Source organism: Mus musculus, chromosome 5, assembly GCF_000001635.26.
Source record: "Mus musculus strain C57BL/6J chromosome 5, GRCm38.p6 C57BL/6J".
Taxonomy (NCBI): domain Eukaryota; kingdom Metazoa; phylum Chordata; class Mammalia; order Rodentia; family Muridae; genus Mus; species Mus musculus.
Window position 1 is genome coordinate 142368316 of NC_000071.6, and position 71358 is coordinate 142439673.

Here is a 71358-nt window from a genome sequence, read left to right on the forward strand (position 1 = left end):
CCTTCTCAGCGGCCCTTTGTACCCTGTTCTAAAAAGATTTAACGAGATAAACAAGTATTCTGGCTTGGTAATACACCTGCAATCCCAGCACTTGGGAGGCTGAGGCAGGAGGAGGTAGAGGCTCAGGAGATTCCAGAGGTAAAACAGCATCACATGTCTGGAGAAATGGCAAGTTAGAAGATTGTGAAAGGCCCCTCCTCAGCTTTATAGCATTAGGAAACAGCTGCTTGGGGAAGAGACTGGTCAGCTGAAACTGCAAGATTTCTCAGAAGGTGGAGCTGCCTGCTACTCATCTAGATGGTCTGAGTTTTCAGTGATGGCATCTGTCTTGTAAGTGACCCCAATAAAAAACTCATTGGTTCACCAGATTGCAATTTGGTATGGCCCTTGATTTGGTCTGTTGTAGATTCCCTTTCTGAGGTGAGTGGGCACACGTGTGTGTGTGTGTGTGTGTGTGTGTTACGTCTCCCTAGAAAAAGTCTGTCATATAACATTATAAAGCCCCTCTAATTCCACTGGGAATCAGATAATTCCACTTTGGGTCCCAAATGGGAGAGGCACAATGGCTGGCATTTTGTCATAGAGGAATCCCATGAGGCCTCCCTGCACTGGCCCCAGTTTTTTACTTAATCCACAGAACAGCTCTCAGCAGGCAGCGTGGACCACTGTGATCATCACCACAGACTCATTCTCTTCCCGTTTTGCAGGTTGGATATCTTGGGGTCCGAAGAGTTGGCCCCACTGAAGCCTGTCTCTTGGGCTGGCATTTGCTCTTTCCTCCCTTTATCCTCACAGGGTCCCCCTCTGCCTCCCAATCCTCTTATACCAGGAAAATTGAATTAAGTGGTGACATCATCTTTCCTGAATCACTTCTGTAGAGACCCTATCTCCAAATTTACTCATATAAGTAAACTGGGAGTTTAGACTTGGGTCTTGCACGCGCTCAACTGGCCAGGAAGAACGACGCTGCAACAGGATCCTTCTGCACACGTTTATTGGGAGAGCATTGATTGCATAGGCCAAAGAAGAAGAACCCCGAACAAGGAAAATGATGCTGCTTATATACCCCTCCATGTGACGTGTCAGCTCCTGATTAGCTGCTCACTCATCATCCCATTACTACGCCCCGGGATAGGCAGTGACTTGGCACGAATTTACTCTTGCACCTGCGCACATTACTTGTTTACCAGTTAGGCACAGCAGAGGCTCATGATGGCAATTGCTCACGGCTCTCCACACTTGGGCATGCAAAATTTGAGCCAGGCTCAGTGGCACACACCAGCTACTCTGGAGGCTGAGGCAGGAGGATCACTTGAGTCCAGGAGTTCTGTGCTTTCCTGAGCAGGTATCCCCACTAATCAAAATGGTAACCTCCCAGGAGCAGAGAAGCACCAGATATTTTAAAGGAGAAATAAATGGGCCAAGTTGGAAACAGAGCTGGTCAAACTCCCACACTGATCAGTATGCAAATTTTGGGCTGAGATGGTAGGTCAGTTAAAATGTTTACCTTACAAAGTTGAGTCCCAAGTTCAAGCCCCAGAGCCCACCTTTTAAAAGCATCCTGGTGTTGTGAATCATGGTTATAACCCCTCGCTGGTCAACCTACTATAACTGACAAGTTCCAGACCAACAAGAGACAGTCTCAGAATAAAAGGTAAGTGGACAGCAGCTGACAAAGTACAGGAGACATTCATTTGTATTACATGTGGGCTGGCGAGGCTGCAGGTGAGGTTCTCAGTGATTGATAAGGAAGGGCCCAGCCCATTGTGGGTGGTGCTATCCTTGGGCTAGTGGTCCCAGGTTCTATAAGAAAGCAGGCTGGGCAAGCCACAAGGAGCAAGCCAGTAAGCAGCATCCCTCCATGGCCTCTGTATCGACTACTGCCTCCAGGTTCCTGCTCTGTTTGAGTTCCTGGCCTGACTTCCTTTGAGGATGAACAGTGATGTGGAAATGTCAGCCAGATAAACCCTTTGCTCCCCACGTGGCTTTAGTCATGGTTTTTTATTACAGTAGTAACCATCATTAGGACATACATTTGTAAGATTATGTGTACCCACACTCATAAACACACACATAATAATCAGAACGTATGCAGACGTTGAGCTGCCTAGGAGATGAGTAAAGGACACTTACTCCTGTGAGGGTGTGTCCCAGAGGACATATGGGGGTCCAGCCGCTGAGACAAGGACACCACCCTGAGCACAGACAGGATTCTCTGATAGACTACAGGTCAACATGGAGCCAAAATGGAGGAAGGAGCCAGGGCTGGTACTCAGTAGGTTGATGCAGGAGGACAGCAATTTCAAGGCCTGCCTGTGTGACCGGAGCTCAAGACCTGCCCAGGTAACTTAGTAAGACCTTGTCTCAAAAGGAAAGTCAAAGAGGATTGGGTTGAAGCTCATTAGTAGCTCACCCACCTGGAATCCCCCAGTGAGGGGCTGGGGTGTGGCTCAGTGGTAGAGCCCCTGCCTAGAATCCCCCATTGAGGGGCTGGGGTGTGGCTCAGTGGTAGAGCCCCTGCCTAGACTCCCCCAGTGAGGGGCTGGGGTGTGGCTCAGTGGTAGAGCCCCTGCCTAGAATCCCCCAGTGAGGGGCTGGGGCGTGGCTCAGTGGTAGAGCTCCTTCCTAGAATCCCCCAGTGAGGGGCTGGGGTGTGGCTCAGTGGTAGATCCCCTGCCTAGAATCTCCCAGGGAGGGACTGGGGTGTGGCTCAGTGGTAGAGCACCTGCCTAGCATGCCAGAAACACTGGGTTCAGTCCTCAACACTGAGAGGGAGAGGGAGAGAAAAAAAAGAGAGAGGAAAAAAGAAAAAAAAATTAAATATCCCATTTGATCCTTGCTTTCATGGACCATAATAACTTCTAATGACCCCTATTTAACCTCCAAGAAGTACGTTTTACACCCAGGAGGGACCCATCCCACCTGCTGACTAATGTCTCCCTTGCTGTTGCTGTCTAACACCATCGAGTCTCATCACCTCCCATGAGCCCTCAGGTCCGCGCAAGCGAAAGCTTCTGTTGTGGTATTAGGCTGACCTCACACCCTGTCTGAAGGTTAGCAGTGCTGGGAGCCCTGTGTCTTGTGTCCCATTCATAGGCCTTCATTTTTTTCTGGCACACTTCTATCACAGAAACCCAGGGAAGGAGCTGCCTGTCCCCTTTACCCAGGACTCTCAGGGTGACCAGTCCCACCCTCACACACGATCTCCCCTCTGTGGGGTCTCACAAAAGAAATCTAGAATTGTTGTGCTCCAGCTCTAGCCCCGACCTTCCCAAGCTGCTCAGGTCGTGAGATTGGCCTGGCACAGACAGAACGAGGACCCCGGGTTGCAAGCAGGCAGCCACCAAGGCTTTATCGCAGATTTCTGCGGAACAAAGGCCCTGCCGGCCCTGGGAGCTCACGCTGTGGCCCTATTGAAATCTTGAGGTAGCCTTCTATTAATCACCCCCGCCCCCCACCCCCACCCCCGTGCCTCAGAGGCCAAAAAAGGGAGACACACAAAAACCTCTTTTCTAAGCAGGAAGAGCTTTGCGGAGACCCAAGCAGAAAGATTTCAGCCCACAAACCCCTCTCTCTGCCAACCGCATAGATCCTTGGGCCTCCTAGACTCGTACAAACAAACAAGAGAAGCCTGACTGGACGGAAGGACGGAAGGAGGGGGAGCAGACGGACGTGACCAAAAGCCCTGTGAACTCTAGGAAAGCAGCCTGGGTGAGGGAGGGCCCTCACAACCCCTCCCTTGTCTTTTTAGAAATCAAAAAGACCCGATTGAATGTTTTTGGTTTTTTTTAGGTACACAATGAGAGCATAGGCAAAAAAAGAAACAAAAATCTCACTTCCTAAAGAAACGAAGAAGAGAGAACAAATTTTTAGAGAAAGATTTTTAAAAAAAGAAAAGTAAAAACAAATATTCCATTCCTTCCTTCTTCAGACGTGGCCTTAAGTCGCAGCTCGTCTCCACCTCCCCAGTGTTCAGTGTTAACTGGTAAGGAATGCTATATTGTTCAGTCGTTGGTAAATGTTAGGTTTGGCTTCCGAGGGTTTGTAGGGAAATAAAGAGGTGTACACTCACACATGTGTATGGAAACCAGAGGCCAACAGCCAGTGTCTTCTCTGCCTTTTAGACTTGTTTTCTTTTTAATGCATATGTTCATGTCTACATGTGTGTTTGTGCACCTGAGGACAGTGTCTTCTCTGCCTTTTAGATTTGTTTTATTTTTAATTTACGTCTATATGTTAATGTCCTGCTGAGCCATCTCTCCCCACCATCACCACCATTTTCCTTTTATCAGTGGAGCCAAGCACAGCTTACTCCTTTCATTTTTGCCACAGGAGGCCAAGCCTAAAGAGAGGAGAGCTGGGCTCTTGCCCTGAACCGGTCTCAGCTGATGCTGATCCCAGGGCCAGGCCCCTTCTCTCCTTTATAAGCGGGATTCTGCAAGGTCTCCAGTTCCTGGGAAACTCATTTTAGGAGAGTCTCATGAGCCAGCAAGGTAGTGGTTGCCCAGCCTCCCACAGGCTTGCTGGCAATGGCTTGCCTGAAAGCGCTCTTTGTCCACCATAGCTTTACAGACACCTCTCAGCCCTCGCTGTGCATTTGTAAACAGGTAAATCAAGCGCAGACAAGCTCACTTCAGACATGGCCACTGGCTTCTGCTGATTCCCGTGCTGGCCTGATGGGAGGCCACCCTACCACTGTTTGAGTTACCTGCTTGTTTCATTTATTAGGTGTGACGGTTCTATCGACTGCCAGGTACAACGGTGCACATGTAAAATCCCAGCACCTGGGAGGTGGAGGCAGGAAGAGCAGGAATGCAAGGCCATTCCTAACTACTTAGGGGTCTCAAGGCTAGCCTGAGCTACAAGAGCCCTTACTCAAAATATCTCACACATATACATCCATCCATGTGTATTTGTACTCTTATACAAGTATTAGTCTCGCTATTTTAATGACAACAGATGGGACACACAGAGAGATAGAAAGAAGGGTGGAGCGTGTAGGATCAGGAGATGAGATCAGAAGGATCAAGGTCATCATAGGGAGGTCAATCTAATCCACCCTAGGCTACACGAGACAATGATGGGGAGGGGAAGGGATTAGCGAATAAAGGTGCTTGTCTTGCAAGGCTAAGGATCTGAGTTCAATCCCCAAACCCACCTAGAGGTGGGAGGAGAAACAGTGTTACAAAGTTATCCTGTGACTTCCACACACAAGCTATATGGCTTATTCGATGATAATGATGCTGCTGATGCAGATAATGATGATGATTGAAATGGATAGGAAGAGGTTTATGAGGTTGTCTCGCATGACTGTGGAGACCAGAAAGCCCCACATCCTCCAGTTGCAAGGCCCCGAGAAGTCCATGCATGGGGTAGTTCCAAACTGAGTCTGAGGCCTAAGAACCAGGGCATAGATGTCCCAGACCAAATAACAAGGATGCCTCTGCAGGATGACAGAGCACACACCTTATTAATCTTCACATTATGTTTTAATTTGATCAAGGGAAACATATAATGTCTTCCTCTGGCCACAACAGCATGCCTATGTGCACACACACACACAAGCATGCACACACATATGCACTAAAAATAATAATAATTTATAAATGAACAGTAACAACAAAGCTGGAGGCCTGAGCTCAGAAAACGCCGCGTCCTTTCTCTACCTGCCAACTGCAGTGAAGCATGCAGTGACTGCATGGGAAATACCCACATTGATGAGGTTGGGCTGGCTACACAGTCTCCCACTCATATGCCACTCAATGATGCTTTAGGAATGGCCGGAATGACCACCACATCCACATGCCTTTATTCCTAGCACTCAGGATTCCAGGCCAGCCTAGTCTAGAAAGCTAGTTCTAGGACAACCAGGGCTGTACAAAGAAACCCTGTCTCAAAAGCAAAATGAAACAAACAAAAAGAAGAGGAAGAGGAGAAGGAAGAAGAGAAGGAGGAGGAAGAAGAGGAGGAGGAAGAGAAAGAGGAGATCTAAAAGCCACAGCTAGGGAGACCATAGGCCCAAGAGAATAGAGGCCTTACTATTGTTTTTCGAAGTAGATATGTTATCAAACTGCCTTCTAAATATTTACATTTATACCTATTGTTTCGATGACGTCTCCCATAGTCTTGAGTGTTTGAAAGCTTGATTTCCCAATTAATGGTACTGTTTAGGGACGCTCAGGAGATGTGGCCTTGATGGAGGAAGTGCGTCACCGTGTCTGGGCTCTCTACTTCCTGCTTGCTAGTAAAGATAGGAGGCTTCAGCATCTGTCCCAGCAGCCATGTCTGCTGCCTGCTGCCACCGCCCCCGCTATGACGCACAACTATCCCTCTGGAACTGTAAGGCAAACAAGCTTTTCTTTCTGTAAGTTGCCCTGGTCATGTGTTTTATCACAGCTAATCCAGTATATCATAGGTGAGTGCCACTGTCAGGTGCGGCCAGGGAAGCTCCTCTCTGCAGTGGAGAGTCAGAACTGGTCCAAGCACTGAGAACGACTGTCGAGTTCTCCTCCCTAAATGGTGCATCCGCATCAACCTCCTCAAGGCTCAGGGGGCATCAGAGATGAGAAGGCAGAGGAAAGAATGAGGAGGCAGAGGAAGGGAAGGAGAACGAAAAACGCTGTCTCCTGAATGTGCCACGGCTGCTGTGCTCATGAGCCGCCTTCCCAAGCCCTGCACAGGATCAACTGACCAGACTAAGCAGCATTCCAGCTGACAGCTTTTCTCTTATAAGAGAAAGCATGTAACTGGGGGCTGGCTTACAGATTCAGAGGGTCCGTCCATTATCATCATGGCAGGCTGCCACCCAGGCAGACAGGGCATTGGAGAAGTAACCTGGATCCTCAGGCAGTAGGAAGACAGAGCTGGTGGACCTGGCTTGGGCTTTTGAACCATCAAAACCCACCCCCAATGACAGGCTTCCTCCAGCAAGGCCACGCCTCCTAATCCTTCCCAAGCAGTGCCATTCCCAGATGACTGAGCATTCAAACATATGAACCTATGGGGACCATTCATATTCAAATAGCCACAGTGGGTTACAAAATATAAGGAAAGGGCATAAAGGAGTGGGTAGAGGTGGGAGGGGGTTGTTGGAGGGGTAGGGGGAGCTGTAGGAGACCTGGAGTGGAGAGGATTAACATATGTTGCATGTATGATATTTTGTTTTTGAATCAGGCTCTCACTATGTGTCTCTGTCTAACCTGGAATTCACTATGTGGCCTCGAACTCACCAAGATCTACTGCCTCTGTCTCCCAAGTACTGGGATTAAAGGCATGAACCACCATCCCAGGCACATATACAAAACACTTAAAGGACAAATAAGAGATATTTTTAAACACTAATTAATTCTAGAAAGAGCCTCCAATTACACTCAGAAATAGTGTTTTACCAGCTAGCTAGGCTGTCTGTGGAGTTGGCACACAAATGGACCAACCTAGGTGTGTGAACAGTCTGTGCTAGCAAGTGCTGGGTCAAACAGCAGGTGAATCCCCTGCCACACCCTTCCAAAAGTCCCCTACTGACATCTGCTCTTCTAGTTTTCTCCAGTGAACACAGACTGATTCTCACTGAGAGAAGTAAGATGTTTTCAAGTGAAATTTCACAGAAACCAGAATGGTTCTCAAACGCTGTTCCTCCCCACGTAAGCGTTTACCCCATCCTCGACATCCCAGCGGTTGCTTGTAACAACCATCTTTTTTTTTTTTTTTTTCAAGACAGGGTTTCTCTGTATAGCCCTGGCTGTCCTGGAACTCACTCTGTAGACCAGGCTGGCCTTGAACTCAGAAATCTGCCTGTCTCTGCTTCCCGAGTGCTGGGATTAAAGGCGTGCGCCACCACGCCCAACAACCATCTTTAATAAGGCCCTTTCTTCACTAGTACCCTTCCTTAAGGCCTCATCTCAGAGCAGGCTGGCAACATCACATGACTTCAGGCCTTCTGAATGACTGCACAAGACGTGGGTGTGACTGCCCACTTCCCTAAACATCAGTGTAGCAGAAAGAGAAATGTACCAGCCTCAGAGTTTTTTCAGAGTCTCCTTAATTTATGCCTGTACACCCATCGGAAGATAGCTCTCCTTCCACTGCCCCTACACAGCTGCTATTCCTAGAGTTCTGTACATTGCTCTGTGACAGAAGGATCCCTAAAGTGCTCACTACACAGGCATGAGGACCTGAGTTTGATCCCCTGTCACCAGAACCCACATTTAAAAAAAAAAAAAAAAAGCTGAGCACAGTGGCCCACGCTTGTAATTTTACCATTGGGTGGATGGAGATAGGTGAATCCACAGGGCTCGCTGGCCAGCCATTCTAGCCTAAGCAAGTGACAGGTTCCACACATTATACATATCAGTTATATGTAGCATATATAATATATGAATCTATTATGAACATATGAATAATACATAAATACATAAGAATATATTCATGTGAATATATGAATATATAATGTTAATGGGTTGTATATAATTATATATAATGTATAGAATATATATTTGTTATATATCATTATATATCACTATATACATATATATATACAAACACATTTTATATGTGTGTGTGTGTGTGTGTGCGCTACTTTTGCCCTGAAAGAGTCGCCTAGGATTGTAAAGGCTTGTTCTGGCTCACAGCAGGACATCATAGCCCCCCATAGTGGGGAGGGCAGGGCAGCAGGAGTATGAGGCAGCTGCACACATGGCATCCACAGTCAGGAAGAGAGATGAATGCTGGGCCTCAGCTCTGCTTCCTGACCACCATGAGGCCAAGACATTCCCCTACCACATGCTCATACCATGACATTCTGTTAAGTGCCTGTGACCAAGCAACCACAGACAGGGCCCTTCAGACTGTGAATCCAAATCATCTTTCCTCCCTGAGGCTGGTCCTTAGGTCTTTTGCTCATCCCTGGGGCTCACTGGCCAATCAGCCTCTCCAGAGCAAGTGCCAGGACTCAGTGAGAGAAGCCCAGGACCCCACATTCCATCCTCAGCATTGCCAGATAACAACAGCAGAGAAACAAACAACAGCAGTTACAACAACAACAACAAATCCCTAGAAGACCCAATAGAAAATCAGGTTAAATTCTGCAATTTATAAACACTTTGTAAAACAGACATGCAAATAGCCTACAGTTGCAAAGCTATTCTAAACCAACGGGAACCGTAAGCATCCTAGAGAAACAGAGTGGGATGTATTTATAGCGCCCAGGAAGGGAAAGCAGGGGACCTTTGATGGACTTCGGGCAGGTGCAGATTGACTAAGTGACCTTGAGGATTAGATTGTCTAAAAACTGAACTCTGCACATTGTACGACCCAGAGAGACCCCCTTATAGACACTGGACTCAGAACAGGGGGCTGGCACAAAGCCAAGCCTGGCCACCTGAGTTTGATCCCTGAGACCTACATGAAGGAAGGAAAAACCAATTTTTTTTTTTTTTCTGAGACAGTGTTTCTCTGTGTAGCTCTGGCTGTCCTGGAACTCACTTTGTAGATCAGGCTGGCCTCAAACTCAGAAATCTGCCTGCCTCTGCCTCCCAAGTGCTGGGATTAAAGGCGTGCGCCACCACGCCCGGCCAAAAAACCAATTGTTGCAAGTTGTCCCTCTGACCCCCACATGCACACATATGTATATATGCACACAAGCACACATACATCCGAGTGTAGAACAGACGAAATCAAGCATCACTTGAGTTGTGAGGCAAGAACACTAAGGGAAAATCCACAAACACTAGCAAGGTGATTTGTCCAGTGCTGAGAGAGAGAATCATGCCAGTTGGTAGGGTATTGCCTCTCAGCTGTTCTGTGGTGGCATTCGTGCTCCCCTTAGGGTTGAGCTTCCACTCCTTATGTTTGTTCAGCCATTCAACTCTTTCTGATCTTTCCAGTGGGGAAGGCCTTTCTGTTTCCTGTTTCCGCCCTTTGATTCTCCTCCACCTGTTTCCTGTCCCTCCAAATTTGTGCTCCTCACAAAACTTTACCTTTGCCTCATCAGTTCCTTCCCATAGTAGCAACTAAAGCTTGCCTGCCATTTTTCTCTATGTTGGGGAAAACAATCCCATTGTTGCCCCTCACAGCTGTCAGCACAAGCCAACCCCCCTTTTCCTCCAAGAATTCTAGGTTCCTTAATTTCAATTTTCTTACCTCCTTTACTTTGTCCACTCCTGCTATCCATACCTAAAGAACACTGTCCGTTTCATCCAATTGCTATGTCCAATGTACAACCAAACATTTCCCCCTTGCAGAGCTGAGGATGTGGCTTGATTTATAGGACTGGTCCACTGCAAGAGCAGGAAGTACCCACCTCTCCATCTCTGCAGCCCCTGAGATGCTCTTCTGGCTGAGCCCCCTTACAACTCTGTATGAAATTAAAGTTCTGTTAACTAGGGGAAAGGGCAGCTTTCAGCCACCACTGACTGCTTCACGACATACCTAGAATTACTCAGTCACCGTCAGAGCTCTGGCCAGAGGGGAGAGGTTCTCTGAAAGTGGCCTTCCTTGGGACATGCTTCCTGTCTTTGTCATTTGAACAGTAATTGGTTTCTGGCAAGCCACGGAGGAGCATCAGCCTCTGCAGGGGAATGACATGTATCTGAGCGTCATATTTTCTGATGTGTTCGACTAAGCGGGACTACAGATGTGCTTGTGTGACTTTTTCTAGGGAGACACCATGACAGACCAAAGAATCAGTTTCACCAGAGTCTCATGGGGGAACCAATGAGTTCCTGGAGTTCCTCATAGGAGCATGGGAGACTTGAAGGAAAGGCAGCTGTATCACTGGAAAGTCTACCCCAGCGTGGGTGACTCAGAAGCTGCAGACCTGGAACCTCCTATGCAACTTGCAGGCAGCTCCACGGAAGAACCTTTTCTTCCCCCATAATTCTTTACTACTTACCTAGCCACAGGAAGGAGCCTTGTGAGTTCTGTAAGTTTCTTGAGCTTCCTGAGTTGTACAAGTTTCCTGTGAGTTTTCCAGACTTCTCCCCCTGCTTTTCTCTATTCCAATCAGAGGAAACAGTTACACAGTGTTGTTGGGGAAAGCTGGGTAGGGAGATTTCAGAGTGAATCTGTATGTTAACTACCTCTTGCTTTGACAACTACAGCTGGGCGAGTATGCTTGGTTAGTGGTTGCCTACGATGCACAGAATTCTGAGTTCGAGACCTACATTTTAAAGGGAGCTCAAGAGGCTTGGGAGGTGGCTCAGTAGGTAAAAGTACTTACTGCACAAGCATAAGGTCTTGTGTTCGAATCCCCAGCACCCACATAGAAAAGCCACATGGTGCCTGATACTCCTGCGCTACTAAGAATGGAGCGAACTTGCTGCTAACTGTCCTAGTTTGCTTTCTGTTGCTGTGACAAAACTGCATCACCAAAAACAAGTTGGAGAGGAAACCGTTTAGTTGGCTTACAGCTTACAGTGCATTATGGAGAGACATCTGGGTAAGAACTGGAGGCAGGAACGGAAGCAGGGATCATGGAGGAACACCGCTTAATGGCTTGTTCCTCATGGCAGGACCATCTGCACAGGGGTGGCATCACCTCCCATGTCTTAGTTAGGATTTTGCTACTGTGAAGAGACACCATGAACAGACACCTCTTATAAAGGACAACATTTAATTAATTGGGGCTGGCTTATAGGTTCAGTGGTTCAGTCCATTATCATCAAGGTGGGAACATGGCAGCATCCAGACAGGCATGGTGCAGGAGGAGCTGAGAGTTCTACATCTTCATCTGAAGGCCACTAAGAGAAGACTGACTTCCAAGCAGTCAGGATGAGGGTCTTAAAGCCCACGCCTACAGTGACACACCTACTCCAACAAAGCCACACCTGCTAATAGTGTCATTCCCTGAGCATATACAAGCCATAATATCCTGTATCAATCATTAATCGAGAAAATGGTAGCAGGGTGTGATGGTGGGCGCCTTGAATCCCAGCACCTTGGGAGCGGGGCAGGTCTCTGAGTTTGGCCAGATTGGTCTGTAAGAGAATTCCATGATAGCCAGAGCTTGAAAGAGTGACACTCTCTCAAATAGAAAAAAAAAAAAAAAAAAAACAGGCTTGCCTACAGGCCAATTAATGGAGGCATTTTCTCAACTGAGTTCCCTGTTCCCAGACAAGGTCTCAGTCTATGCCCATGTACACACTTGTGTGCTTATACCCCCACACCGCCCAAAAAGGGATGTAAAATGACATCATATAGATGAAATCTTACATTAAACCTTAGGAGACTCGTAGACAGCTTGTTCTCCCTCTCCCTTGGAGCATACTAGGCTTCGCAGAGCAGGAAAAAAAAGTGTGGCCCATAGGTACAAGACATCCTTGGCAAACCCGCCTGCCTAGCACAGCTTCCCCACACCACATGGCTGTTACAGGCTGCATTTCGCAAGCAACAGTCAAAAGAAGCAGGCTGCACCTCATCTGTTTCCAATTATCCCAGCACTCTGTGTGTTTAACACAGCTATGCTGTTTCTAAATGGCCAAAAGCCAGGCTGGGGGGCGGGGGGGGGGGGCAGGCCATCTCAGACACCACTTCCTTCCCGAGGTGACACACTTCTTCCCAGAAGTGGGCAACTCTGTGGGCTTTCTGCTTGCTCAAAAATGGGGTGATAGTTCTAGATGGGTGGTGGTGCACATCTGTAATCCCAAAACTTGGGGCGGGGGAGGGAGCTGAAGTTTCAAGTTCAAGGCCAGCCTGGGCTACATGGTAAGACCCTGTCTTTAAAATACAAAAGGAAAGATGTTGCTACCCTCAGCACAGAACCCGTTAGCTCCTAACTTTATCTCCCCACTGTCTTTAAAGCTTTCTTTTCTGAAGTTCACAGTTCTGAAGTTTTCTCATTGAGCACTCCCTCCCTTGGGTCCTGCTCTTTTTATGTTTAATTTATTTTAAATGTTTATTGTATTTTTAAAATTTCTTTTGTTTAGTGGTGGGAGCACTCATACCCAGGGACACATAAGTCTGAGGACAACTTGTGGCAATCGGTTCTCTCCTTCAAACTCAAGCTGTCTGGTTTGGTGGCAAGCTCCTTTAACCCACTTCGCTACCAGGTGACCCTCCCAGTTTTCTCAAATGTAAGTTTTGGTTATGGTTTTAGATTAAATAAAATTTGAAATTAATGCTGAATAACCACATTTGACCATTATTATTGCTGTTGTTGCTGTTTTGACATAGGCTCTTTCTGTGTAGCCCAGGCTGGCTTCAAATTTGCTGTTATTCAACAATGATCTTAAACTCACAATTCTCCTTTCTCAGCTTCGCAAGTGGTGGTATAAGCTGCCATTCCTGGAGAGTAGTACCTAGTAGAAGAACAGTTATTTCAGTTTTGAATGAATAAATAATGTGATTATTGTGAACTTGCTTATACACACAGTGGGAATTCTTAAGCTTCATAGTCACATGACATCATTACTCTGAGAGACTACATGAAATTGAGAATCTGGGGTATGCAGAAACATGGAGTAACTTATATATTGTCGTGTGGGAAGGGGAACCGCTGGAACCCTAGGTGTCTGGCCCCACAGTCTGCCTTGCACACACCCCACACACATGCCAGCACATGAGCAAATTTACCCCAAAGATAGATCTCTGTGATCCTCTGTGTGCATCACAAAGCAAGAAAACACAAAGTTCTATGGTCACAGACCTTTGATCCCAGAGTCGCAGGATGCTGAGGCAGGAGGATTGATCACAAGTTCAAGACCTGACTGGGCCATAGAGCAGTCTCAAGATCAGGCTACATAATTTAGTGAGACCCTGTGTCAAAATAAAAAAGATAACAAATGTGCTCAGTGGTAAAGCACCTGCCTAGAACCCCCCCCCCCCCCCCCCCCCGAGTGAGGAGCTGGGGCGTGGCTCAGTGGTAGAGCCCCTGCCTAAAATCTCCCAGTGAGGGGTTGGGGGTATGGCTCAGTGGTAGAGCCCTGCCTAGAATCCCCCAATGAGGGACTGGGGCGTGGCTCAGTGGTAGAGCCCCTGCCTAAAATCCCCCAGTGAGGGGCTGGGGTATAGCTCACTGGTAGAACACCTGCCTGGAATCCCGCAGTTAATGGGGTGTAGCTCAGTGGTCGAGCAGTTGTGCTATGGATACCAGTACTGAAAACAATTAGTATGTTGTAGGACTTGTTCACATATAAATGGGTCTCTCTCTCTGTGTGTGTGTGTGTGTGTGTGTGTGTATTTCTGGAAGTAGCCTGAGCCTTTTGGTTGTGTTGTGTTTTTGGGAACCTAGTTTGCAGGCTTGAAAAAAGAGGTTTTTAACTGAGAGATTCAATCAGATGGGAAAAGTTCCCAGGAACAACGGCTTTCAGCCCCAGAGGAAAGATAACAGACGCGATCAGAGACTGAAACAGACTCTGAAACACCAGAAGCAACAGGGACCTGTGCTCTGCTCTATTTTTAAGATTTATTTTAGGAGAATGGGGAGATGGTTCAATGGTTAAGAGCACTGGCTGCTCTTGCTGGGGATACAAGTTGGATGGACAACCCCCACATGGTGGCTCACAACAGTCTGCAGCTCCATTCTCAAGATGTCTCTTGCCCTCCTCAGGCCTCTGCAGAACTTCACAAATGCCGTGTATAGACTTAAATGTAGATAAAACATCCACTTATAAAATGGAAACAATTTCATTATACACAGGGTGGTGTATGTATTTATGTGAGTGCAGGTACCCCTGCGGGCCAGAAGAGGGCGTTGGAGTCCCTGAAGCTAGAGCTTTAGGCAGCTGCGAGTCACCCCATGTGGGTGCTAGGAACCAAACTTGTATGCACACACACACACACACACGCGCACAAACATAACACACATACATATCACTCAGACACACCATGCCACACACACATGCACCCATATACCACACCACAACACACATATAAATACATATCACACATATATATATATCACTCCACACACATACATACACACACACCACACATACATATACTACTCCACACGCACACAGACACACATACCACAGTTCACACACACCACACCACACCACACACACAGAGATATAAGTGAATATACATAAAGGTTAGGAAGAAAGGAGAAATCCTACATTTCCCATGAAGAAACTATAAATTCATCCTTAGGCACATATCCAACAAATTCTTTCTGGACACCCACTGTGAGCCAAGTCCATATTCCAGGGGCTCTTTAACAAGATTGCAGAGAACATGCCTGTCTCCTGGGCCTCTTAGCCTAATAGACCCCACAGATTTTATACATTGCTATGCACATACGGAATATTGCAGTCATCTAGCTTCTGGTGGGAAATGTAGACTTGAGTCAATAATATGTTTTAAGTGAGCAAAGAATTCAGGTACTTTGGGGAGGGGGTTGCTTTATTTTGTTTTGTTTGAAATAGGGTTTCAGGCTGGAAAGATAACTCAGTGGCTGAAAGCATTTGCTGCTCTTACAGAGGACCTGAGTTTGGATCCTAGTGCTCATTCGGGGCAGCTCACGCCTGCCTATTACTCCAGCAGACCCATCCTCCTCTGGCTTCTAGGAGCTCCACGCTCATGTGTGCAGACACACAGAAAGAAAATGAATCTTTATTTATTTCTATTTTCTATGTATTGGTGTTTTGCCTGCATGTCTGTCTGTGTGAGGTCGTCAGATCTTGAGGTTACAGACAATTGTTAGCTACCATGTGGTTGCTGGGAATTGAACCTGTATCCTCTGGAAGAGCAGTCAGTGCCCCTAACCAAACTGAACCACCTCTCCAGCCCCCTCCCAAAAAAATGAATTTTAAAGAAGGGGGGCCAGTATTTCTTATGAAGCCAGGGCTAGCCTCAAATTTATTTTGTAGCCTAGGCTGGCCTGGAACTTACTCAGTATCTAGCCTGGCTTTGACCTCTGGATCCTTCAGCTATGATCTTCCAAGTGCTGGGATTACAGATGTGCAGCATCACCCCTGGGATGGGATGAGCAGTGCCTTTCCTTTACACAGAAATAAAAGACTCCGTGGAGATAAGAAAGATGTTGAAACAGGAACCTGTATATCAATAACCTGTGGGGTAAATGCTCCGCCCAGAAGGTGTGGGTTCATTTCATCCAGTTCTGCTTGGTTTTTTGCTAACACGGCAGCCAGCTGTGTAGCCCAGGCTTGTCTGGAAGTCAGTGTGTAGCAGAGGATGACTTTGAACTCCTGATCCTCCTGTGTCTACCTCCCCAGCAGTGAGGGTTCCAGGCCCATGCTGGCATGCAGAGAGTTTTTCTGCTAGGGACAAGGAATGTGGTCCTGGAGGGTTTCCCTGTCTTTGTGCTCAGAATAACAGCTGGACTTGTCTGGAGACTCGGGAACTTACCTTTTGTGCTGATTTTTCTCCACAGATTAATCCCAGTGTTTTTGGTGACTGTTTACAAATTATCCAATTTCCTTTTACTAAACCTGCTTGTATTTTGTTTTATTTTGATGTGTGCCTAGGTCTGAGTAAGTTTCCAGAAACCTTCTTTATAGCAGCAGATGCTGGAACAGAATCGCTGTAGTCAGACTGTGGGAAACTCTAATGAGCAAACCACCCAGTTTCTTAAATAAATTGTAAGGGGGAGGGGGGAGTGGTAGAAATGGAAGAGAAATAGACTCAAAGGGATTGAGAGGATGTTGGTCCTCCCCTGCAAGGATGTCACAGCTGGCAGCCACTGGGGAAAACAGTCCGGTTATTTCTTTAATGTTAGGCATATACTTTGTGTGTAACCTGGCAATTCCACCCCGCGGAGTCTGCTAGAGAGAACTAGAAACACATGCAGAAGGCTCCGCAGCGTGACTCACAAAGCCGACACTGGAAAGCGATCCAGGCATCCATCAACGGCGGCGGTCGAAAGGTTTAGCAGCTTGAGGAAGGCCAGGGAGACAGTTGTGCAGCTAAAAGACATTCATGTGTAAGCCAGGGGATCTAAGGCTAATGCTAGGAACCCCCCCCGGCGCCCCCCCCCCCCCGGGCTGGATGAAGCGGTGTGCATCTGTAATCCCCGAATCCCTGAGGTGAGATGAGGGACAGAGACAGGAGAATCACCAGGAAGCTCCAGGGCCAGATCCCCTGGGACCCCGGCAGAGGAAGGCTTGTGAGAACGCTTTCTGGACATGACTCTTGGACTTACCAACTTGAAGCAGCTGTGGTTTCTTGCACAAGACCTGAACAAGATGGGAGAGAAGGGCTCTGAGGCCCACTCTTCCCTCATGAGCTATGAGCAGTTAGTTATTGGTTGCTAGGGTTGGGTAGGGCAGGAGGTGGCGTAGAGAGGCGGTGGGGGCGTGGCCATATTCCTCTGGGGTGTAAGTTGCCTTTTCTGAAGCGACTAACCCCCAGCAATGCTAATTAAATGCACGGAGCCAACATAAAATGTCAGAAAGAAGAACTAAAAGTGGAAGACAGAGAGGGGAACAGAAGCCTATCAGGGCTGGAATTAAAGTGCTTGTGTAGGTTTATGTATGAAGTTGTAAAAATAAATGCACAGCTACTTAGATCTGCGGGATATTTGACCCAGCAAGTTGTTCTCAGCAACAAAAGGGATTAATTGCTAACATGTGAAACATGAACGAGCTCCCAAAACCTTATTCTTAGAAAGCAGCCAATAGGGGCTGGGGAAGTGGCTCAGTGGGCAAAGTGCTAACATACAAGCATGAGGAATTGAGTTCGATCCCCAGCACCCAGGTGAAAAAAAGGCAAGGTGGCACATGTCTGTAACCCCAAGTGGGGTTACAGGTGGGGAAGCAAGTGGACTTCAGGATCTCTAGCCAGCTGTTGACTAGTGAGCTTGGAGTTCAATGAGAAACATTGTTTCAAAGGAAGTGGAGGGGCTGGGGAGGTGGCTCCTCCCTTTTGAGAGCAAACTGCTCTTGCAGAAGACTGGTCTGTCCTTTGACTCTTATGTGGGTTGTGGGTATGGAATTCAGGTCATTAGGCTTGCACGGCTAGAGCCTATACCCCTTAGCCATCTTATTGGCCCTCTGGCATCTACCCGTTTGATGTCTGTGAGCATGGGTGTTCACGTACAGCTGTGGAGGCCACAGATCTGTATCCAGTGTCTTCCTCCTTTACATTATGCCTCATTTTTTGATACACAGTTGCTCTTAGAGCCTGTAGCTCATCCACTCTACAAGGATGCTGGTCTGTTAACTCCACTCTGCCTGCCCCTTCCCTGGATAGTGCTGGTGCTGGGTGTAGCCGAGTACCACATACGCATGGCTTTCATGTGCATGCTGGGAGTCTGAACTCAGGTCCTCAGGGGTACATGGCACACATGGATCGGACTAAGCTGCTCTAGTCCTTACTCCTTTTGTATATTTGTTTGAGACAAAGTCTCATGTAGCACAGACTGGCAGAAAACCTTGAATTCCCCCGACGCCCCTGCCTTCACATCTCTGGTGACTACAGGCATGAGCCACTACAGCCGGCTCTTAGTGTATTTTAAATGTTCCCACTGCTAAAGGTTTGAAGAGACGAAGATGAAAGTCTTAGAAACGAAGACAAAAGACAGTGCCCCAGCTCTCCACAGGTCACCAAGGGAATCTAGTTAGAACAAGGCTGTGGCCAGCAGTGCTTTTGCCTGTTCAGCACTCTCCCCTCCCCCTTCAGCTAACAGCAACCAGACTTTGTTTTGAGGCCCAGCCAGCCCTCTGCGTGTAGTCCGGAGGGGCTGCGTGCCAAGACGCCTGTCCACCTTCCACCTTTGGAGGGGTCTGGGCTAGGAACCTCCGCTGAGACAAGCAGCCTGTCTCCCCTAGAGACTGATGCAAGGAAAGGAAACCACAGAGTTGATTAACCCCAGAAGGGCATCCTCAGCGGCCAGCTGTGGGAATTGCTGCTAAAAATCTCACGGCAACCCTGGCTCCTGCCTCTTCCAGAACCTGGATGTTGGCTCTTCTGTTCCGTGACTCCCTAGTAGCAGGCCAATGAATTCCCTTTTTGTTTAAGTTGGCTGGGCTTGGTTTCCATGGCTCAAAACCATCCAGCCATCCACCATTCTGGGTTGCCTTCCCTGTCTTTGCCTCCCGGAGCGTCGGAGCCGATATAAACTAAGAACGCCTCCACTGTGCGTGGGGGACGAAGGGGCAGTCAAACAAACGGGGAGGCTGTGGCTGTGGCTTGGTTGAGACAGCATTTGCTTAGCATGCATAAATCCCTGAGTTTGATTCCCAGCACCTATATATAAATCAGGCACGCTGACAGGAACTCCTAATCCCAGCACTCAGGGATGTGGAGGCAGGAAGATCCTCCACACATCCTTAAGTGACATCACAAGTCCAAGGCTAGCCTGAGTACACAGAATCCTGCCTCAAAAAACCTAAAGGAGACAAAATACAGACTATAATAGACACTGATCCATTTGATTCCACCCCAAAGAGGGAATATATACAACAGGAGGAAGCAAGCAGATGCCTCTTAGATCCCACTCTGTTAAAACACAAACCAAGAGATGAACAATACAGGATAACCGATCAGCGAAAAACTCTCACTGACTTGCATCTGCACTGCCCCTTAGAGATGGGCTGGAAGAGAGAGATGGCTCAGTGGTCCTCTTTCAAAGGACCAGGTGTGAGTCTGAGCAGCCACAGCTGTCCATAACTACAGTTCCAGGGGATCTGATGCCCTCTCCTGGCTTCAACAGGCACTGCACACACATAGTGTAAAGACACAGCAGGTAGGCAAGACGTTCTTATGCATGAAAGTTATTAAGAGAAGCAGGGCTAGCAGGATGTGGAGATGGCTCAGTGGGCAAAGGAAATGGTTGCCAGGCTAGATGGCCTGAGTTTAACCCCTGGGGCCCACATGGTGGACGGAGATAACTGACTCCCACAAGCTGTCCTCTGCTCTCTACACATACATGCCACATCAAAAATAAATAAATACATGTAACTTAAAAAAAAACTATCAGACATTTCTCACTTAAAATAGTAGGATACTAGGAGCTGGAGAGATGGCTCAGTGGTTAAGAGCACTAGATGCTCTTACAGGGGACCTGGGTTCAACTTCCAGCACCCACGTGGCAGCTCGCACAGACATCCATGCAGGCAAAACATCAAAAGTATCGAAGCTCATAAAAAATAAATAAGTCTGGAAACAACACAGTAGGGCAACATCACAACTGGATGCCACCACTGGCATTTTCGTTTTTTATTTCCTTCCTGATTGATTTCGCCATTGTCTCTTTATTGGTTTTATCTGTGTGTATGCATGTGTGCATGAGTTTATGCATACAACAACCATCCCAGATACATGCACACAGAGCCCCACAAGGGTATCAGTTCTCCTGGACCTGGCCATGAACCTCCAGCTGAGCAGTGTTGGGAGCCACTCTGCAGCTAGGTCCTTCTTTCTGAGCTACTGTGCTTACAGGCATGGCACCAGCCCAGGCAGCCTGGAATACTTTGCTTCACCTCTCCATCTAAGCTGAGTACCATTTACTAGGTTGCTGTTACTGTGAGCACCAGTAGCATGTAGCCTGGGTGCTGAGCAAGTACACGGAATATCTACCCTGCTCTGACTCTCCTCTGGGCATCCATATATTCTCTATAATGAGTTGGGCTGGCCTCCAGAACCACTGTGGTACCACAAGACATGGCAGAGTCCAATTTCTACATCCCCTCCCTCCCCTGAGATAGGATCTTAGAGTTTAGCTGGAGCTACCCTGGAACTTACTATGTAGCTCAAACTCATGGCTGTTCAGCTGCAACATCCCAAGTGCTAAAATGGCAGGCACAAGCCACTCTTCTCAGTATAGAACCTGACTTTGAGGCTGTGTCTTAAAAGAACTGTGGACTCTCTTCACTCTTTTTTAAATCTCCCTCTGTCAACCCTGGTGTGTGTGTGTGTGTGTGTGAGAGAGAGAGAGAGAGAGAGAGAGAGAGAGAGAGAGAGAGAGAGAGAGAGATGTATATGGAGGTATTTATTTGTGCATGTGTGTATGGATGTCTTTGTTGCTCACTGGTGTGTATGCCAGGATAGCTGACCTGCAAGCTTCCTGGGAGGCTCCTGCCTCTCCTCTCCTCTCCTCTTGCTGAACCAGCACTGGGGTTACAGGCACACCTGACTTCATGGATATTCTAGGGATTTGAACTCAGGGCCTCATACTTGTATGGCAAGTGCCTTATTCACTGAGCCATCTCTACAGTCTCCCTCTTCACTCTTGCTTGCATTTCTCAGTGTGGAGTCCTCTAGCTGTCACTGTGAAGCTCAGTCACATGGAGAGATCACATGGCCTCCTGCGCAAAACAACAGTTTCAGAGTGATACCCTGCAGGCAGGGCCTTCAGGTTCTGGCAAACTTTAGAAGTGAAGAGCTCTCTGGCCGACATCTTGATTCATCTCATCACCAGATCCACCTACTAAGGTCATTCCTGACTCCCTGACCCCGAGGGACTATGAGATGACACATGTTTACTGCTTAGTAATCTTGGGAACTGGATAGTGGTGGCTAATGCTTGTAATCCTTGTACACGGGAGGTAGAGGCAGGAGGAGTGGATGTAAGAACAGCCATGGCCGCATGACCCCTTCTTGAAGGAAGGAAGAGGATAGGAAGGGAAGAAAGAAAGTGCTTGCTTTCTAAAACAGGATCTCACTATGTAGCCTTGGCTGGCCTGGAACTCACTCTGTATATCAGGCTTGCCTCAAACTCAGAGATCCACCTACTTCTGCACACCCAATCTCACCCCAAGTACTGGGAGTAAAGAAGTATGCTACCATGCCTGTAGTTACACACACACACACACACACACACACACACACACACACACACACACAGGCACACACCTGCTCTCTCAACACTCAGAATGGAAAGGCAGATAGATTGAGAGTCTCAGGCTAGCCTGTGACACAGATCAAGACCAAGTCTCAAGAAGAAGAAGAAGAAAAAGAAGAAGAAGGAGGAGGAGGAGGAGGAGGAGGAGGATGAAGAGGAAGAGGAAGAGGAAGAGGAGGAAGGGGAGGAAGAGGAAGGGGAGGAAGAGGAGGAGGAGGAGAAGGAGGAGGAAGAGGAAGAGGAAGAGGAGGAAGGGGAGGAAGAGGAAGAAGAGGAAGGGGAGGAAGAGGAAGGGGAGGAAGAGGAAGGGGAGGAAGAGGAAGAAGAGGAGGAAGAGAAGGAAGAGGAGGAAGAGGAGGAATAGGAAGAGGAGGAAGAAGAGGAGGAAGAGGATGAAGAGGAGGAAGAAGAACGGGACTGGAGAAATGGCTCAGTGGTTAAGAGCAGGCACTGCTATTGCTGCAGAGGACCTGAGTTCAACTCCAAGCACCCACATCAGGTGGCTCACAGCTGCCATCTCCAGGGGACCCAACAACAGGCACACATGTATGGTGTGTGTGTGTGTGTGTGTGTGTGTGTGTGTGTGTGTGTGAAGCCTTGCATGGTAAAGAGAGTTGAGAACTTGAAGTTAAAAAGGCAGAGAAAAGAGAAAAGGTATTTTGAAGATAACGGTCACACAAAAATATCAACACGCAGTTCTCTCTTTATCTTGAGTTCCAACATATTCTGGCAAGGGTATTTTCCCTTCATGCCTTGGTTTGAACATGTTTCCTGTGTGCTGGAGACAAAAGACATCTCTTCTCTTGAGCCAGTGTTTCAAAACTACATTTTTAATACTCTAAATCACAGAGCAACTGTAGTAGCAATTATGGAATTTTGTTTTTTTGTTTTTTATTTAAAAAAAAACCCACAGAAATGTAAATATGTGTTTTCATTTTAATCCCAGGTGTGAGATATGGGGCTGTTTCAGAGCAGCTGACTATGATTTGCCTCATACTCTAGCAGAAGTGTGGTTTTTCCAGCTGCAAATAGTTTCTGCAATTGTGTGACATTTGAAACTCTGGGGACTTTTCAGAGGGTATATAAGTGCTAGGGCCCTGAGAGGCAAGGTAGATTGTTGTTTGTTTGTTTGTTGGGGTTGTTGTTGGTTGCTGTTGGTCCCTGTTTGCTAAGTAGTTGTGTACAAAGAAGGAAAAGGAGGATGAGGAAGAGGAAGAAGAAATGAGATATCCTATGGCAGATGTCAAACTTGCCGCAAGGAACTCGATGTCCCTAATCAGCAGAAAGTAGTCTAACAATAATGATGACGTCACTCCCTTTCTGACCTCTGATTTTATTCAGGCATCTCTTTTCTTTCCCCTCTGTCCTTTTTTCTCTCTGATCTCGTGTTAGGAGGTTAAAAGGGTGGAAGAAAAGGAGCGGGGGAAGGTGCAAGAAAGAACCCACAAACCAGCCAAAGACTGGCTATAGGTAACCACAAATGAAAGCAATCGAGCAAGCTGGAAGCAAGTTGAATAGAAGGAATTCTCTCTGGGATCTTCAAGCTGTTCTCTAATAGGTAAGAAAGTGTTCCTGCAGGGGTTACTCTGTGTCTCTCATACACAGGGGTGTGCACACACACAGGGTAGGAGCACACGCACACACTCTTGGTTTCTTCTGTTTGCAGTAACGCGCTAGTCAGTCCTTTACAGGAAAAATTACCTTTTGGTCTTTGTGTGATGTGACATCCTAGGGTGTCCCTGAACAGCCAGGAAGCAATACAATGCATGCCAGAAAGTTCTGAAAAGGGCATAACAACAGCACAGCCTGACATCTACCAGACAGGAAGAGGCGGAAGCTTGGCCTCGGCTCCTCATGCTTTCGAGGGTGAGTGTGTGGAATGGCACACTCTAAAGTGGGGTGTTCAAGCTGGGGGTGCAGCTCACTAGCAGGATGTGTGTCTAGCATGCACTGGGTTCTGGGTTCCATTGCTAGCAACACACACACATGAATGCACACATGAAAAAAAAACCACATGTGGTGGCACATACATGTAATCCTAGCACCCAGCCTGTAGCAGGATGATTGTAAATTCCAGGTCACCCAGGGCTACCCAGTGAGTCTCAGTCTCAAAAATCTAAAAGTGAGGCTGGGAAGATGATTCAGTGGCTAAACGTCTGTCTCACAAGTACAGGGACCAGAGTCTGGAGCCTCAGGAGTCACATCTGTAATCAGGAGGTGGCATGTCACACTGCGTGACTTTCCCCAGGAAGTCTTGAACGGATCACTAAGCACACCAGATAGGGCACTGACAACACAATCGAAAGAAACATTTCATTCAAGTCTACCTCAGTGAGACAATGAGTTCACTAGGGTCCCTCTCGGGAGCCTGGGTAAGAGAAGGGGTCTCTCAGAAACATGAGTCCTTATAAGAATCTGGGAGACTTAGGGAGCTACATCGTGGAAGACCCACCTCAACCCATCCCTGGGCTCTCAATGTAAACTACAGTTAGCTACACCACCAGAGAGTGACTCAGGTCGTGGGAAAACAGAACTGTAATTTTATTCTGTTTAAATTACAATGTCATCTGACGCAGTGCTTGTGGCTGGTGATATCTGAACTTGGTAGCATAGCTCGTTAGCCTTATTCGGGGTTTGCCAACACAAACAAACCCTCCAGATCTTTAAAAGAAACTGTTGAATGAAGGTGAGAGTTCGATAAATTTATTTTTGTGTGATTTTTTTTGGTTTCGTTTTTCTCTTTTTTACCCCCTTCCTTTCTCCTTCCTCTCTGCCCCCCCCTCCTTTATTTCACACAAGATTTTATGTAGCTAAAAGTGTTCTTTACCTCCTGATCCTCCTGCCTCCACCACCTCAGTGCTGGGATTATAGGCTTGGCCCACCAAGCCTGGCTTATACCATGCTGGGGATGGAACCCAGGGCGTCACGGATGCCAGGCAAGCGCTTTACCCACCGAGCCACATCCCAGTGCCAGTAAAATTCTTTTTAGTACAAAGCTTTTTAGTACAAAGCTCTCTCTCTCTCTAGCTCTCTCTCTCTCTCTCTCTTTCTTTATGTGTGTGTGGGGGAAATGTTTGTATGTACTGCTGGGACTTGAACTTGGGACCTTGTGCAGGCCTGACAAACCGTCTACCATGAAGTTAATTAAATCTCCAGCCCAGTTCTCCTTTTGAGGACTATCTAGGTGATTTATAATTCCCATCCTAATTACTTCTCTGTCCCCACCAGCCAGTTTGTAAACTTCACTCTGTGGTCAGCTTGGCCTACCATTTCTTTACATCTCTATTGTCTTGCTTCTACCTGAAGGTCACAGAACCACACAGCGCACCCTTGGGATTCATCCCCGTAGTTCTGTAGTTCTGTTAATCTATAGCTGCTACAGTGTGTTCCACTGCATACCATGGTGCTACACTTTGTTAACCCATCCCCCTGTTCAGATGTGGCTGGGTTGGTCTGCTTCCTGTTTGGGTGATTATGAGTTAATACTAATTTCAGGTCACTATATAAATATAAGTTTCTTTCTTGTCTTTTTTTTTCTTTTTGGGGTAGTATTTCTGACAGAGCCCAAGCAAAGCAAGAAATCTACCACTGAGCCACCCCCCAGCCCCTCACTGGGTGATTCTAGGCAGGGGCTCTACCACTGAGCCACACCCCAGCCCCTCCCTGGGGGATTCTAGGCAGGGGCTCTACCACTGAGCCACACCCCCAGCCCTCACTGAGGGATTCTAGGCAGGGGCTCTACCACTGAGCCACGCCCCCAGCCCCTCACTGGGGGAGTCTAGGCAGGGGCTCTACCACTGAGCCACACCCCAGCCCCTCACTGGGGATTCTAGGCAGGGGCTCTACCACTGAGCCACACCCCAGCCCCTCACTGGGGGAGTCTAGGCAGGGGCTCTACCACTGAGCCACACCCCCAGCCCTCACTGAGGGATTCTAGGCAGGGGCTCTACCACTGAGCCACACCCCAGCCCCTTACTGAGGGATTCTAGGCAGGAGCTCTACCACTGAGCCACACCCCAGCCCCTCCCTGGGGGATTCTAGGCAGGGGCTCTACCACTGAGCGACACTTTTTTACCTTTTTAAATTTTTTTGAGACAGCTTTTTGTTAAGTTACTCCGTCTGACCTCAAAATGTTCTGCTTCAGCCTCCAAAGGAACTGAGGTCACAGGCCTCTGCGACCAGGCCTGGCTGCAATACAAATTTTGTTTGGGGGTACAAATATCTTGAAATGTGAATGTTGTTGTTGTGTATATGGCCATATGTATAAAAGTGTGTGTGTGTATGTATGTATGTATACATAGAGATCAGAGAAGGATGCCCTATTCTGTCACACTCCACCTTACTCCCTTGAGACAGGGTCTCTCACTGAATCTGGAGCTCGGCTAGCAGCCATCAGTTCGTCTGCCCTGGCAGCACTGGGATTAAGGGTGTAAGTATAGCCACATCCAACTTTTAAACCCAGGATTCAAACCCAGATCTTTAGGCTTGCACAGAAAACACTTTTCCTTTCCATCTCCTAAGATTTATTTATTTATTATATGTAAGTACACTGTCGCTGTCTTCAGACACACCAGAAGAGGGCATCAGATCTCATTATGGATAGTTGTGAGCCACCATGTGGTTTCTGGGATTTGAACTCAGGACCTTCGGAAGAGCAGTCAGTGCTCTTAACCACTGAGCCATCTCTCCAGCCCTACAAAGCTGCTTTCAAAGTGGTTCTGCCTCTGTGCATTGCATCAGCACCATGGGAAAGTTCCAGTTGTTCCCCATTTTCATCACCCATGAGTGATGTCAGTTCTGGGATTCGGAAAGCAGTGTGCAGAGCTGTGTAGCAATACCCATTGTGATTTTAATTCGCTTCCTAATGATCTTAAGCATCTTCAATACTTTCTGTTTAGATTCCATTTACTTTTTATTTTATGTATACGAGTGTTTTGTCTCTATGTATGTCTGTGCACCCTGTGCATGCAGTGCCTGAGGAGGCCAGAAGAGGGCTTCGGATCCCCTGAGACCAGAGTTTGAGATGGGTCTGGGAGCCATGTGTGTGCTGGGGAATCACACTCAGTCATCTGGGAAAGCAGTTAGTGCTCTAATCACTGAGCCCTCTCTCCAGCCCACAATCTTTTTGTATGATTTTTTTTTTAAATGATTGTAGCTATGTCTAGTGTGTGCTCCTGTGTGCACACACATTGTAGCACACATGTGGGGCCCGGAGGACCAGTTTTTCAGGAGTTGATTCCTTCCTTCTACCCTGAGAAGGAAGGTTGTTCTCTCATTTCTGCCGCTTCCTGGCTGGTCTGCAAGTTGCTGGCCAGCTTTCCTGTCTCTGCCTCCCGTCTTACTAGGAACTCTGGGATTAAAAGACACACTACATCACATCAACCTTTTTAATGTGGCCCCTAGGGATCCAACTCAGGTGGCCGAGTGCTTTTACCAGCTGAGCCACCTCTCTAGCTACCTTGAATGCTTGCTTCTTACCCAGATATCTTCCTCAAGACATGCCTGTTCATATCCTTTGATGGGTTTTTGTTTTTGTTTTCTGTTTGGTTTTTGTTTTAAATGGATGGTTTCTCTAGCTATTTACTATGCCTTTGACCCAGCCTCAAACATCTCCCTGGGCTGGGATGTAGCTCAGTGGGTAGAGTGCTTGCTTAGCATACACTAAGGCCCCTGGTTCCAGCCCTAGCACCTTGTAAACTGGGTGTGGTGCTGCATGCCTGTAATGCCGACCCCCCCCCCCCCCAGGACTGGAGTCAGGAGGATCGAAAGCTCAGGGGCCTTCTTGGCTATATAGTGAGTATGAAACCAGCCTGGGGTATATGATATTCTGTCTCAAAGGTGCAAAAATAAATAAATAAAATAAAATAATAAAATAAAATAAAATAAAACCATCCGGCCCTTAGTATGGGTTCCTTGTGGCTGGCTCTTTGGCTGGAGTCACGTCTGCTTCTTTTGGATCCTGCTGTGAGCTCTGACAGTTTCTCTGAAGGTAGGTGCAGGGCACTGTATGGCCTCTTTTATTGGCGGCGGGCTTTTTCTCTTTTCTTTTGTAGAGTGCAAGCTTTGTGAGACAGCTTAAGCAGGTCCTCTGGACCTGAAGGGATGGAGAGAAGAATTCAGCTTCCCACATTTTCATTGTTCAAGGGCTCTTTTTCAAACCGGCTCTTTTCTTGCCTCTCTCTGGTAGCTGTCAATATAGCCAATGAATTACTGTTTAAGGAAAAAGGAATTGAATAGATGTCTAGACTTGCCAAGGTCAGGGTGAGCTGGCTCTGCAGCTCTTGATATCATTACTATACCATTTCTTCCTTCTTGGCAGAGAAAGAGGAGAAGAGAAGGAAGGAAGGAGAGAAGGAAGGAAGGAGAGAAGGAAGGAAGGAGGGAAGGAAGGAAAGAGGAAGGAAGGAGGTTGGAAGGAAGAAACATATTTTTTGTTCTTTCCTGCGTTAGCTCCTGTTGTTTAGACTCAGATCCTAATCCTAAACTGTTCTGTGTACCAGACCAGACTGGATTTGAACTTTTGGCCATCCTCCTGCCTCTGCTTTCCAAATACCAGGGTGGCAGACATACGTCACCACATCTAGTTCCCAAATCCTTCCAGGATCCAGTGTGCCTCTCCTGTCCTCTGTAGTCTTGTCTGGTTCAGTTATATTGATGTAAAGTATACATACAGAAATATGTTACATTGGCCACTTGTAAGAGCATTTCAGTGGTACTGGATATTCACACTGGAACTAGCTCCAAGCTTTGCATCTCAAGGAGCTAAAGCTGAGAGTGACAGCACAGGACATCCAGTGTCCTTCTCTGACCTCTTCCCATAAACTCTGGCAGGGCATACCTCTACACACCGGTGTAGACACATCACCCTCCCACACACACACATAAACATTTTAAGTTCACATTGTTATGCAATATCAGGCATAGTGGCCTATAATTCCAGTACCAGGGAGGCTAAGGCAGAAGGATTGACCATGAATTTTTTTGTTTTTTGTTTTTTCGAGACAGGGTTTCTCTGTATAGCCCTGGCTGTCCTGGAACTCACTTTGTAGACCAGGCTGTCCTCAAACTCAGAAATCTGCCTGCCTCTGCCTCCCAAGTGCTGGGATTAAAGGTACGTGCCACCACTGCCTGGCTGGATTTACCATGAATTTAAGGCCAGCTTGGCTATAATAGTATAGCCTGTGCTACAGTGTAAGACTCTGTCTTAGGGAGAGCCAGATAGCAAGCAAGCAACAACAAAAACCACTATGCAGCCACCATCACCGTCCATCTCTAGAACCTTCTAGCCTTCTAAACTGAAGTTCTGTCCCCACCGAAACACTATTCCCTTGGCCATCACTGCTCTTTGGGCCTCACATAAGTGGGACTAGAGGAGCTGGGGATGTGGCTCAGTTGGCAGAGTGCTTGCCTAGCATGCATGAGGCCCTGGGTTCAGTCCCCAGCTCTCTATAAACTAGGTTCTGTGATGCATGCCTGCAATCTTAGCACCCAGAAGTAGATGCGGAGGTTTCAGGACATCCTCAGATGCATAGTGAGATCCGGGCCAGCCTGGGCTACATAAGACTCTGTTCTGTCCAGTTTGGCTTATTTTGTTCATTCTTGTTGCAGCAGGTATCAGATTTTCTTTCCTTTTCCAAGCTGACTAGTATTCCTATAGCTGTATGTACAATGTGTGTAGGTTCTTGAGTCCACACTTGTGCTATTGTGAGGGAAACCACCATGAACATGGGTATGGAGAGATCTCCTGCACCCCTTACTTTCAGCTCTTTTGGATATGTCCAGAAATAGCATTCTGGGTCCTATGGTAATACTACATCAATGTTTTCATATATGTGTGTATGTATACATCTGCATGTATGAACATGTGTGCGTGTGTTCACACGCATGTGAGGACAAGAGGACAACCTCAGGAGTCACCCTTAGGCATGACATCCACCTCCACTGAGACAGTCTCTCTATTGGGCTAGACTGGCCAACAAGTCCTGGGAATCCTCCTGTCTCCACCATTCCAGCGCTGGTATTACAAGCGCATGCCACCCCATGGGCCTTTTTCTTTCTGCAGGGTTCTAGGGATTAAACTTGGGTCTTCACAGCAAGCAGTTCAAAGACTGGGCTGTCTCCCCACTACTGTGTTGTTGGTGGCAGGGTTGCACTATGTAACTTGGGCTGACCTTATACACCTGGGAGATTCTCCTGCCCCTGATTACTGAACAATGGGGTCACAGGTGTGTGCCACCAACTTGTCTTATGTTGAATTTTAAAAAAGTGTGTATGTGTGTCATATTTCTGAGACTCCCCCATCTTTGTCCTTAAGACTGCTTTACCTGGTCTAGTAGCTTCAAATCTACCATCCACGGTCACTCTGACCCCTGATGTAGCCAAGCTCCATGGCACCCTGGGTGACTCCACTACAAGCACATGGGTGTACTTCTCATGGCTTTGGGGTTCCACACAGATCCACAAGAGTCCACCATGGTCTTTTGCTTATCTAGCTCCGATGACTTGGTTCCTCTTCACCATCTCAGTAGCCTCTTGTCCATCCCTCCCAGACACAGACCTTCCAGTGCTAGGCATGCACATCCCTTGGCTGGAAGCTGCCCTCCCACACTTGGCCGTCAGCCCCAACCTGTGCCAGCTCACCCTCTGCACTTGGGTTCAAGTATCCTCACTTGGGGAAGATACCGCCTACCTACTGCCACTTCCCACAGCCAAGTCAGGTTCTTTTGCCACCGTTTTTCAGAGAGTGCGTGCCTGAGCCAGGTCTGGTGACTCAGAAATATAATCTCATCCGGCTACCATGTAGGCTGAGGCAGGATGGTCTCAGGTTTAAGGTTTGTCTGGCTTGCAGCATAAGAATAAGGCCAGTCTGGAGAACTAGGGGAAACCTGTCTGCAAATGGAAAATACTAAAAGTGCTGACAGGCTGATAAGATGCCTTAGTGCAGGGCTGGAGAGATGGTTCAGCGGTTAAGAGCACTGACTGCTCTTCCAGAGGTCCTGAGTTCAATTCCCAGCAACCACATGGTGCCTCACAACCATCTGTTATGGGATCTGATGCCTTCTTCTGGTGTATCTCAAGACAATTACAGTGTACTCACATATATAAAATAAATAAATCGTTTAACAACAACAACAACAACAAAAGATGCCTTTGTGGGTAAAGGTGCTTGCCACTAAAATAGGACTGAAGTCTTACTTCCCAGGCCCCAAATGGTGGAAGGAGAGTTGCCCTCTGACCTCTACATAATAAATAAAATGTAATAATATTTTAAAGAGGTGGAGCAATTGAGCACACAGGACCTTGGACTCAACTGTAGTACTGAAGAATGAGAAGGAACACGGGAGTGGGGCATGGCATGGTGGCTCACATTGTTAATTCTAGCATTTGAACATGGAGCCAGGATTATAAATTCAACCTTAGCTATACAGTAAGTTGGAGGCCAGCCTAGGCTACAAGAGGCCTGATCTCAAACACATCGCACAGACCAAGCCAAAAGAAAACCAATCCTAAATTTAAAAAAAAGCTTCTGCCCCCACCTCTCAAACACACTTATTTAGACAGCACGACACGTGAGAAAATGATTCTCAACCTATGGGTCACGACCTCACAGAGAAATTGTTTATCAGACATCCGGCATATCAGATATTTACACCATAATTCATAAGAGCAGCGACATTACAGTTATGAAGTAGCAATGGAAATCATTTTATGGTGAGAGGTCACCACAACATGAAGAACTGTATTAAAGGGTCTCAGCATGAGAAAGGTTGAAATCCACGGCTCTATCACCGTGATAGGCTTTCCAGTTTGGGTCCAGAATGGATAGGCAGGGAAGTGTGGGATTGTGAGCAGACCAAACCTCCCTTCTAGCCTCCCCCCCCCCCCCGCCCCAGGACACTATGCCCCCCCCCCACACACACACACATGCACTCTGTCAACACGCATCCAGCATGGCCGTGAGCATTGCAATGATCACTGTAGGTCTTTAATTCACGTGTGTATCATCTTTCGACATGAAGCTCACTGAGGGCAAGACCTATGTCTATCTCTATTCTCAATCATTATTTTTAGACATTCTTTTGTGTGTGTATGTTTGCACTTGTGTTTGTGTGTGCACGTGCGCCGGTGCATGCACAGGCGTGAATAACTGTGTGCTCCTTTAGCCCTGTTTTATTCGTGTTTTTGTTTTTGTTTTGAAACAGTGTTTCCACTATGAACGTGGAGCTCACTGATTGGCTAGGCAGGCTGGCCAATGAGCTTCAGGGATCTATCTGTCAACCTTTTACCCAAAGCGCTGGGAAGATCGAAGCTCTCAATGGGTTTTGAAGTCGGTCCCGGGGAATGAACTTTCCTGTCTTGGGGGATGAGTGCCATCAGGCAATTTACCAACTGTGTCAGCTCCTTCAGTCATTATTAAATGTGAGAAATCGAGTGTGTATGTGTGTGCATGCACTCGCGCGCTGCAGGTCCTGGGGGAAGACTTGGGGGAATTAGCATCCCAGTGCAGGACCTTAAATTCTCAAGGGATTCACATGGTGCCAAGTTCACCATTTAAGTGTTTTCAACTACCGTCAATCTTCGGGTGTCCACAGTCCCTAGAAACAGGCAGAACTGTTCGCCTTAAAAGGAGCAAGGGGAACCAGCTGTGGTGGTGCACAGCTGTGACTCCAGCAAGAATTGCGGAGCCTGAGCCGGGTTGGTCGTCAGCTAGAAGCCAATCTGGTCTACATACATAGACCCTGTCTTTAAAAAATGAATTTTTAAATTGATTTTAAAGGGCTAGGCACACACCTTAATAGCTACACTCAGGAAGCTGGAACAGGAAGATCATGAATTTGAGGCCAGCCTGATCTAGGTATTCAAAACCAGGCTAGCCTTGGTATGAGACAGGATCTCAAACAACAAAACAAGAACAATCGAGATGGTTCAGTAAATAAAGGTGCTTGTCACCAAGCTTGTCGACCTCAATGCCATCCTCAGAACCCCACAGGGTAGGAGAGAATAGACTGCTGAGAGCTGTCCTCTCTGACCACACAAACACACGTGCGCGCGCGCGCGCACACACACACGTGGTAAAGAACCACAAGTAAATAAATGAATGAATAAAATGTAATTTGCAACATTATACCAAACCAAAAAAAAAAAAAAAGCAAAGCACAGAAAGAGTAGCTGTGCAGAAACGATCAGTAAGGAGCAGAGACCATTTCAAGCATCCCTGGACTTTAAACTCCAGCCTCAATAGGACACCCCTAAAAACGTGATGAATCCAAGCACCCTTCGGGACTGGAGGAGGGGGCTCTGTGTCTCTCTGCACCCGCCCACCTCGAGTGGAAGCTGCGCGCGCAGCGCGAGGGTCCTGCGGTGTCCCGGCTCCGCTCCAGGCCACGATCCAGCCCGGGTTTCCGCGCGCGCCGCCCCGCCCCGCCCCGCGCCGCCTCGGCCGCCACCGGAGCCGCTCGGAGCTGCGCGAACATGGCCGAAGTCGGCGAGGACAGCGGCGCCCGCGCCCTGCTGGCGCTGCGCTCGGCTCCCTGCAGCCCCGTGCTATGCGCCGCGGCTGCGGCCGCCGCCTTCCCGGCCACTACGTCCCCGCCGCCGCCGGCGCAACCTCCACCCGGGCCGCCCGCGCTGCCCGCCGAGCCCGGCCCCGGGCCGGTGCCCTCCACCGTCGCCACTGCCACCACCACCGCGCCCGCCCTGGTGGCCGCGGCCGCTGCCTCCGTGCGCCAGAGCCCCGGGCCTGCCCTGGCTCGCCTGGAGGGTCGGGAGTTCGAGTTCCTGATGCGACAGCCCAGCGTCACCATCGGCCGCAACTCGTCGCAGGGCTCGGTGGACCTAAGCATGGGCCTGTCGAGCTTCATTTCCCGGCGCCACCTGCAGCTCAGCTTCCAGGAGCCTCACTTCTATCTTCGCTGTCTCGGCAAGAACGGCGTCTTCGTGGACGGGGCCTTCCAGAGGCGCGGAGCGCCCGCCCTGCAGCTACCCCAACAGTGAGTACTGCGCCACCCTCGGGTCACCCCTCTCCGGACCTGGCCTGAACCCCCTGGCCACCCCTGACCTCTACCCCGCCCAGCTTGGCTCCTTGTCACTCTGTGATCTCGACCCTGCTCAACCTGAACCCCCCGCCCCCCGGTCACCCCCTGAACTCGCCTCCGCCTGGTCTGGCACCTGGGTCGAGCCTCAAATTTCTTACCGTTCCCACCGGGTCCCAGCCCTTGGTCACTCCCTCCTCCATCTCGACCCTGCCAGGCCCTAGCCCCTCTAATCTCGACTCTATCCGGCTCTGATTCCCTAGCCATCTCCCAGTCTTGATCCCACCTAGCTCTGACCCCTGGTTACACAGATCTCCATCCCACCCGGCCCAGCTGAGCCTGATCCTTAAGTTACTGGTGATCTCACCCATCACCTGGCTCTGACCCCGTGGTTGTCCTGATCTTAATCACGACCCAACTAACCCTGACTCCCCAGTTAACTCATTGGGCACTGATCCCTGGATGGGCCCGACTCCCATTCAGCCTGAAATCCTGTCACCCTGACCCTGGACAGGCCTGAACACTTGGGTCCATTCTAACCCCTTTCTCTCTCTCTGACTCTGACTCTGACTCTGTCTGTCTGTCTGTCTGTCTGTCTCTCTCTCTCTCTCACACACACACACACACACACACACACTTACACACACACACTTGCACACTCCCCAACCCCATCTGTCTTCCACTCCTCCCATGTTGGAGTTGGCTACCCATGATCTCCAACCCTTTCTGAACCCAGCTTATCCCTAATCCCACCTGGCCTCAATACCTGGGGTCACTCTTGACCCCCATCCTACCAGCCAGAAGCCGTTACCCCTGACTTCCCTTAACCTGAAGGTCCTAGGGCCACCCCTAACCCTTATCTCACACAGCCTAAGTCTTCAGAGGTCATCTCTGACTTCGAATGGTTTGAAACCATCAGCTCACCCTGATCTCCATCTTTACTTTGGGTCAACTCCAGACCCTCCAGCCCTGAAACACTCCCCTTCTCCGTGGTCACGCCCTGACCTAAACCCTGGCCAGCATCATGAGATACCACCCAGCCTGAACTAACACCACTCCTCCCCAGCCCATCGCCTTCAACCCTGATTCCATTTATACAGAACCCCCAGGGTCACATCTGACCTTTGCTAGTCTGAACAATGCTAGGTATGCTCCTGTCTCTGACGACACAGGCCAGGACCCAGTGTTCACTGTGAGGACGGACTGACAGATGAGCTGTGCCTCTCCCACCTGGGAGGGTGTTACCTGGGAGGTATACGGTGCAGGGGTATATGGTGCAGAGGTATATGGTGAGCTGCCTTGAGGGCGGGGGGCGGGCAATCCATACTTTAAAGGCATGTCTGGAGGCAGAGGCTTTAAAGAGGCAGGACAGGAAGTGCTGTGCCTCAGTTTACCTCCAGAACATGGTAGGAAACAGGTCTGTCCTTAGCTTGGCCAGCTCCCAGGACAGCGCCCTATGGCATTTCAGTACCATGCCTACCTTACCCTCTTCCAAGCTCCCATTATTCCCAGGGCCGTGTCACCCTTGAGGGTCCAGAACCTTAAGATCCAAGGTACTAGGAGAGAGCCATGTTAATTACTTTCTCCCCGCAGTTTCTTTTTCTATTCAGTAATTGCTTCTACTGCTCACTAGTGTTCCTTTGACAAGGTTCACAGTCAGGTGTGTGTGTGTGTGTGTGTGTGTGTGTGTGTCCAACTCATCACTCACATTTATAAGCACCATCAGTGTGCGGTCTTTGCTGGGGTCATTCCCAGGTCTGGAGTACTGCTGTCTGTGTTTGCCTTCTCAGGGTCCAGACACATAGTTATAGATTCTGTACTGAATAACTTTGAACCCCAACAGTGACTCATCCCATTAGGGTGTGAGAGGGAATTCGACCTTCATTTCCCAGACCTGAAAGCTGTGCCCTTGTGAAGTGTACATAGCCAGTGGGAGAGCACTCCCGTAGCTCATGCAAGACTCTGAGTTCTGCCCCCAACACCAAAAGGAATAAAAAATAAAATAAAATAAAATAAAATAAAATAAAATAAAAGCAGATTTCTTGGAAGGTTAGTAGGTCATTAAATTCATTCCTGGGCCTGAGAAATGGACAGACTACCACACTCTCTCTCTCCCCTTCTTAGGGGCTCTTTCTTGAGACTCAAGTTCTGGCAACATCTCAGTCTGCTATCCTGTTCTCAATCTCCATTTCTCTTCTCAGGGTTCTTGTCCCAGCCCCTTCTGCTTCATTCTTATTGTTGGGGGTGGAGGTACACATGCAGGAGCCAGAGGAAGAGGCCATTGAGGTCCTGCTCTGAGCAGCTCTTCACCTCATTCCCTGAGGAAGAGTCTCAGATTGAACCTGGAGCTGGGTTGGCAGCCAGGAAGCCCCAGCCATCCTCCTGTCTCCACCCCCTACAGCACTGGGGTTACAGCAGCAGGAAACCACACCTGGCTTCTTACCTGGGTGCTGGGCATTCCTGCTGACATCCGCCTGCCATGGGCAAGTGTTCTTACTCACAGATCCATCTCCCCAGCCTCACTCACTGCCTTTTAAATAAAAGGCTTTCTTTTGCACAGAATTGTTTCTCCCACCCCCACACCCCACCTCCCTTAGACAAAGTTTCAACCCTATATCATTCCCGCACGTGTCCTGGGTAGGCTAAGGCTGGTATTTTTGAAGTGATATCTGTGTGTGCAGTGCCTGGAGATCTGTGTCCTAGGAGCTGGCACGTATAGTGGGTGCGTGTCTGAGCACGGTGGCTTAGCTGGCAGGGAAGTGACTTACCACTGAGCCCTGAAGCCCTTTGGATGGGTACAGAATGCCCTGTGTGTGTGTGCGCACGCACATGCGAGTTGTGAGTTCCCGTGTATATGTATGTGGGCATGAGTATGCTGTGTGTGTATATACATGTGAGCATGTGTATCTGGGTGTGCATATGAGTGTCTGTGTATGTTTGTGCATGCATGTGTGTGCATGCACGAGTGCGAGGATGCACACATGTTGGGGTCAGGGGGTGACATACCTTCAGCATGATCTTTATCATCCTCCATCCTATTTTGTGAGACAGGACCCTTATTGACCCCGGAACCTGCTGGTTTGGCTAGACTGGCTGGCTAGCAAGCCCTGTAAACCTCCTGCCTCAACTGTTCAGAACTGAGGTTACTGGAGTGCAGCAGGGCCCCCCAGCTTTTGCTTGCATGTTGGGCACCAAGGTCGGGCCCTTAGGCTTGCTGGCGCTTGTCCCCGGAGCCCGCTCTCTGGCCCTGAGGCACACTTTCTTCTTTTCAGTTTTTATCTTGAAATGAAAATTTCATTAGTGACTTGGAAATAATGGCAGTGTTTTCTGTTCCTATCTCTTGTTTTGTTAGCCAGTTTTAACACTAATATTTAAGGTTATAAGGCCAAGTGTGGGGGTGCATACCATAGCGGCAGATTCAACCATTGCATTACAGCTTTGTTGACTTAACTACTGCTCGATTTCAGTGCGCTCCAGTAGCTCCACGCTTGGCAGTTTTGTCCCCTGTGGACACCCACACTGATTCCCAAAGCAGCCCTGATCCTCAGCTGCCTTCTCCCTCCCCCTCAGGATAGCTGACAGTGACGGCCATCTCTATGGGTGAATTTGCACACACCACACTCTCCTAGGCGCCTCCCACACAGGAGCAAAACCAGAATCTAGCTCCAATTGTTGCTAGAAGCATATCTTTTCAAACCTTCAGTGCTTTCAATTGCTGGTGACAGGGAAAGTGTCTCCTGTTGTGTTTGATCCTTGGGTGGAGAAACACCCAGAGCTGCCAGGTACTCAGGCAGAGGGAGTATGCCTCTGTGGTACTGAGGTTCAAGGGTTCAAGCCTAGGGCTTTGCATGTGCTAAATAATAAGTAAGCACAGAGCCACATGCCCTCAGCCCCTCACTGGGGGATTCTAGACAGGAGCTCTACCACTGAGCCACACCCAACTCCTCACTGGGGGACTCTAGGCAGGGGCTCTACCACTGAGTCACACCCCAGCCCCTCACTGGGGGATTCTAGGCAGGGCCTCTACCACTGAGCCACACCTTCCAGTCCTCTTTTCACTTTTTATTTTATGACAGTTTCTTACTAGGTTGTCCAGGCAGGCTTTGAACTTTGAATTTCCTGCCTATTTTTGCAGAGTATCTGGGATGATAGGCATGCATCGCCAGGTCCTATTTGTGTTTTGAGTTTGATTCAGCCTCTTCCTTGGGTGAGCTTCAGTGTGTGTGTATCTGTCTGTCTGTCTATGTTGGTGATGATGTCTGTCTGCTTCTTTTTACTATTTACTTTGGAATTGATTGATAAACTTGACAGATGCCCTTGCTGCCACAGCAGAGTGCTTGGTCTGGAGTCCTCTGCTTAGGCTCATGAAGGGATCAGATTTTCTCCCCAGTTCTGAAGAAACAAAAAGTAAAACCACACACACTGGGTACTGAACCTCAGCCCCTGGAATCCACGGTTGCTGTCTTACAGCCACCCCGTACCTTCCTCCCCTGTTCTGCTTAATCTAGAAGCCAATCACAGGCGTGGAGCCGCCCTCGGAAGATAAGGATCACTTAAGAGAAAGGTCACCACCGTGGCTCGCCTCACCTAAGAAATCCACAGTGGGTTCTCCTGCTGGCAGCACCCACTCAGCTCCACTGCCCCATGAAGGTCTCACCCTGGAGTGACTAGAATCAAAGTCATAGGCTGTCTGTCTGTCTTCTGTCTCTTGTGTGCATGTGAGTCCTTGTGTCTGTATATGGGGCACATGTGCACACGTGTATGAGTAAGGGGGACAGGTCACCTTTGGCTGTCGTTCCTTAGGAGCGTCCTCCTCGTCTTCGTCCTCGTTCTCACCCTCGTCCTCCTCATCTTTTTCTTTTTGGACAGGGTCTCTCACAGACCCTGGAACCTGGAGCTCATCAGTCAGGCTAGCCTGACTTTTGGGTCCGAGGGGCCGTCCTCTCTCTGTACTGAGATCACAAGGCCACCCTGGTTTTTACCAAGTCTTTCCGGACCGACCGAACTCAGGTCCTCATGTTTATACAGTAAGCAGTGTCCCCACTAAGCCACGCCCCTCCCTAGCCCTGGAGGATTCCTATCCAACCTTCCATGCGTCTCCCTCTCGCTCAGCTCGCTGAGTGATGTGTTTGAAGGAACAGGGTCATTTGTCCCCAGAAGTTTCCACAACTCCTCATAAGACTGAATTCTAGACACAGGCAGACCTTCACTTTATCGTACCTGCGAGTGGGTGTTGACCCCAGAGATTGGATCAAATTTCAGTTTGATTTTTATCTTTTCTTTCTGGTCAGAACTGCCTCTTCACTGGTGTTTGGTGTGACTATCGGGAGACAAAACTGTCTTTATCAGATTAGATTCTGTGTGCACCGGGAAGCAAGTCTGTGAGATCATACTCAGATCCTCACGCTTGCTTGGCTGTCCCACCCCCACCCCACACTCCTTTATTCTGGCAAGCCCTGAACTCACCATATGACTCAGTTAGGCTGACTTCAAACTCCTGATCCTCCTGCCCCAACCTCCCAGTACTGCGGTGACAGGCAGGTGGCACCCTGTCAGCAGCTCTTGGCATTAGTTAGGAGTTAGCTGAGCTGCTCGCGTCCTCACAAGGACCCTCATGTGTCTTTGGCTACCATTGTAGGGTTGTCAGGGACTTTGCCTCAGGGAGAAGGGTGGCAGTCACCGATCACAGTGATTATAGACTCAAATCCCGATAAAATATAACCATATGTCATGGTGGCTTTGCTACCTAAGGAATCGCTTCAGATCTATGAAAAGATACTTGACAGCTCTTTGCCATTTCCAGCTGGTCAGTTGACTGTAGCCAATCAGTAATTAAGCCATTGAGCAACTAGTTAGCAGCTGGACGTGTTGAAATCCGTTTGAAAAGGCCGGACTCCATGAAGACAAACAGTTCCTCGGACTTCTCCTCATTGCATGGCATCACCAGGGCTGACCACAGCATCCCCCTTTGCCTGCATCCCCCTACCCTGGTGCCCCCCATACTTTCCAGGGGGCTGCTGGGTGGGGTCAGATTGGTCAGCACAAAGCATCATTTTGCCTGTTGCTATAGGAGAGGGTGTCTACTCAGACTCTTTCCAAGAGTCAAAGCTGGACCATGTGGGGACTGGGGTTTTGTTTATCCGGGTCTGTCTGGAGGCAGTCTGGCATCATGGAGAAGGAAGGACACTAGGAGGGCAGCAGAAGCCAGCTACCTGGGAGAGGGGAATGGTCCCACTGGTCCTAGGGGAAGTCCCACTGGAGTGGGGAAGAGCCACGGGGGTGGTGTGGGTGACTTGGGTTTGGTGGAGGAGGGCTGGAGTGCAGCGTGCTTGGAGCTGGGGAGGGAGAGCTATTGCCTGGGCAATCCTGGGGTCAGGACTTGCAATACAGTCCCCTTCTAGGGAAGGGCTTCCTTCCGTTTGTTGGGAGGCACCTGCGGCTGGGTGTCAGGCTTGTCCGTTCTGCTACACTGTGGTCTGGTTACGAAGTTCCTTCCAGAAGGTCTGCGGGGGCCTAGGTCTGCAGCACAATCAAAGCCCTACCTCCCTGTCAGGACTGCATAAACCAGGTGTGATGGTGCACACCCGCAATCTAGTGCGGAGAGGCCGGATCAGGAGTTCACGGCCGGCCTCAGCTACATAGTGAGCGCAAGGCCAGCTGGGTTACAGGAGACCCTGTCTCCAAAAAACCAAAACGAAAAAGTTTGCAGGGATGTAGTTCATTGGGAGCTGGCACAACGAATCCGTGCTAAAACCGTAATCCGCTCAGTTTGCACTGAAGACGCTAGGCGATCGCCTAGGGAACAGGAGTTGTATAAATCCTTTTCTGATAAGATGGGGTCTCATGTAGCCCAGGCTGGCCTCCAGTTCCTTTGTAGCCGAGGATGACTTTGCAGTGATCCTTCACCTCCCTACTGCTGGGATCCCAGATGCACACCACCACAGCCAACAGTTCATAGCTGTCCGTCTGTCTGTCTATATAACTTATATAGTAATTATATAGTATAGAATTTTCACCGTTGGTCCATAGGAAAGACGATGTTGGTCATGTAATGCGACGTAACTGAGTTTGTACTGAGCATACAGAAGCTTTGTGAGCAGATATAGACCACGTGGAGACATAATGGGGGTCTTATTTGATGTTTTTGGAAAAGACTGGGCTCTGTTTTAAAAAGCAGAAACGAAAGCAAAGGAGGTGGGGTTTGGAGACCCGAATGTCGTATTTGTTGTTTTTGCATCTTGTGAATGTCGGGAGGATAAACTTGCTAAATTAATGACACTCAAATTGCAGCCATGCCTCATTTCCATAATTACCCTACACTTAAGGCATTTCATATTAAAATGAGAGGATTATAGGAAAAAAGTGCTTTTACTTTGGTTTCCTGGAAATGGGCCCTGTTACCACTGGCTTGGAGATCCTGTAGTCATTTTAAAGCATTGTTTCTCCTAAGTTTCTAGCTTCCTGGTTAAACGTTGCCAGCCAATGAGAGAGAGAGAGAGAGAGAGAGAGAGAGAGACAGACAGACAGACAGACAGACACACAGACAGTCAGACAGAGACACCCTGTGAGCGCATCCGTGGCTACATAGCAAGTTTGAAGGTGACACAAGCTACGGGAGACCTTGTCTCAAACAAACAAACAGAAGACCTAGGAGTTCTAGGAACACATACCACATCCCCCAGCCCCACCAAACCAAAAACTTGGATTTGGCCAGATGTGGTAGAACATGGTGATTGCCTGATCGCTTGGGCAGTTGGAGGAGGAGGACCTTGAGTTGTGTACTAGTGGCTCAGCCTGGACTGCATAGACCAGCCTGTCTCAATGAAGCCTCCAATTCAGAGTGAGACCCGTTGTGCTGTTTGAATTGTGTTGTCAGTTTTGGGTCTTTTAAATCTTATTTTATTTATTATTATTGTATGTGTGTGAGCATATGTGTGTGTGTGTTTGTGTGAGTGTGTGTGTGTATTTGTGTGGGTGTGTGTGTTTGCACAAGCATGTGTGTAAAGGGTGCATGCCACAACACATGTGTGGAGGTCAGAGGACAGTGTCCAGGGATCCTGTGTTTCCTTCCACCCTGACTCCTGCAAGAGAGCTCAGGCCAATAGACTTGCAAGGTGACCGTGGTTTTTGTTTTTGTTTTAACCTCCAGAGCCATCGTAACAGTGCAGCCACTGCAGTTTTATTGTGAGCCTCCTGAGCGGCTAACATATGTAAGCCAGCGAGACTCACAGCTTGCTTTGGCTTTCAGTCTGCTGCAGGGTGTGAGAAAGATTCGGCCACACAGCACTGTAGCTGGAAATGAGGGGCTTGCCGGATAGTTGGATAGTCGGATAGTTGTGCCCGCCCCCGGCTTTTATCTCTCACCAGGCAGGACTTGACCAGCAGCTTCTTCAGGGTTCATCTCAATGCAGGACCTGAGCCAAAGCCGTGGGCCAGTGGTCAGTGCCTGCATCACCCCACCATAGCTCATGTTGGGAATCACTCCTTCAACCCCACTTGTGGTTTTATAACACCATGCGTTCATTCCCCAGAGTGATGGCAGACCTCATCTGGACTGAATAAAGAAAAGGTTATTTTGCCCTAGGTTCCTTGCATAAATTTAGTCTCTGTGAGGCTAATAAGACATGATTTTTTTAAATGTCAATCTTAATAGGAACAAGCCCTTTGATATGCACAGCTTTTGTTATTCTTTCTGAGATGGGCTCCTGTTACCTGAGCTGGCCTCAAACTCATTAGGTAATTAAGCCTGCCCTGGGGGCTGAGGATGTGGCTCAGTGGGTGAGTCTGTGCCTAGAATCCCCCAGTGAGGGGCTGGGGGTGTGGCTCAGTGGTAGAGCCCCTGCCTAGAATCCCCCAGTGAGGGGCTGGGGGGGTATAACCTAGTGTCCCTGCCTACTATATAGAAGATGCTGGATTTGGTCTTCAGCACTGAATTCCTTGTGTCTAGCTGGAGCTGTGTGCAGTCTTCTCTGTGGTCCTGCAAGGTACCTGTGACAGACACTGACTACAGTTGCCTCCAGGTCCTGGGCAGCAGATAAACCAGATGTATAGGCAACATAGGGTACCAGGACAAGAAAGCTCTTTTGGGAGTGTCACCTCCATCATGTAACAGGCAATGGTGGTGTGACACAGAGGAGTCTCATTGTGTTACCAAGAAGTCTTAGCTGGAAGGCAGTGATTCAAAGTCACTTGTGAACTTAGCAGCTCTTTGGACCTCAAAGTGAAGCAGGATCAGGCTGGAAGCCACCTGCCAGCCCCGCCACTGCCACCGAGGTTGCAGAAAAGGAAACCCTGCAGAAGCCAGGGAACTCCTCTTTTTTCCCTGGGAAGTTCAGATCCAGTCTGCCTCACAGCTAGGGTCCTCCTTTGAGAATGAACCTGGGCTGGGCCACCGGGCGGTGGTGGCGGCGGTGGTGGCGCATGCCTTTAATCCCAGCACTTGGGAGGCAGAGGCAGGTGGATTTCTGAGTTTGAGGCCAACCTGGTCTACAAAGTGAGTTCCAGGACAGCCAGGGATACACAGAGAAACCCTGTCTTGAAAAACCAAACCAAACCAACCCCCCCCCCAAAAAAAAAGGAGAGAGAGAGAGAGAGAGAGAGAGAGAGAGAGAGAGAGAGAGAGAGAATATGAAACTGGAAGCAAGTATCCTTCCCCCAGAAATGTCCAGGAGTATCCAGCCGCCTCTGGTTGCAGCCCCGTCAGCCAAGAACGTGGCTCCCTGGTTTGGTTCCAGCACATAGACCATGGATCAAGGCTCAGCTTCCCTTTCTGAGTGTTTTTTTCTATATAGATATATTTTCCCTGGTTCGCCTACCCTTAGACTGACTAGCCAGGGATGCCGTGGAGAATCTAGAACTTTCTCCAGCTTCATTGAGCTACAGTAGGCGTTTTGTGTGTTTTTGTTTGTTCTTTATGTTTTCTGTTCAGCTTTTCAAGCAGCCTCAGATACAGGCAGTGCCCTAGTGTCCTTGAGAGCCACAGGTTCCCAGGCTGCTGAGCACAGCCTTAGTTTATCCTGTCACAACAGAGGGTTTTTTCACGTGAAGATCCTTCTGTCTTCAGCTCCCATTTCCCCAAAGGAGCCTGGAGTTAGATGCCTTCTGTCCATGTCTGGCTTTATGTGGGTTCTGGGGATTCGAACTCAGATCCTCACACTTGTATGACAGTCACTTTACCCACCAAGTCATCTCTCTAGCCAGGAACTGTTTTTGATAATGACGTTCATCCTGGGCATCTCAATCCATTTGAGTCCAGCTCCTCAGCACCTCATCTTTGCAGATGGTAAAATTCTTTGATAGGTAGGAGGCTGTTGTGTGTCTTCCTGTTCTTGTCAGCCTTCCATGCCGGGTGTATTCACATAACAGGCTGTTGGTGGTGTTGGGGTGGTGTGCTTACTTTTTAGGTAGGTTCTCTCCATTCAGACCAGGCTGGCCTTGAACTCATAATCCTCCTCTCAGCCTTCCAAGTGCTGGGTTATAGGTATGTACCACCATGCCCAGATGCCGGATGAGCTTTCTTGGTGCCCTTGCTTTTAGCCCTGCCATGGGCAGGTGAGTAGGTGCTGGGATGAGAACTGGCTGTTGCCAGAGTCTCTCGAGGTTAGAGGCTTGCTGCCTCTGGAGATGGAGCCAGCCCCAGATTGCCCTATGCACTTCAGCAGAAGCTGCATCGCTGGTGGCTGACAGGGAAGAGAATGGCCAGGGGCAGCCGAGCTCACTTCCACTCACGGCTGTGAGCAGAGCTTGGCCTCTCGGGAAGGGCAGCATGCCCAAACAGAGACAGCAGCTCACTGGCTGTGGCTGAGCAACTGGCCAGTCTGTCTGAGACCAGGGGAACCAGCTGCAGCCTGCAGGCCAAAGCCTGCCAGCTGCCTATGTTTGTAAATAAAGTTTTAAGGACAGGCATGGTAGTGCCTTCCTGTAATCCTAGTACTTGGAAAGCTAAAGTAGGAGGATGTGAATTTGAGGCTAGCCTGGGTTACAGAGTGAGACCACCCCCTTCTCCCCGCCTCTTTAAGACAGACAGTGTTATCCTTGCACACTACCTATAACTTTCTGGATTGGCTAAGGTTGCTTAACTGAGATGGCCTGTGTGGCCTAAGAGACAGCTTTTAGGCTCTGCTCCTGGCCCCACCCCCAGCTACTCCTGACTCCACCTCTGGCACCAATCATTTCCCCTCCAGCCAGGACATTTTACTGAGACTAAAAAACCTGGAAGTGCCAGCTTTCTTTATGCACTGCTTCCAATTCTCTTGTCTCACTTATATCCAAATTTAGTTTAGTTAGCAGGAGTGTGTGTGTGTGTGTGTGTGTGTGTGTGTGTGTGTGAGAGAGAGAGAGAGAGAGAGAGACAGACAGACAGACAGACAGACAGAAAGACAGACTATTCATTCATTTATTTGTAGTGCTAAGGATTGGACCTCAGGACCTTTCGAACCTTAGCCAGGAGACATACAACCAAAGGGCCCCTCTTGTGCTCCGGGAATATCGGGCCTACAGCACTGGACTTGGCTAAGTGTTGTACTTACTGTCACATCCTTCGGTGCCTGTCACCCACAACAGATCTTCAGCCTTTTAATTTTTAATCTTTCTTGACCATGACAAAACAGAAAGCAAAACAAAATTTAAAAAACCAAGCCAGATATTTTATAGGATTGCCCAATAAACGCAGTTTCAGTTTTTTACTAAGTGGATAAAAGGGCTGATTAGAGTCAGGCTTAGAATCTTTGGCTAGGAAGGAAAGGGCCACACACCTTCTCCGGATGTGGCTGATAGCCCTGGAGTCCGTTTCTGACTGCAGGAATGCTCTGCTTTCTACCAGGTAGTTACTGTGTCTTCTTTTGTAGTTAATAAGTGATGCTTGAGCCTTAACCCAGTGCAGGATAGTTTGTATCTGTCTAGTCTCATTTACTTGCTTCTAGTAACAGTTTTACAACCCCCTGCATGTGTTTCCTAGTCTTTATCTGCAAACAATGATACTTTTGTTTCTTTCTTCCACTGTTTCTTTCCTTGTTCTGGTTGGATAGGCTGGAGCTCCGAAATCCCTTTGGGTAAAGAGCCTAGGCTAAGGGACTCCTTTCTCTCAGCCAGCGCAGTAAGAGGAATCCATGGAGACATTCCACAGCAAATGCAGATTTCACGGCTGCAGATCTGCTTCCTGGGCTGGGGAGAGAAGGCTTAGTGGATAACGGCACTTACTGCACCCGACAACACCCAGGTTCAAAGCCCCTGAACCCATGTAAGAAAGTTGGATGCAATAGAAGGTCTGTAACCCCAGCAGAGCTCTCAGCACAGGAGAGTATGCAGAACAGCACCCAAAGGTATCCATTACCACGTGTCTGTCTCTTTCTGTGATTCCCTCTTCACCAACTACAAACACTCACACTGGCTCAGCCAGTGCAGCCCTCAGCAGAGAGCAGAATGGGTCTTTCTGATTCGGGGTCACAGTGGTGGTAAAGTGTTAGTAGCCCACCATGTGTCCAGGAGCCACTGGAGGGCTTGGCCTGGGGGTGGAGTGGGGGGGGAATGTGGCTGGGTTTGGTTTCCTTAAGCTTTTTTGTTTTTGTTGTTTTATATGTAATTAATTAATTAATTAATTAATTAACTCTTGTGGGGGTGGAGCAAGTGTTCGGAAGTCAGGGGACAGCTTGCTGGTGTCAGTTCTCTCCTTCCACTGTGTGAGACCCAGGATTCAGTGTTGGCAGCAGGCATCTTTACCCACACAGTCATAAAAACGTTTTAATTGTGTGTGTGTGTGCGCGTGTGCATGCGCGCGTGTGCGTGCGTGCCCCCACCCTATACCTGGGATTATAAGAAGTGCCACCATACTTTGAAGGAAGACAGTGTCCCAGCCTCTGGCGTCCACCCTCTGTGCTTCTGGGTTTATGGGGAGGAGTTGTTGAGGGAGGTCAGCAAACTTGCTGCTTGACATTTAAAACCAACTTTCAGGCTTTCTGCCTCTGTCCATGGAGATGCCATGTGGAGAACTGGGGTCTCCAGGAGATGTGATACTGGAAGACTGGAGCAAGTTAGAGGGCTTGAAAGACAGGAAATGGTGATCTTCTGGGCTGGGATGCCCAGGTACCCACTTTGTACAGGACCACCTTGGGAGGTGGGGACAGGTGCTAAGGGACAGGAGGGTCCTCAGCTAGAGTGAACATTTGGGGGAACTAGGGGTGGACACTGGTAGGCAGTCTCTGGCTAGGGTTTTTCATACCAGTATTATGAATAGAATCCAGAGCCTTTTAATGGGGGGGAGGGGCGGGGGTCTAGGCCAGTTCTGTACTCCTGAGCCACACCTCCAGCCTTTCACTGGGGGTGGAGGGCTCTAGGCAAAGGTTCTACCTAGGGCCCATGCTCCCAGCCCTTTTACTATTTTGAGATAGGATTTTATTAAGTTGCCCAAACTGGCCTTGAACTCCTGGTCCTCATCCCTCAGGCTCCTCTAAGTAGCCCTGCAGGCTTCTGGAGCTGTTTTTATTGCAGAGCAAACCATCCGGACTAATGGGCCATCAGGGATAAATCACAGGACCAAGGATGCGATTTACATAACGGTTAAACCAGTTTAGTGTATCCCGAGAAGGGAGCCAGCTCCTCCCCAAGCGATTATTCAGCGTTATTAATCTGCTTTATGGCCCAGTTTCCCCAAATGGGTAATTGCTCCTTCAAAGTATTAAAATTTATTTAGAAACCTAGGTACATGCAGGAGAGGGAAATGGCCTGACAGCTCTTGAAAAAAAAAGTTCTTTTTTCTGCTACAGGGTTTCATTTGGCCCAAGCTAACCTCCAACTCACAATCCTCCTGCCTCAGCCTCCCACACAGAGTACCATTCCCAGCTGGGTATCCATTTATTCCTTGTGCCTTTTCTTTCCAGTGTGTCTTTCCTGATTCTTCTTTTCTTTCAAAATAAAGAAAGCTATTTTATTTTATTTTATTTTTTATGTTTTATTTACTTAATTGTCTGAGGAGGGGATAGGCATCATGATTGGGGTATGGAGATCAGGACAGCTTTGGGGAGTCACGTGGGTCCGTTCACTCTACCGGCTGAGCCATCTCACTCACCTCAGATCTTTCTAGGCCACGTGGGCCCCGAGTGGCATCCTGTCTTACTAAGATTGCAGAGCTGTGGCTTGGTGCTGGTTCTCAGGCTCGGGCCTCTTCTAAATTTGGGTACAGGGAGACTAGGAGAGCCAAGCAGTCCCCTGTGGGGCCAGCTGTCCTTCCGAGGAGTGTGCTGTAAGAGAGGAGGGTTAAACCAAATAAAGGCTCTTGCAAATTCCTCCCGATGATAAGAGGCGCCTTTGTTTTGTTTGGGTTCTTATCTGGGCCGGCTTAGAGGTCTCTAAGCTGGAGTCTCCGCTGTTTTGTAAACATCTCTAACCCCTGCTCTTCTCCCTCTGGAGAACTAGAGGCTTCCTCTGCCTTTGATCAGATCTTATCAATGGCTGCTGGTGTGAGCCGTCTGCCCGGAAGGCAGAATAGACCTGAAGAAAGAAGCTCCCTTGGGGAAAGGCCTGGTTAAAATGACTGACTCTAAATCTAGGTTTCACAGGGCAGGCCTGGTGGACAGATCTACAATCCCTACCACCACCACCTCCCTGCACTGGGGAGGTGGAAGAGTGTCACAGACCTGAGACTAGCCTGGGCTACGTAATAACTCTAAGGCCAGCCTGTAGCTACATAGTAAGACTGTCTCATAACACAAAAAAAAGAAAAAGCAGCAAATGTTTAGAAGTCTTTGTTTCCTAGTAGAAGGAGTTAGGAGACTACAGTTCTGAGATGTGTCAAGGGCTGTGGTTGACTGCTGACCTGGGACTGAAGCTGTAGTTTCTCTGCGAGCCTAAGGTCTTCAGGTCTGTCCGTCTGTCTGTCTGTTCATAAACACCCTGAATCTAATTTCAAGTTCTCTTTCAGTGGGTCCTTGAGTTAGGGATTTAATTTTTTTAAAAAAACATTCCATTTGTTTATTGTGTGTTTGTGCACTTGGGCAGCACATATGTAGCAGTCAGAGGACAACATGTGGGAGTCTGTTCTCTTCTTCTGCCCTCTGGGTGCTGGTGATGGAATTCAGGTGACAGGAACCTTAGCCACCAAACCATATTGCTGCCTCTCCTTCAGAGAAATGAGCACCACCAGGGCCCTGCTGGGTGTGCTTGGTGCTGTGGCAGATGCACCCACCATGCTCCTAGAAGGAGGAAATGGAGGGGCCACGCATGGCAGAGCTGCTTGGCTGCCCAGTGGGAGGTTCCAGGTCACTGCACACACAGGTTAAGGCCACTTTTGATAGACACTGGACCATGGAGGCGCCCTAGCGCCTGCATGTGACATCACAGCAGGTCTACAGCTTGGGTTTCTTTCTCTGTATCTGGTACTTGTGGGACAGTTGCTCTTTTTCTGGCTCTGTGTAACTCTTGGTTTGTTTGTTTTCATCATTCATTCATTCACTCATTCATTCATCCATCATGTGTTGAGTGGTGGGGGTGGGTGCATGTGTCAGATGTCAGGAAAGCTTTCAGGAGTTAGTTCTGTCCTTCTGCCATGTAGACTAGGCCATTGAACTCAGGCTGTCAGGCTGGGTGGGGAGCAACTTTCCCCACTGGGCCTTCTCATCAGTCCTCCTCTCCCCTTATTTTGGGATCTGGCCTCAGACTGACTATGTTAGCCTTAGGATAACCTTGAAATTAACCCTCCTGCCTCCACCTCTCAAATGCTGGTATCACAGGTTTGATCCACCATGCTCAATTTGTACAGTGCTGTGGAGTAATGTAGGGGGAGGGAGGCTTGACAGGAGATATGTGGGACCCAGGGCTGGGTGCACCTGATGATCTGCATCCAGGCCCAACTTGGAAAAACAGTAAGATTGGCTTCTGAGTCTCCGGGATCGTTGCTGCCATGTTGAGAGCGTTCTGGTCTCTGCCCAGAGCCAGCTGCCCTTTCACTTGGCTCTTTGTCAGGTTGGGGACTTCGCACTGTTTATAGACCCACAAGCGCCTTCAGATCCATTGATGATTAAGCCCTGTACAAACAGCCGGGGTCACCGACAGCCCTGCTGCAGGTCTGGGAGGGTGGCTCCTTCCTTTCTGTTGTGTTTATTCCAAGTGGATGAGAGATGCTCTTTGGAGACAGGCCTGCAGGCATACGCCTTCACCCCAGCACTCAGAGGGCCGAGGCAGGATAGTCACAGGCACAATACCACCCTGTCTGCAGTGAGGCCCAGCCTCGGAAAACAAAACCCAGCGCTGTTGGATGGACCTGAGTTGGTGGAGTGCATGCCTAGCGTGGCCAGTGAACCCCAAGGGTCCCCCGTCTCTGTCTCCAGCACCAGGATTACAGACACGTACTGCCACACTTGGCTTTGGATTTGGATGCCGAGGACCAGAACTCTGGTCCTAATGCCTGTGTGCTGAGCATTTTGCCTGCTATGCGTTATCCCAGCTACCCTCCCCCTCCCCTAGTGACAGAGGAAAGTGACCATCATACAGTTAATTTCGTAACTTTAAAGTAATGAAAACTGAGTTCCTTTTTGTCTGACTTCACTGTGTGTGGTATATGTGTACATGTGTGTGGACAGGCACACAGGAGTGAGTGTGAGTATACAAGTGTGTGCCTTCACAGAGGCCAGAGAAGGACCTTGCTACCCTGCTGTAGCATCTTTGGTCATATGGCTTTGAGATGGTCTCTCACTAGGCTGGTGGTCAGGAAATCCAGTCATCCTCCTGCCTCTGCCTCCCACAGCGCTGGGGTTCCAGCCACGTGTGCATGGCCTTGCCCAGCATTTTATGTGGGTGCCTAAACCAAGCTCAGGTCTTCTGGTTTGCCTAGCAAACTGTGAGTCCTACCGCTGACCCTACCTCCGGCCCCTGTGGGATTTTAAAAATACAGTTAATTACTTTGTTGAATGTTTATGGTTTGTTTGGTTGGTTTTTTGTTTGTTTGCTTGCTTGTTTGTTTGAGACAAGGTTTCTTTGTGTAGCCTTTGCTGACCTCAAACTCAGAGATTTGCCTACTTCTGCCTCTGTGTTGGGATTAAAGGCATGAGCCACCATCACCCAGGCTGTTGTGCATTTTATATGGTAGGGATGTGCATATCATGGTATGGATGGAGATTAGAACACAACTTCCTCCTCCCACCATTTGGGACCCGGGAATCAAACTCAGGTCGTCAGGTTTGGCAGCAATCACCTTTGCCCACTGAGCCATCCCTCTGTATTTGAGACAAAGCCTCATTCTGTAGCCCACACTGCCCTAGAAGTCACTAGGTAGCCCAGACTGTCCTCAGATTCACTGTAATCCTCCTGTCTCAGCCTCCCAGTGCTGGGATTGACTGCGTGCATGTCTCACCATACCCAGTGAGGGGTTGTTTATGTGTAGTTATTTCTGTTCTGTTGTGCACAGGGCCCCGGGTGCTGTATGGAAAACCTAAGATAAAGAAGAACCAGAGCGGAGAGCCAGGCACCATGGACACTCCTGTCCTCCATCCTCCCAGGATCTCACGAAGGATGAGGCAGGAAGCCGGCCTGGGCTCGTCAGTCTTTCTCCCCATCCCCATCCAGCCCCCACTCATCCCATTCACACACATGGATGTTAGTGACACCACCAGGGTCACTCAGCCACCTGGAGAGGCAGTCTCATGGCCGCTGGCCTTCTTCTGAAGCTTGCTCCTTAGTTTATTTTATTTTATGTGCATGTGTGTCTGTCTGTGCACTGTGTTCATGCCTGGTGCCTGTGGAGGCCAGAGGAGGGTGTCCAATCACCAGAGCTGTCATTACAGGTGGTTGTGAGCTGTCTGACCTGGGTACCAGGAGCTGTACTCAGGCTCTCAAGAGCATTGAGCACTCTTAATTGTTGAGATATCTTCCATCCCTCTGCCTTTTGGGGGAGGACTGGGTCTACCAAGCCTGGCGCTCACATGCTCAGCTAGGCTGGCTAGTCAGTAAGTCCCAGGAACCCTCCTGTCTCCAGTGCTGGGATTACAAGCCTGAGCCAGCTTCACCAGGTTTATTTTTTGACAAGAGTTCTGAGGGCCTGGGGTCCTTGTGCTCACGTGACTGGTAGAAGTGTCTTCTAGCAGTGTGCTTTCGTCTCGGGAGGTTTTTAGTTTTATCATCATCATTTGAGGGTGGGGGTTCAGAGGACAGCTTTCTGGAGTCGATTCTCTCCTCTCCCGTTGAGTTCCAGGTGGCCAGGTTTATATACAAGTGTTTTGTATCCCCTAAGCCCTCTTGAGGGCCCACATTTTGTTCTGAGGTGAGGCCATACCCTGGAGCACAGATTGGCTGACAGTCTCCAGCCTCTGCCCTAGGTGCTGAGATTCAGGCCTTCAGCTTTCACCAGGCAGAGCTACCATGCAGCAGCCGGAACACTTACCGACTCTGTCACTCATTCCCACAGTCCTGCAGTGGTGCGTACAGTACAGATTTTTTTTTTTTTCTCACTTCATCCTACTTGCCTTCCCCAGAGAATCAGATTCCCACTTCCTGCAAGTCTCCCTGGATAGCCAGTCATTGCCAACCTCACTCCTGCAGGAGGTGTGAGTGGGTGAGGAGGTAGGTGGCCTTGGGGCGGGTGGGGCCAAGCCAGCCCCTTGTCTGAAAGTGACCTGGAGTGTAGGATGGTTAATCTTGGATGTCAATTTAGTGGGGTTTAGAAGCCCTGAAGGGCTGGGGCTGGGCTCAGTTGGTAGAGGGCTTGCCTGGAATTCACAGTCCCTTACTATATAAACCTGGGTATGGCTCACATCAGTCATCTCAGCACTTGAGAGGTGGATCGGGATTTTACCATCGTTCTTGGCTACATAGAGAATTAAAGGCCAGCCTAGGCTATATAAAACCCTGAGAAAGTAAAACAAAACAAAACAAAACAACCACCTAAAACAATAGGATCACCATGGAAACAGACCAGGCTAGAACAAGGGAGTTCCTCCAGTGGGTTGAGTGACGGGCAGCGCCATTCCTTAGGCTCCGAGCGGGATGTGAGCAGACCCGAGCGGCAGCTTTCATTCTCTGCTTCTCCAGTGGCTTGATGGAATTGGCTGGCATCCACCCAGAGGCACCTTCTAAAGCCACAGATTCCGGGGACGGCTTGGAGTTACCTCCCACTGCCATCCTTGCCTGGGTCGTTTGGGGTTTATCCACTCATGATCTTCTGTCTGTAGGTCAGTCTTTTCTGTTGCTGTGGTCAGTTCTGGAAATGTTTTGGCCATCATTTCTTTGATTGCTTTTCACTCCCTTTCTGTTGTGCTTCGGTCTGACTGTGAATGGCAGGTCCCTGGGTTAAGTCCCTGGAGTCCCAAGGCTCTCGGCACTCACTTTCAGTTTCTTTTCTTCAGTTTCTTCTTCTTTTCCTTTTTCTTTTTTTCTCAGTGTTCATTTATTTCACAGGTATATAATACATGCCATAGATGTGGAGTCAGAGGACAACCCAAGGGCATTGGCTCTCTCCTTCCCCCGGAGGATTTAGGGATTAGGCTCAGCTCATGAGGCCTGGCGGAAAGTATCCTTATGTACTCAGCGAGCTTGCCAGCCTGTTTTGTGTTTTGGTTTTTGGTAGTTTGGAAACCCAAGACCTCTCCCATGCTAGGCGAGCACCCTTACCACTGAGCCACACTCCCAGGTCTCCTCTGGGCTGTTGATTCTACTTGATGTCGTATGTTAGATTACCATACGTTTTGATTATAAGATTTTCCATCAGGTCTTCTTTATATCTTCCAGTTCTTCACTGAGATTTTAAAAACTGTTTTAAAAAATTCTATGCATATGAGCGCATACCTTTTCTGGTGCCGTATCTCAGAGATCTGTAGAGTTCACAGTGGCTACTCTGAGGTGGGCCTGGGGGAGCGTGTACTGGCAGCCTCTCTTGTTTTTCTGAGTTCTCTCTTCCTCCTTGGAAGGATGAAGGGTCGATAACTGAGGCCCAAGACTTTGGACCCTATTGGATGTTGTGTGCCAGCACCTGCTTCATCCTGCCACGTGCTTTCCCTGGCCTTCATTGCTCTGTGCTGGTCTCTGCTCCCCAGTCTGTGCTGTTGATCCAGGGGACAGCTCCACCTGTGGCACGCCTGGGATTCCACAGTCCTCCCCCAAAGCCAGAAGACTTCCTGAAAGCTAGACAGACACCGAGCACTCTGAAGCTTCCTAGCTGAGCACCTTCCCAACCTGCTGGTGTTCTGGGACAGGGCTGTTTGTTTATAGTCCTAAGAATTGGACCCAGGGCCTCCTAGATGCCAGGCAAGCCAAACCCCCGGCCCCTCACGGGCCGATCCTAGCAAACACTGCTGCTGTGGGTTGCACCCCTAGCACTCGTCACCTTTCATTTTGAGAGAGGGCAGGGTATCACTAAGACTGCTGAGGCTGGCCTTTAACTTGCATTGTAGCCCAGGCAGACCGTCAGCTTTCTATCCTCCTGTATCAACTTCCGGAGTCACTGGGAAGGAAAATGGGCGTCCACCCCAGGCCTAACCTGGGCTGGTCTGTGTTGGGATGGGAGAGGTAGAGATATGTAGCGGCGAATTAGTTAAACCGCTTTGGCTCCCGGCGGCTCACATGTGTGCACCCACCCAAGAGCTCTCTGGATTCTCAAATAAAAAACACACAAATGCCAGCTAACTTTGATATGCCTTGACTAGCTCAATGGCTGGGCACTTCTCAATCTCCCCACAGCTAGCAGACATTCCCTCTGGTATTCCTGAGTAAACATCTTTTAAAATCTATATTCCGTCTCCGTTACCCCAGACCCAACTGGGGAAATGGCTGCTAGGGCACGCTCTCAGATTCTTACGTACCACTTGCCTTTACGTTTCATCTTTCTCCTTCCCCATCATGGTGATTTTCTTGTGTCTCCTCTCTCTCCCGGCCCCTTGCCCCTGCAATCTAAAAGTCCCGTCTCCATCTTTCTGCCCAGCCATTGGCTATATGGCAATTCTTTATTATCATTCAGAGCCAGCTGGGGCTAGGGACCCTCAAGGTCTGGAAGCACAGCTTTTTGGGAGCCGAAATAAGACAAAGCATTAGAGCCAGTCCCCAACAGAGCTGGAGCGGCCCACACACCAGCAGCAGCAGCCGGTCCATTGCTGACTGCTATCTCTGTACTCTGCACACCGGTGCTTTGGCCGCTGCTGTGAAGTGTGCCTGTGCCTACTGTGTGTGATGTACTGTAGAGTGAGTCGGCTTGGTTGTCACTGCTGCCATAGCAAATGCCAATGCTGGACGGCCTCATCAGAATCTGCCAGGCTCCCCGCTTAACCCTGAGGAGGCACAGGTTCCCAGCTACCTCCTGGCCTGCTTCCAGATGCACGCCATGGCTAGATTATAAGGCTCTAGTACTAGTTTCAGACTTTCAGCTGTCATTAACTGTTAAGCGACACAATGGACTTTTCTTAACAATTAATTCACATTTGATGGGATGAAACGAGTGCAACCACTGTGGAAATCGATTTGGAAATTCCTTTAAAAATTAGTACCCAGCTAGCTCGGTGCTGGGCGTACGTATACCCAGAGACCTTCGTACTCCATCATAGAGAGATTTGTAACCCCACGTTTATTGCTTCTTTGTTCATGATTGCAAAGCTCTGGAATCAACACAGTTGCCCATCAGTAGATGACTGGATAATGAAATTTGGTAGACACACAAACACTGGAATACTATTCTACCTTCAGAAAAATAAAATTAAAGACATTGGTAGGAAAATGGATGGACTTAGAATATAGACCATTAAGCAAGGCCACAGACTTTCAGAAAGAATTCCATGCTCTCTGTCATGTGCTGTATCTCGTCAGCATATTCATATATGCAAATTAACATACATGTGGGTGCAGTATGACAAGGAGAAAAAAGAACAAGAAAGGCTGAGCATAAGGGGACAGGGAGGGACAGGATGACAGTCCTGGGCGGTGGTCCTGGGCAGAAGCAGTCAGCTGTCACACAGTACTTGGGAGTTCATGTTTTCTTTTTTCCGATAGGGTCTCATGTAGCCCAAGCTGGCCTTGAACTTGCTGTGTTGTCAAAGGATGACTTTATAAACATTTGGTCTTCCTGCGTCCACCTCCCAAATGCTGTGGTCACAGGTATACGGACAGCTTTCCCCTGGCTTTTATGTGAGCATTTGCTGTCTGTGACTCAGTTTCCCTCTTTTGAAACCTGGAACGTGATGGAAGCTGGTTGCTGCTTTCCCCCTTTCCGAAAGATACACTTGGTCCTTGCTTTTCACCGAGGCAGGAAATCAAAGAAGGATCTTGGGACTGGGGAGGTGTTGCAGTGGGGAGCTGTGTTTGAGTCCTCGGTATCCATCCAGTGTAAAAGCTAGACCTGGTTGCACGGACCTGTACCTCAGCCACGTGGGCAGTTGAAACAAGATTGCTGGCTGCTAGCATAGCTCCAGGTTCTCTGAGAGACCCTGTCTCCCGGGAATAAGGGAGTGCTGAAGCAGGACACCCATTATCCCCCTCCCATCTCCTGCACACATGTGTGCACACACCACGTACATGTATGTGCAGATATACACACGGACCTCAGAAGCTTTGGCTCACCCAAGACAACAGGTCCTGTCTCTGCTGGTGTGCAGCGAAGGGATGAGATTCGTTTCCATGAAATGAAACTCACTTCCTTATTGTTGGTGGCCCTCCGCCAGCAGGGTGATGCTGCCTCCCAGGAATACGGTTGCTCTCTCTCTTTGCTTCCTGGCCTCGACTTCTTCCGTGCTGTGGACTTAGCCAACTGTACCTACTGATGCCAGATAGGACTAGGTGGGGCTGTAAGAGACTGGGAGCTGCCCGTCACAGCCGGCCCTGTCCCACCCACCTGGGTTGCAGCTCCTGGGCTGGGCTGGGCCAAGTTTGGGCTCTGGGTAGTTTGTTAGGTCTGGCTGGCCTCTCCTTATTAGGAAGGCAAGCTTGGTTGGCCCAGGGCTGCAGAGAGGAAGTGCCCTGGGAGGATTGAGTTGGGCTCTGCCTTGTTTAGACCAATGGAGCTGCTGTTTGTGAAATAACAAAGCCTTGTTGCTCTTTAGATGGGACACAGGGAGATAGCAGGAGTCTCCAGCCAAGTGCTGTGTCTTGCCTGGGATGCTGAGGTAAGGGCTGAAGCCATCACATGGCTGGCCTGCCACATTACTGTTCCAGGAAACGCTGCTCTCATTCCAGACGGACAGGCTCAGCCACTGGCCGCCCTCTGGGCTGGTTGTGTGTGAAAGATGCCTGGCCCTTTCCGGGAGGCCCTTCCTGGCTCTGCCTTCAGCTCCCGAAAGGGTTTCCTGAGCCAAGTTGGATAGCTCTCATTGGTCCCAGACCTGTGGAAGTCGCCAGAATGGAGAGATTGAGTAGAGAGCCTGTGTCTGGCCTGGCTCCTCCATCCAGGGTCTCACTGATACTTTGTCCTGGTCCCCTCTCTGGTGACTTGGCTTTTTCTGCAATATTCTGAAATACGTGTTTACCCAGGAAATACAACCGTGGGCTTCAGAGAGCTTTTGTGTGTGTTCACAGCAGATACTACATTCAGATAAGAGCAGATACTAGTTTTTATAGTGCTAGAGATTGAACTGGAGGCTTCACACATGCTAAACAAGCTCTGTGTCACTGGCCAGCCTCTCCCTCCCCGATATCTTTTGTTTTGAGATAAGATCTCACTGTTTGCACAGGCTGCCCTTAAACTCAACAGCCGGAAGCCCAGACAGCCCTTCAACTGACCATTCTGCTTTTTCAGAATCCCAAACACTGGGAATGACAAGCCTTCACCATGAGGCCCAACTACATACTGATCTTGAACTATTATTATTATATGAAATTCAAAGTTTGGATAAAGCACCCTTGATTTTGCTAATTGCTCTACAACACAATGCGCTTGACTTCATTCATAAGGAGTGCTGAGCACTGAGGCAAAGGTCAGGCTCTGCCCATGGCTCATCGTCCTTGTGAGGAAGCTGTGCTTCAGTGAGGTGACATTAGCTGAGTGCTTTGTTGTCACAGGGTTCTTTGAGCCCTCCTGAGACCTGGATCTGAGTTGCAGATCTGCAGGGAAGTAGTGCACCTGCCACCGTGTAGCTGGAACCAGGTTCTCTCAGATGTTACGTGAGCCCACTAAACCTTTCCATGGTCATTCTAGGTTAGCCTGGATCTGTGTGTGTCAGGGCCTTGGGTTCGATACATTATAAGTATTACCTGTGTGAAGCCCGGCATGGTGGCACACAGCTTTGGTCTCTCTCAGCACTAGGGAGGCAGAGGCAGAGGCAGGCAAGTCTCTGGGAATTTGAGGACAGCCTGGTCTAGTGAGTTCCTGGGAGATATTATCAGCCCTTGCTTTCAGTCTTCGTGGTTGTTTTGAGCTATTGTCTCAAGCCCAAGCTGGCTTCTAACTCACAGCAACCCTCCTGCCTCGGCTTTCTGAGTGCTGGGATCTCGGTAGGCATAGACCACCATGCCAGCCTTTCACCTTCAGTGCCACCGCCACCTCTGGCACTTTGTAGACATTCCTGAAAGTATCTCTCTGGAGGAGATTCCCTTTGTGGCAAAGGGGGTGCACCCACTCAAAAATGCACATGCCAGGGCTAGCCAGTTGCCTGAGTAACAGTTGGTGTTACTTGGTGTGATCACAAACCCCAGGAATGCAGCACAAGATACCTCACACCAGAGCTGAACTTCACCACAGTGACCTGCCAGTGTGTGCACTTTTGAAATATTGGGCTGACCCCTCCCCCACTCCATTTCTCTTTGTCTCTGACTCTCTCTCTCTGTGTGTGTGTGTGTGTGTGTGTGTGTGTTTTCTTGGGTGTGCGTGCTACAGCACACATGTGGAGGTCAGAAGCCAGTTCTTTCCTTCCACTTTATGTGATGGTTTTAGGAACTGAACTCAGGTCTCCAGGTTTGTTCAGCAAGCCCTTCACTCGCTAATGCTTTTTTTTTTTGCCTGCCTCTGGTCAGCCCGGTGTGGTTTCCAGGGAGGGCTGGCATATACTTCTTTTACTGTCTCACTGTAGAAGAGCCAGCTGCTGGCCGATAGCAGTGACCCTGTCCCAGAGCCTGGACCCAAGAGGGCTCTTGCTCCTCCCGATCTGAGACTGCATTGTCATCACTCTTAATGCATAGGTCCCTCTGGATTTAGTCTTCCTGAACCCTTCCACGTCCTGACTCAGCACCAGGACACCATGGTAGCCACGGCCACAGCAGCCTTGGCTCATCTTTCAGTTTTCTAGCAAAATGGATTGTTTTCTGTGTGATGTGTGTTGTCTGCACAAGCATGAAGTGTGCACATGCACATGTGTGTGGACATGTGCAGAGACTACAGGTCTACATCAGGTATCCTCTGTGCTCTGTACATTAAGTGTTTGGAGTCAGGGTCTTTTACTGGGACCTGGGATCCTAGGTGCGGGCTGCCGTGCCTGGCTTTTCTGTGTGTGCTCTGGAGGATCTGAACTCAGGACCTCATGCTTGCACAGCAAACACTACCCACTGAGCCGCCTCACCAGCCTCAGCTGAAAGAAGATACTTTAAATGAAATCCCTGAGAATTCTTTGCTTTGGGACTTGGTACTTAAGCACTGCTACCCATGGGCTGAGGATTTGGCGTAGTTGGTAGCATGCTTGCCAACATGCCTGAAGCCCTCGGTTCCAACCATGTGTCCTATAACCCTCTGCGGAGGTGCACACCTAATCTCAGCACTAAGAAGGTAGACCAGGTGTCCAAGGTCATCCTTGATACTTAGAATTCAAGGCCAGCCTAGGTTTCATGAGGCTCTGTCATAATAAAAAAGCCATTTCCTGATCGAGCAGTGGTTTTCCTTGGCACATACACAAGACGAAGTCTCTGCGCCTCTCACCTCCTGGGAACAGGCCTCATGGGAAGGGCACTGCAGCAAGAGTGGACCATAGAACATAGGAAGTGGAGGGAGCTTCCTGTGTAGTCACATGTCCAGCCCCCTACAGAGCTTGTTCCCCTCCTAATGAAGCCCTTGGGATTCTTCCCTCCTGAAGCTGTCCCCCCACAGAACTGGGCCAGGCCAGTGCTCACTGGCTCTAAAGGCATGTGGCACCACGCAGACCGAGAGCGCTTGTATCCAAGCACGCGGCCTCTTTCTTCCTTCCAGTCATTTGTTCCTTAAAGGAAAGGCTGTTAGAGGGCAGGCTGTAGCAGCAGAGACCGCTGGGAAGCCCACACCGAAGGCCGTGACACGCCCCTCCCTGTGATTGTCTTGTCATGAGAGTAATTGAAATGACATTTACTAGTCTTTAGGAGCTCAGTGGCCCAAGACCCAGGAAGGGGGCCTCAGCTTTCCTAAAGTTTTCATTCAGGTGAGAGAGAGAGAGAGAGAGAGACAGAGAGAGAGAGAGACAGAGAGAGAGAGACAGAGAGAGAGAGAGACAGAGAGAGAGAGAGACAGAGAGAGAGAGAGACAGAGACAGACAGAGAGAGAGAGAGACAGAGACAGACAGAGAGAGAGACAGAGTGTGTATGTGTGTGAGTGTGTGTGTGAGTGAGTGTGTGTGTGTGTTCACGCACACGAGTGGCCTGAATGAATTCACATAGCCAAGGATGACCTTGAACTTGTGATCCTCCTGCCCTCCCCTCCCCTCAGTTCTGGGATTCCCAGCATGCACCACACATACCATGTACTGCGAATGCCCTGGCGAATGAACCCAGGGTTCCAGCTCTTTTTCAAGCAAGGTTTGCCTGACGTCAGATCCCAGCTCTCATTGTCTTCTGCCCTCTATGTCATGGCCTATGGCAAATAGTTCTCATATTGTCATTTTCCTTGGTGGGGCCGAGCACTTCCTCTCCTGGTCTGAGGGCTTTCACACTTACAAGTCCTTCATAAGACATTCATTGTCCCACCTGCTGGGACGTGTCAGGCATACTCTAAAATGGCACGGTGACATCATTCTAGATTTTCCCAGCCACCTCCCTCCCACAAGGGCTTCTCTAAACATATGGAGTTCTTAAAGCAGTGTATATTGTATTGTTTTTAAATGATATTTATTTATTTATTTAGTGTGTGCGCATGTGCCTGTGTCACAGGGCATGAAGAGGTCAGAGAATATGCTTTGAGAATGGGTTCTCTCCTTCTCCACCATGGGTTCCAGGAATCAAACTCAGATTGTCAAGCTTGGCAGCAAGCCCCTTTATCTACTGAGCCATCTTGGCATCCCCTTTGTTGGCTTTTGTTTTGTTGAGTTTTTGTTTTTTGTTTTTTTTTTTTTTTGAGACTGGGTCTCATGCAGTTGAGGGTGACCTTGAACTTTTGGCTTTTCTGTGTCTACCTCCCAAGAGCTGGAATTACAGTTGCACACCACCCCTCCGGGTCCAATTTGTATTTGAAGGAAAATCTGGGGTTCTGAAAAATCCCCAGCAAGGTGGATTTTGGTTTAGTTTCTGAGGCCTCATCTGTCAATCACTGATTCCTTATTAACCTGGACAGGTTCCTGCTGTGAGACCTTCTCAGGTGGTTACAGAAAATTTCATGTGTCAATTGCCACACTTTTCATTATTAAAAAAAAAAGTAAGGCCAGGCTTGGTGGTGCACACCTTTAACCCCCAGAACTCGAGAGGCAGAGGAGCAGATCAGCGAGTTCTGGGATAGCCATGGCTACACAGAGAAACTTTGTCTCAATAAAACAAAAGTTAGAGGCAGGAGAGATGGTTCAGTGGTTAGCACCCCAGGCTGCTCGTCCTGAGGACCTGGGTTCAATTCCCAGCAGTTGTACAGCAGCTCTCAGCCAGCTGTCACCCTGGTCCCAGAGGATATGGTGCTCTCTTCTAGCGTCCAGAGGCACCAGGCACACCAGTGCACCTAGACGTGTGCTCAGCCACAACACCCACACACAGAAGATTTTTAAAAAGCAAGAAAATAAAAAGGGAAGCTTACGTTTTGTTTTGTTTTCTGAGACAGAGTTTTACTCTGTAGGCCAGCCTGCCCTGGAATTCTCTCTGTAGTCCAGGTTAGCCTTGAACTCACTTTGTAGCCCTGATCCTCCTGCCTCAGCCTCCTGAATAAGGGATACTGGCAGGAGTGTGCCACTCATTCCTGCCGCAAAGTCTGTCCTCTGGGGTGTTCACACTGTGGAGTGGGGTGTTCACACTGTGCAGTGGGGTGCTCAAGCCACTGCTCGCTTGGGTGGCTCCCCTCCAAGTCTGAGCCAGTCCCCACCGTGGGAGGTCACAGAGTGGCCTCCCTGTCTGTTTCCATCCCTCAGCGATGCTTGCTGTGTACTGTCCCCTGCAGACCCCAGCTTCCCCAGCTCACTGTCCACTCCGTGAAGTCCTGGCTCTGCAGGGATGGAGGAGAGGGTGTGGGGAGCAGCATGAGAGGAGAGGCCTGTTGTGTTTATTTGTGTTAAACAGCATTGCTAGAAGCCCATTAGTGCACAACTCGGTATTCCATTCTTACTCTCCAACGGCCAGACACCTCGCTCCCTTGGTGGTGGGGCAGGTCTCCAGATTCCTCCTTCTAAGATGTAATGAAAATGACTTAGAAGCCAGGCTTTGGTCTGAGGCTGACTAGGGAGGCTGAAGCAAGAAAACTGAATAAAGTTCAAGGTCTGCCCAGGCTGCAGAGAACTGGGGCTGTTTGTGTTTTGGTGTGTGTGTGTGTGTGTGTGTGTGTGTGTGTGTGTGTGTTTTTAATCTGTGTGTTCTCATGTCTTCATGTGATTGCAGGCTCATGTGCACCACATCACATATATGGAAATCAGAGGACAACCTCAGGGGTCAGTCCCCTACTTCCACTGTTTGGTCGTCACTTCTTAGTGCCTCGGGTCATCGGGCTTCGGTCTTCCCCCCCCCACACACCCACCCCCAGCACAGGAATGACAGACATGCTGCGATGTTTGGCTTTTATGTGGGGTCTAGAGATTTGAACTTGGTTCTTGTGCTTGCCGTGCAAGCAAGCGCTCTTCCCTCTGAGCCACCTCCCTAGCCCCAGCCCAGGCTGTAATGGTCAAGCCAGCTGTGTACTGACTGAGCTGAGATCTGACGCTAGACCATCAGCGTTCTCACCTCCTGACAAAATCATCCCCAGTCAGCCCGGGCTGCTGCCTGCAGACAGGGCGGGCCTCTGTGTTCAGCTTATGAGCCTTCAGGCAAGAGCTTTGGTATAATTTACCGCCGAATAGCTAGTCATTTAGGTCTCCCCCCTTGAGCCACTGACTGGTGCTAGAATAGAGTCCTTGTTCGATTCCAAGAAGCCACACCCCTCAGCAACCAGGGCCTATCCCCAACCCAGCCAACCCAGTCAACTGTGTGTGTGTGTGTGTGTGTGTGTGTGTCCGTCCGTCCCCTTGTGCCATAGTGCGCGTTTAGAGGTGGGAGGAAGCCTAGAGGAGCTGGTTCTCCTTTCATCCTGTGGGATTCAAGGAGCAAGCGGGGTTTGGTTTTGATGGTGATGGTGGTGGTTGTTGTTTGCCCTGTGAGCCATATTGAAGTGGGACTCCTCAGCCGAGAATCCCAGCAGCAAAGAGGCTGAGGCAGGAGGATTGCTGTGAGTCTAAAACCAGCCCCAACTATAAGAGAGACCCTATTTTTAAAAAAACAAACAAATAAAAATTAAATAAAGAGAAAACCCAGAACAGCAAGATTTCCCTCTAGGTGGGAGCTGGGTTGAGAGCCTGCTTTCATAGAGGCTTCCATGATGGACAGGGCTCCCTGCCTGATAGGCTTCCTGACCTCAGCGCGGTAGGATAGGCACTGAGAGTGGAAGGTCAGGACAGTGGGGCACCGTAACAGCTACCCAAGGCTCCAAGCCAGGAACTAGATGTGTTGGCTTATACCTGTAAATCCCAAAAGACTGCAACAGGAGGATTGCCGGGATGTCCAGGCCAGTTCTACATAGCAAGACCTTGTCTCAAAAACAAACAACAAGCAGAAGTAGGTGGACGAGGCCTCTGGACACGTGGGGATCTTTCAGGAGAGGTGTGATGGGAGGCACCCTGAGTGCCCTGGGGAGACTCTGCCAAGCTACAGGGCTGCCAGGCACTTTTCTCACTGGCTCCTGGTGACAGGGTGGCTGCCTTGGGTTGAATTTTGGGAATGAGTCAGGAGCTGTTTAGGCAAATAACCTGAAGATGGTTGTCACCAAGTGTTGCTTTAGCTTGCAGTAGGGCGTGGCGCTGCAGAGGGATGGGCATGGTATTTAGGAGCACAGCCTCCCTTCTCCTCCCCTCCCCCTCCCCTCCTCTCCCTTCCTTTCCTGGTGCCAGGGATCAAGTCAGATGTTGTCTACTGTGGGGACACATGATCCCCAGCATCATGGACGGAGGCCAGAGGAGGGAAGGTCAGTTTACCAAACATCTCCATCGACATCACTCATTCGTCTCGGGGCTTGTTTTACTTGGCTGTACTGCTGCTAGAATCTAATCTGGGCCAACATGTCCACAGCTGCTCTGCCCCCGAGGACCACTCTGGTGGCTCAGTGAGGGGCTCTACCATTGGGCTGTATCTCTAGCTTTTAGAATCTTGATTGTTGGGGCTAGAGAGGTGACACAGGGATTAAAGAGCATGTGCTCCTCTGCAAAAAGACCACAGTTCCGTTCTCAGCACCCGTGACAGGCAGCTCACAGCCGCCTACAACTCTGCACCTCGGGGACTCGACTGTCTGGTGTCCATGAGTATGCACACACACATACCTCTTTTCTCTGTGTGTGTGTGTGTCTCTCTCTCTCTCTTTCTCTCTCACACACATACTTCTCTGTCACCGTCTCTCTCTGTGTCTATGTCTGTCTGTCTGTCTGTCTCTCTCTCTCTCTCACACACACACACACACACACACACACACACACACCCTTCTTAAAAGTCATGGTTTCCACTGGCAGCCCTTGGAGCTGGCTGTTGCTCAATCCCTCCAGCTTAGTTGGTGAAGAGAGAGAAAGATCGTAGAGGCTCAAGGGTGCTGCCCCGTGTTCTCTGGTGGGTTCTGTCTGCATTGGAAGCCCCACTTAGAGCTTTTGTCTGTCAGCTGTACCCAGATAGTGAGCCAGGGAAGGCCTCAGAAACTTTCCACCTTTCCAGGATTAGGCAGCAGTTCTTCAGGCGGAGCTCAGCCCAGCCCAGGTCCACAGGCTCATTCTTCTCACATCCACAGCCTGTTCTCCAGGATCCTGTCTGCTGTGCACTCAGGCATCCACCACAGTGACAGGCTCTGTCTGGTAGCTGTGGTAATTCTAAAGTGCAGGCTCTTGCTTTGACTTGAGGATCCTTGCACCCTCCCAGCAGAGGGTGGGGTAGCATCCCTGCTCCCTGTCTTTAGAAAGGAAGGAAGAAGCAGAGGAGATCTGTTACCATGTCAACCTTGGTGCAGACCTTGGGTTGACCAGGTGTGTCATGTGCACACATGCACTGTGTGCGCTGCCCTGTTCCTTCAGTGCAGGCATTCTCAAGTTACCCTCAGCCAGCTCAGCTTACCCGCCGGCGGCTTCCAGTCAGGCCCCTTCCTTAGGCACTGAGTTTGGACCCCCACAGCTGTCATCAGACACGTGCTAGATGGCTTGTAGACGCTTGCTTGCAGACGTGTAGAGCTGACAGTGCACAGACACAAGAAGTCATCTTAGAAAACGTGACTGATGGGTTCTCCCAGTCCAAATACCGATGGAGGAGCTGGAGTAGACAGCTTGGTGGGTAAAGTGCTCGAGGTACAAGCACTAGGGCCTGGGTTTGATCTTCAGAATACACACACACACACACACACACACACACACACACACACACACACGCCAGGCATAACGGCATATACTTGTAATCAAAGCACTGGGGGGCTAGAGTCAGAAGGACCCCCTAGCCTCACTGGCAGCCATCTTAGCCTCTAAGCAAGCCTAGCTCCTCTAAGCTGAGGTGGGGAGTGCCTGAGGAATGACCCCCAGGGTGACGTCTGCCCTCCCCACACGTGTATACCGCTACCCCCATGCATGGACTTGCACAAACCAAATGTCTAGAAGTGTTCCTGGGCCTGGCTGTGAGATGCTAAGTGGGGTAGAGATGACATCAGATGCGTGCTTTAGAGTGGGGCTTGCTGTGTATCCCGGGCTACCACGGACTCGTCCTGTGCCTTACCCGGGCCTCAGATTCTTTCTCTTCTTTTCTCCTTTGGTTTCAAGCTGTGTATATTTATGCCATATGTGTGGGAGCACAGAGACAGGCAGACCCTGAGCTTGCCAGCCAGGCAGCCTAGCTCAGCATGAGCCTCTGGCCCCCGCATGCCCACACTTCATGCACACACACAAGATTAGAAATTAGAAGGTGTGCTCAGCAAATCATGCCCATTTCTTAGAGATGGGAAAGATGCCCACCTTGTCTCAGCATATGGTGTGGTCTTTGGAATGGGAGGGGCTTCCCTGGCTGCTCAGAGTCAGATTAGTCTGTCTGTCTGTCTGTCTGCCTGCCACTCAATAGACATACCAGGCTCTAGGCTTGTAAGCCTTGAGTTTAGTGAGAAGCCAATTAAAGAACACAACACTCACACACACACATATGCATGCATATGTACACTCATACATTTGCTGGCTCTCTCTCTCTCTCTCTCTCTCTCACACACACACACACACACACACACTCCCTGTCTGTGGAGTATCCCTCTACCTTTGTGAGGTGGCATCTGTTTATACTTTGAAGAAATTGGCCTTTAAAATCTTGGCATAAGCTGGACATGGTGGTGTGTGCCAGTCATCCCAGCACCCAGGAGACGAGAATCTCAAGGCTCCAGGCCCATCTGGAGCACACAGTGAGACCGTGTCTTCTAATGAATTAATGAATGAGGGAAAAATGAATGAATGAGTGAAATCCACAAAAATGGGGCAGGATGCTTTTAGCTGTTTGCCACTGGGGTCAGGAACCACAGTCACTGTCACCTCTGCAATCCTGGCACATGGAAACGCCGAGAGTGTGTCTTGGTGGCACCTGTCTAGAGATATTTATATCTTTTGCTCACAGGCCAGGCACAGATGATGCCAGAGTTCCAGGAGTACCATTCTGACACTGACAGGAGCCCCCGAAAGCTTCCGAGTGGTGCCCCTGCCCTGTGGGTGGTGGGACTTCAGTTCCTGTGCCCGGTGACTTTGTACCTGACCAGCCGATATCCTCCCTTTGCAGATGCACCTTCCGGTTCCCGAGCACGGCCATCAAGATCCAGTTCACATCGCTATACCATAAAGAGGAGGCCCCAGCATCGCCCCTGCGGCCACTCTACCCACAGATCTCCCCACTGAAGATCCACATTCCGGAGCCGGATCTCCGGAGCCTCGTCAGCCCCATCCCTTCCCCAACCGGCACCATCAGGTAAGCAGGCTCTTTTGAGTGCACCAGGGGGCTGGAGATGGAGCTGGACTGGGAGATAATCCTGCAAGGGAAAGTCACCTTTAAGTCACCGCCCATCCAGGTTGCAGATGTATGAGTTAGGGTCTCCTAAAGCAAATAGAATAGGTGTGTGGCCCAGTCCTGTAAACACAGTGCTCCAAAGCCTGAAGCAGGAGGATCGTCAGTGTACCGCCAGCCAGGGCTACATGGGCATTCAGGGACATCCTGGCCCCTCAGTGAGAGAGACCTTATCTGCAGAGCACATAGGCTGGGACAAGCTCAGTTGGTAGAGTGCTTATGTGGGCCCTGGGTTCACTTCCCAGGACATCATAAACTGGGCATGGCAGAGTGTGCTTATGATCTTGGAGGCAGGGGAAGAGAGGTTATGGTCATCTTCTGCTATGTAGTGAGTTCGAGGCCAAGCTAGGCTACCAGAGACCCTGTCTCAAAATAGACAGGGTAGGGGATTTGGATTCTGGCCGGTGTTTTTCGATGAAGCAGGATTCCCTCTTGCTCCCTCACGTGTCGTGATGCTTCTGAAAGTACGGTGCCACCTGTCAGGGCCGCAGCCGTGGTACCTCTGAGCTCTGTGGCTTCCTCCCCGACTTGTGACACAGGCCAGCCCTGTACACGTGGCCGACGTGGCCGGAACTCTTATGACTGTAACAGGAGTGGTACACTCCTTGCGGGGCAGGACTGTGGGAACCCACAAAACCTTGAGAGTTCCTCTCAGCAAAGCCAGAGTTGTGCTGTCCCTGAGCCCTGGCCACGGGTCACTCCTACAGGTATCCTCACTCAGTCCCCAAAGTTACGCCTCCTCCTTCTCCAGGGCCATGCTTGACGCTAGCTTTTTATTTAAAAGCTTTCTTATTTTTCCAGTGCTAGGAACCAAACCCAGGCTTTTACGCATAATAGGTGTGCTGGCTGGTTCTGTGTTAATAGAGTGTTTCTGTGTTCCAGAGGCAGGCAAGCTTGGTAGTGTAAGACTCACCCAGGTGGTATGGTTTTGAAAGCACGCAGGGGTCATGGAGAGCAGCTGAGGCTGGGCACTGGGAGAGGCCCCGAGAGGCCATTGGTGAAGGTGCAGCCTCAGTGGTAGTTGAAGGCCCAGGACTGCAGGGGTCATGCAAAGAATCTGAGGCTTGGGGGCTGGAGAGATGTCTCAATGGTTTTAAGAGCACCGACTGCTCTCCCAGAGGCCCTGAGTTCAATTCCCAGCACCCACATGGTGGCTCACAACCATCTGTAATAGAATCTGATGCCCTCTTCTGGTGTGTCTGAAGACAGCTACACTGTACTCGTATACATAAAATAAATAAATAAATCTTTAAAAAGAAAAAAGAAAAAGTTGAGACTTGGCACCAGGAAGAGAGCCTATGAGAGGCCGTTGGTGAAAGTGCAGCCTAGCTGCAGCGAGAGACCCCAGTGGTTTTGGAGATGCCAGTGCCTTGGGCTGACACCCAAGGTCAGCAGCCGCAGTGGGGTCGGCGGCAGCCGCAGCGGAGCCAGCCAGAGCCTAGGAGACAAGCTGTGTGCTGCAGAGAGCGGGCAGTCAGAGAGGAGCCCAGAAGATAGTGAGTGAGTGGACCCCCAAAGCAAACACCCAGTTGTTTACGCTCTTGGAGTTGGGCTGTGCTTTGTTCTGGTTGTGGCTGTGCCCTGGTTCTTCCCTTTTGAAGAAGGTATTTCATTTCATTTTTATTTTTACAGGAGCCCACAGCTGAAAGACTTTGAACTTTCTAAAAGATATTTTGGATTTTTAGGGAGACTGGATATTTTAAAGAGACTGAAATTTGAATGTGTAAAGTTTTGAGTTTGTAAAGACAGTGGGGCTTTTAAAGTTAATTATGTTTTTAATGTGATATCTTGGGGATGAATAAGAAAGGAAGGGTTGTGGCTTAGTAGTGATGTGTTTGTGTGTTAAGTCAAGGAATCAGTTGTACTGGCTGGGTTTGTGTCGACTTGACACACGCTAGAGCCAACAGAGAGGAAGGAGCCTCTGTTGAGGAAATGCCTCCATGAGATTCAGCTGTAAGGCATTTTCTCAATTAGTGATAGAGTACATTGTGGGTGGGGCTATCCTTGGGCTGGTGGTCCTGGGTTCTATAGGAAAGCAGGTTGAGGAAGCCCTGGGGAACAAGGTAGTAAGCAGCGCCCCTCCATGGCTTCTGCATCAGCTCCCGCCTCTAGGATCCTGCCCTCGTTGAGTTCAGTGGTGAACAGCAATATGAAAGTGTACACCAGATACACCCCCTTTTGCCTGAACTTGCTTTTTGGTCATGGTGTTTTGTAGTACCAATAGTATAACCTTAACTAAGACGCTAAGACTCTTTTCTCTGTCTGTAATGAGACACCATGACCAAGGCAACTTATAAAATTTAATTTAATTAGGGGCTTGCTTACAGTCTCAGAGGGTGAGTCCATGACTCCTGGTTGAGGGGCTGGAAGCAGGCATGGCACTGGGCGGCAACTAGATGTGCAGGCAGGAGGGGCAGATGGGGGACAGCTGGACCTGATGCGGGCTTTGAAGCCTTGAAGCCCATCCCTAGTGGCATACTTTGTAATCCTTCCTGAACATTCCACCACCTGGGGACCACTAATTCCAATACATGACCTGTCTCTAGGAGCCATTCTTACTTGAAGCAGCACACTGGCTTAGGGACTTTGCCACTGAGGCATATCCACAACCTCGCCCCCAGCTGGTTGCTATGGAAGCTTCCGGATGCTCAAGCTGGCCTGGAACCGTTGGGCCTCCTACCTTGGTCAGCTGGGATCCCAGCTGGGCAGCCCCACACTTGGCTGGAGTTGGATCCTTTTAAAGTTTATACATAAGGGAGATTTTTATTCTCAGTTCTGGAGGTTCAAGGTCAGGGGATGACATCTGAAGATGTCCTTCCTCCTGGTGGAAACCAAAGATGGTTAAGAGTATCAGCAGGGATAAGTGTGAGCACACACTGCACTTGAACACACATACGTGTGTGTATATGTGTATGGGTCCCTTGGTTTGTCTTGGTGAACTTATTTTGTTTCCTACCATGTAATGTCTGTACACGGGTCCTTTGGAGTCCGTCCTCTTTCCTGACGCTGGCGACAGGTACAGCCTGGGAATCTGCAAGCCCAGAGCTGAGGTGGAGAGCCAGCCCATTGTTGTTCTGGACATGTGGACTGTGGGTTGTGTCTCCTGGGTAGGACACACCATAGCTGCTTCCCACAGCAGCCGCCCACATCTTCCAGGCTGTGAAGCCTGCAGTGATGGCAAAGGCCGCGGAAGGAAGGCGGTGGTGAGAGTTGACAGCCAGCCTGTGCTCAGCACCCGCCGCGTGTCCTTCAGCCATTGATTTCATCAGAGACTGCTTCTTCCCAGCTTCTTTTCAGTCTGGGAGCCTCCCTGTTCTTAAGACCCACATTCCAAACGCATGAGCATGTCTTCCAGGTGCTGAACTTGGACGGGGCCCCAGGCCGGTCCCCTTAGAGGTCAGGGCAGTCAGAGCAGTCGGGAGGCCCTGTGTGGGCGACTTGTTCTGATACTGTTTCTTTTGTAAGCTATATTGATGTATGTATGTATGTATGTATGTATGTATGTATGTATTTGTTGGGAGGGGCATGTGAAGGTCAGAGAACAGCCTGTGGGAGTCTTTGCTCTCCTTCCCACCAGCTCGACTGCAAGCACCTTTACCCTCAGGGCCGCCCGAGCCCCTGATTTGCTTTTTGAGACGGGGTCTCACTGCAGTGAGGCTGGTTCAGAACTCAGTTTGTTACCCAGGCTTGCCTGAAACTTGCAGTAATCTTCCTGACTCAGCCTCCCAGATGCTGGGATTGCAGGTGCAGGTGTTTGTTTATATAAAATGAATGATTCAGTCACTGAGAGACTGAGGGTTCCTCACAAAGCCCCTCCCACCAGTGGTTCTTGTCACCTATTGCTGGGGCTCCTGGCTTCCCAACAGTTAAGAAAGTTGTAGCCTTTCTGTTATTTACATGGGAAATCATGTGGCTTTGAGCAAGCACACGACACTCACATGAGAAACAGGTGGGGCAGCCCTAAAAGCATGTTCAGGGCCAGCCTGGGCTACTGAGTAGGACCAAAATGAGCCTGGGCAACAAGTGGTACCCTGTCATCCTGTAATAAGAAGAGGACCTGGATGAGTTCAGGGGTAGACACTTTAGGGGCCTGAAAGGGGCCCTAGGTTAGCCCGGCATGGCATGGTGGCACACACCTGAAATCCCAGCACTTGGGAGCTGAGGCCAGAGGGTCACATCAAGGCCAGCCGGCTACGTTATTTGTTATAGAAACACCAGGACTATATAGTGAGGCCTCATCTCCAAACAAAC

At 49.4% G+C, this 71358-nt stretch overlaps 1 protein-coding gene and 1 long non-coding RNA gene across 3 annotated transcripts in view; one reads left to right on the plus strand and one right to left on the minus strand.

Moving 5' to 3' along the window:
• Positions 1-11374: 11374 nt before the first annotated feature.
• Positions 11375-19894, minus strand: Gm31127. The gene is made up of 4 exons (XR_377178.3): positions 17096-19894; positions 16767-16859; positions 13233-13292; positions 11375-11972 (listed from the first exon to the last, which is right to left on the minus strand). It is a non-coding gene; the product is annotated as a predicted gene, 31127 (long non-coding RNA).
• A 13287-nt stretch (positions 19895-33181) lies between these two features.
• Foxk1 (forkhead box K1) overlaps positions 33182-71358 on the plus strand; it is a 60519-nt gene continuing 22342 nt past the window's right edge. The window contains exons 1-2 of one of the 2 annotated variants that reach the window (NM_199068.2): positions 33182-33726; positions 66826-67011. In NM_199068.2, the coding sequence (NP_951031.2) occupies positions 33209-33726; positions 66826-67011 (704 nt within the window). In that variant the 5' untranslated portion in view covers positions 33182-33208. Of the gene's footprint in view, positions 33727-56811; positions 56835-66825; positions 67012-71358 lie in introns of those variants that run through there. The other variant, XM_006504654.2, reaches the window with a different exon arrangement.